Below are 68,102 nucleotides of genomic sequence, written 5' to 3' on the forward strand. Positions count from 1 at the left end.
CAAGTTTTTGTGATGAAATTTTTTTTTAGACTATCTTAGGTTTCGAACTTTTAGGGTAGTCATGTTATCAGACGCCATTTGCTTCTTACGAGGTGTCATGAGGAAATAGTTCAGACCTTTAAGAAGAATATCGATAGATATATATTGTGAAATAGGGCCATAACTATTTGTAGGAATACCTTATGTTTGGCACGAAGTTTGTTAAGTCTAGAATGAAGATCACGTCTACCACGGTGGATGACGGTGGTGACGAGCTCGTGGCAGTCAGGTTTGTTTACGGATTTGTGTCGAAATTTAACAGTGTTTTCAGTAAGGTTTGCTATCATATCACTATATATTATTATCTTTCATTATTTTCTCTGAGGTTGTGTTTAATCAAAGGTTTACGGTCGAGGAGCCCGAAAAGAAAATTCAGCGCACTATAGCCAAAATTCCAGCCGAAATGCAGCACCAGAGCTGTGGTGACCGTTTGATCGAGCTGAGTCGTTTTAGCCAGATCCGTGTATCCGTCTGTATAAACCAGGTCTAGTCACTAAGTTTCTGAGTTGTTGATCTGAAATTTTGCACAAAGTAGTTGTTCATTTAGCGGAATCACCGATATCGAACCACTATACATTTAGCTGTAATACAAACTGAACGAAAGGAGTCGAATGCTTGTATAGAAAACTTTTTCTTTTGAGAAGATATCTTACAAAAATTTCACATGAAAATGTTGCAATCTCGAAAAAAATCGTTTAGATCGGATCACTATAGCATATAATCGCCATACAAACTGAAGGATCGGAATCAAGTGCTTGTATGGACAACTCTTTTATTTGACAAGATATCTTCATGAGATTTGACCTACATTATTTTCCAATATAAGGGTCAAATCTCGCAGAAAATTTTTCAAATCGGATCACTACAACATATAGCTACCATACAAACTGTACGATCGGAATCAAGTACTTGTATGAAAAGCTTTTTCATTTGAAAAAGTATCTTGACGAAACTTGGCATAGATTATTGCTTAAGGCAAGGATATAATCCCCGAACAAATTTTTCAGATCGGACAACTAAAACCTATAGCTGTCATATAAATTGAACGATCAAAAGCAAGATGAAGAGCTTCTTACGCTTTTTATACTATAAAAATGCATATGTGAAGGGTATTATCGCTTTAGTGCAATCGCCATTAACGTTTATATTTGTTTTTGGTAAACTTTCAGCTAAAAAATAAATATATCAACCACCCTGTACATTTTCTACAACACCGGCCGTAGGTAGCAACCGGTAATACCATATCAAAATGCGACGCTAAACAATGCGCTGTGGTCATCGGATGGAATGCGAAGAAGGCAAAACAAATAAAATACAAATAATAATTAGCGAAAATCAAGAAATATTATTTTACGTTTCAACTTTTATTTAAAGACGTAATTTACAAAATAAAAATAAAATTGTGACTGCAAAGTGCACCGTAAATACTTTTTCAGAAGCTTAAATCAAGCATTCGACACAGTTATACCGTATAAAGATATCACATATAATTAGATATTTATGATTGCTTTAAGCATATTTCAACAAAAATGCGAGCGGCATCAGAGCCAACAGCCATTGGAGCTGTGCGAAGCCAGCCGAACTGCTCATATGATTTTGGTGGCCATAATAGCCGTCAGCTGGTGCACCAGGCGCGCCGGGTGCGCCATCGTAACCGCCACTGCTGCCGCCGGGTGCGCCAGGAGCACCGGGTGCGCCGCCACCATTGCCACCGCCGGGAGCACCGGGTGCACCCGAGCTGCCACCCCAACCGCCGTTGCCTTGAGCTACAAAAATAAAGTTGAATTTTAATTTATCGTAATAATTCTGCGCACATATTAACACAAAGCAAAATAAAGAAACAAGCGCTCATGCGCATTTGTTTAAACACTTGACGAGTGACTGTGTTTATTTACCTGCGCAAAGTAGAACGCAATTCAGTGCGAGCAGCAGCGCGACTGCATATCGGAGCTTCAAGATTGACTGCATCTTTACACGAACGTTGACGAAAGTAAACTGAGCAAAGTGGTCTTGCAGTGAGCAGCTTTTAGCTGAGATCTTGCACACATACGCTGTGTGTGTATGAGTCATTTATTTGAGTTGCAAGCCAAGCGGTGAGTCGCTTCCTGACGTATTCTGCTTTGTTGTGTCATTTTGCAAAGTTCATTGCGACGATATTTAATCGTAATTAAATGTTGAAATTGTGTTTGAACGGGGGTGGTTTAATAAATCTCACTTCTTTCGTGTTGTTTTTGGAAAGTCAAACGAAGAGACGAACAAACAGTTATCGAAAAATCAATTCCTCAAGTTATTCAGAACAAACAGATTATCTCTATAACAATGTTAGAATTCAATCGATCTATTTTGTAGTTAGACTTTACCTTCAAATGAGAAAAAACCACAGGTTTCGGACAATCGCCCTTTTCGAAGTAAAAAAAAGCTTTTTGAGTGACAAGTGTTTTGTGTTTCCATACAAAAACTTTATTTTCATCGAACTGTTCGTAAAGCAGCTACTTGTTATAAAGGGTGATACATTGCATTACAGGTCCCCTACTTAAAAAAAATCACAGAAACAGAAAAACATTATTTGGCATTTATATCTCTTTCAAATGTTTCCGCGGCTACCTCTCAGATGATTCATCCGTTGAGTCAAATTTTAATATTTAGGAAATATAGACCGATGATTTCAAACCAAACCGTAGTTTTTTATGTAGGAAATGGCATTTCGTATTCTCCTCAGGTTTCTTTTACATACCCATTGAACCAGAGATGACCTCATCGCTGCACAAAATTTGACTCGAAAACGTCGGATTTTTTTGGAACTTTTCAAGAGCCCATAGAGCTAAGCAATATCTCTTGGGTGTCGCGCGGATTCAGTTCTTGCACAAGCTGTATTTTGTACGTTTTAGATTTAAGAACTCGACGTAAATTGCCGCAAGTCGTTTCATACATCAGTCCGAGTTGCTACGAACGGCGCCGAATCGACTCTTTACGGTCTTCGTCTACACTCTCAGCTACGGCTACTATATTTTCTTCACTGCGTGCTGCATGTGGTCTATTCGGTGGAATATTATGCAATAATGAATCATGGGTCTGAAGATGGGTGATGGTATTGGGAATAGTACTTCAGTAGGCCGATTATGACTGGTGAACTCAGAGAATAACTGCTAATGTTAAAGTTCTTATTTTGTAAAAAATCTACATAATACGTGTAGAAAATATCCCGAGTACAAATGTAAGTAAAACTCTGTTAAGGAAAATTGGCAGCATCTTCTCAGTTATATTTGAGCCGTAAACGGGGAATGTATCACTTTTTTGACAGTTTTATGAGTAGTATTGTTTTATACATGTTTTATAAACAGTTAATTGCAATTGCAGGTTGAACAGAGTTAAACCAGTAAATAATTATGCGCATAACCTTTTAACTTTCAAAGACTGATAATATTCCACTGAGCCACATTGTGCTACGAATTCTGTAGACGTTTGTACATGAGGCGATTCGTGTTTTATACAAAATTGGAATGGAACACAGAAAACCATATCTCAATCACTAAAAATGACGGCGCATAGCCTCAGCAGAATTGTCAAAAGTTTTAAAAGCCTTTACCTCAATCTTAAGTTTTATCGTCACTCAGTGGACTCCATCGATTATGTCTTCCACAGCAGAATTTTCAAAGTTTTAAAAGCTTTCACCTCAACCTTAAGCTTTAACGTCACTCAGTGGACTCCATCGATTATCCCTTCCTCAGGAGAATTTTCAAAGCTTTAAAAGCTTTCACCCCAATCTTAAACTTTTACTCAGTGAACTGCTGCCCGGTATATAGATACCACATATCTCATCATTATTTTTCTCAAGACTTAACAAATTTGCTTAACTAGACTGTTTTCAATAGAAATATATATAAAAAATATACATGTAGTATAAAGAGCTTTCAAAATATTCCTGACTTAAGCAACATCCCTCGTATATACTTATTTTGTATTAAATATCTCGAATAACATTTTAATTTACACAATTTGCGCTTGAGTTTAGGCTTTAATTAGCATACAGACAGCAATTAGATTCATTCATTGCACCTTTTCTTAATGCTTTGCACTTTTTAATCCCACTCTTCCTTCTCTTTTTAAGCTACTGGGATTTTTGTAACCTTCAAAGTTGACTAAACCCGATTAGCTATTACATACAAATATCATTTGAAGCTTCTTTATATCATATTTATAATATAAATATATAGTATACATAATGAAAGCGATACCGGGAATTAAAGTAGAGAAGGCGAGAAGTATAGATATAGAAATCGATTCTTGGAACAAAAGTAGAAAAGGCGAGAAATATAGAGATAATAAAATGAAATAAAATGAAACTGTAGATGTCGTCAACCGCACGCATGAATCATTAGAAGGTGATACAATTGAGACGACACACCTTACATTCTGTAACTCAATGTATTTAATTTACTGATAAGACGTCCACCTAAGGCTAGTTACATAGTGAAGTCAAACGCAAAGTGAACTAATGGAGACTATAACTGTAATGTACTTGAAAGTCGGAAATCTGAGTACCATGAAACCTCTGTGCAAGGCGCTGTTTCGAGTATAGTCGATATCGCAGTAACTTAAAAGTACTGTTCTCGATAGGAATATCGCAAATTAACTGAAATGAATTAGACATTCGGAATTTAATAATAATATCATCGTGCCTTATGCTCTTCCTCATTATACACCATACATATTTGAAAACTTCGAGCAGCTTGGCCAGTCATATACAAGGTCTGTCGCAAAAGAAACAGGACTGTTAAAAAAAACAACAAAAAATTAATATTTTTCAAAAGTTATATCTTTTTATTCAAAGTAGTTTCCTTGTGCTTCGATACAGCGTTTAGCCCGGTCAATTAGCATTTCAAATGAGTGTTTAAGGTCATTTTTTCGGAATGTTCTTGAGAATATCGGTCGTCGCCTTTTGCATAGCTGAAATGTCCTGAAACCAGTGTACTTTCATGGGCAAATGAAGTTTTCCAAATAGGTAAAAATCACAGGGTTCCAGATCAGGTGAGTAGGGTGAGTGATTAATGGATAATATGGAGTTTTTTGTCAAAAAATCAGTGACAAGCGTCGACCGATGACACGGCGCATTATCGTACAACAGGCGCCAGGACCCTGCCTCACGGTATTGTGGTCGAGCACGACGAATGCGTGACAAAAGACGCTTCATAACACCAAGGTAAAACACAGCATTAATCGTTTGGCCAGGTGGGACGAACTCTCGGTGTACAATACCCTCGGAATCATAAAAACAAATCAGCATTGTCTTTATTTTTGACTTCTGAAGACGACCGACTTCTGATCGTCACAGAGGTCCTCACGACCTTCTTGGAATCGCTTAAACCACTCATGCACATTACTACGGGATAGGCACTGATCACCGTAAACTTTTTTCATCATTTGAAATGTTTCAGTAAACGTTTTCGCAAGTTTAAAATAAAATTTAATATTTGCTCTTTGTTCAAAATGCATTTTACGACCGATGACCAAAAGCTGCTGTCACTTTTTGATCGATAACATCGATTGTAGTTATCCAATTGTCTTAAAATTTTTACGAAATGTCAACAAGAGATCAAACTTTTTATTTCATGTATATTTAAAAAGTTTTTTAAAAAGTTCTGTTTCTTTTGCGACACTCCCTGTATATTTAACACAAAAGGAAATTATATTATTATAATTTCATTATAACACAATATTATGCGCAACAAGTGCCTCCCACACCGGGTAACGTTATAATTTGACTTCCATTTCCGAAAACCTCAACGAGTAACATACTACAGTTCTTTGTGATTCAATATTTTTCATATTCTTCTTACCACACTTTGTCATACTACACTTAGTAATTTTAATGATGTTTTATTTTCAGCTTTTTTGATTGCTCCTTTTTTTTAATGAGGCATAACCTCTTGGTTCTGCTTATTGCTGCCAATATCGTGACTAGTTTACATATAACATAACTAGCCTATACTCCATTTCTATCAAACGAAATTTAGTGTTATCACCTAGTATACACTTTAAAACTTCATTTGAGATTCAAAAGTACCTTGTAATGAAGATAACTTGATATAATCCTTTCAGTTTTAGGGGCTTTCTAGACTGCTCGAATCATATGTCGCTACTCATCTTTCTTGCAAGTCTATAGTTTATCATTCTCTCGATATTCTGTAGGAATTTCCATAATTATTCGCCCTACTTCGTCCGATCGTCTACGACAATGCACCTCAGTATTCAAAGTTTGGACATAGGATACAGCGTTATTTTCATTGCTCTAAACGGTTTTTTGTACATAGTTAAGCTGCTGCGCAATCGAAACAGGACGATTGGACTCGATGATTTCTGTAATTTAATCGATGTTTTCGACAATAGGCCTTACATATATCGGAACAGAATCGATGAAAATAATGCGTATGATTGGCTGCTACAGTACCAGGACTATCGTTGATGAGTAAATAAATACTGAGCTAAGCAATAACAAAACTGTCGGAGAAGTTTATTTAGTAAAATTTTAAGATTTCTAAGGCCATTTTGCTTAACCAGATAGCACTTATAAAGAGGAAAACAAACCATCAAAGACTGATAAACGACGAAGGTAAACGCAATGAACGCCCCAAACAGAGTTGTTACCAACTAAAACATCAAAAAGTCCACAAAATATCTTAGATAATCGTAAAATGAAATTGTTTGAGATCTCAGTTACTCTAAAGATATCAACTGAACGTGTACAATGTACATCATATGATTCACGAATATTTACGTAAGAGAAAGCTCTGTGCAAAGTGCAAGTGAAAACGATGAGAAAAATGGATTCGATGATATGTGCTCAAAAGTAAACGGCTATCTTTCCGACCTCTTTGGCTTCTTCGCTGCACGGAGCCTAACACAATTCCGACTGTCAATAACCCTAAGATCTTATGCGTGACACTAGACAGCCTGTGCTCCTTTACTCCTCATACGACCTCGATTACTACCAAAGGACAGAGCCGCAACAAAATCCTCAAGTCGCTAGCCGTCAGCACATGCGGAAAATACAAAGAAACTTTTTTGGCGACATACAAGGCAATCGACCGCCCGGTCCTTAACTACGCCGCACCAATATGGTCGCCGGGATGCAGTGAAAAACAGACGAGAAAGCTTCAATCATGCCAGAACACTGCATTTCGGACTATAACGGGATGCCGAGCAGCCAAAAACTGCCTCTCAGTGAATGACATACTTGGAGTCATACCACAAAAAATTGCAGACGAAGCGCTTGAGTTGCCGCGAGAATCGAGAGTGACCCTTGCGCAGTTTCGTTCTGGATACTGTAGCAGAGTAAACTCTTACTTATCCATAATCCACACCGACATACCATATGACTCTAACCACCTCTTTACATGCATGCTCAACTAACTCTACAAACCTAACTCCCCTCTCCCAATGGTCCGACCCCGCCGAAACAGCACGTTTCCTGGGCCTACCGTTGTATGATCTCGATGACAACTTATCTGAACCTTACCACCCTAACGGCAACTAGAGAACCGCCCCAACCACAACAATGTGGCAAAAATCCATGAAGTAGGCTTCGAATTGCTTCAGCATCCACCGTGTTCTCCAGTTCTGGCCCTCAGCGACTATTTTCTGTTCAGAGTTCTTCCAGCGAGGAAAAAATTTTCGTCGAACGAAGAGTTGATCGCCGAAACTGATACCTATTTTGAAGCAAAGGACAAATCATACTACAAAAATGATATCGTAAAATTGGAGAGTCGCTATAATCAGTGTATCAACCTTGTAGGGAACTTTATTCCTTAAAGACCTAGACACCGGTTATAGCCGAATGAAGGGAATTGTGTTGATTAAAAAAATCGAATTTTGCCAGACAAAATTTGTTTCACAATTGTAACCCGGGGAACTTTCAATTCAACCTGTTCTATATCTAAAATCTTTAAAGCCTCATCGACCGCACTAAGTTTTGACTTCCATTATCTTAAAGTATGTAAAGAACTATGCGCTTCTACCACACTTCCTCCCTTACAACCTACGCCTGCTAAGCGCAATCATATTTGCCTACTTTTGCCGCAATCATTGCCACACTCGACGCTTTTGTGTTGACCCTTTAAAATGGTTGGTTAAATAGTAATAGTTGACCAGTAAGCGGAGCGGCAGCGGTAGCGGAAGAAATGCAGAATGCCAACAGCAAGTCGAAGTGTGTCAAAGAAGAATAGAAAATTGCATGCTATCTGTCTATCTTTCTGTCATTTTCCACTTAATATTTTTGTGCTTTCGCTTTACTTTACTTTTTCTACTTATTTTTCTTGCTATTTTGCATGGTATGTGGCAATGCAGTTGAGGTTGCGCCACACAAAACGAGTGAAAATTGCACAAATTGCTATGTATGCCGACGAAAACTTACTTTCGCACAACGAGACGCTGGGCACACGCAAATGTCCTGTGGCCATTTAGTTTTTTGGGACTGTGTATTGCTTCTTACAATGTTTTCGTGCAACTGCTTTGTGCTGGCCGAAGTGACTGGTGGTGGTGGCACTAAGGTGCGCTGGTCTACCTGCTATGCAGATGTCTTACGGTTGGAAGAACTCGAATAAGAAGCATTGCGGTGCCGGAGTTGGAATCGCAACAAAATCAGAAAATCAGAAGTGTGTATAACGGTGTATATATAGTCTTTATATATATTGTGGAATAATGCGCTCTACTTATATGTACTTATGCAAGTGCCCGCTCCATGCTTACTCATACTTAGCGGCCACAAATCAGTTCTGTGATTTATATGGCGGCATATTTTTCCAACTTCCTTTGGCGTTGTGAAAAATGATCCCGTATGCGGCGCAGCAACTATTGCTATAATGTCCTTTGCCCGTTGTCCTTTGCTGCACCCGCTAACTTTTTGCACAGTTTGTTATTGTGACAACCTTGGGCACTTTTACTGCAATTTTTTTCCCCTGCCCATCTTCTGCTCATTTCCTTATATTTCCAGCGACGCGAAAATTTTCTATTTTCTCCACAGAATACCGTGGCAAACACGTAGTTAGTCTAGTTAGGCCTGTATATATACATATAAACGGTTGGTATAGATATCCTGCTAGTTGGCCAACTTATCTTAACGACAATCCTGCTGTTGGACGCGCGCCACCAAGCGGCCACATCGAAGATACACCGCCGCACCGCACTTTGCTGCCATTTCACTATTTATTTCCCACTTTGGTGGCATTTCCATTTGCTGCTGCCTGGTGCCGCTGCTGCTAGTCTTGTTATCAGTGACCGACACTCGATTACATTTTCCGTGGCACTTGTCACTTGCGGCAGCTTTCAATGGCAGCAAACTCGAATGCACAGGAAGTAACTAACTAGTATCTCGAACTATCCATTATGTATATGCATACCTTTTTAACTTACTTACAAACATACATACATACACATACCTACTTATATAGATATAATGCTATTACAAGCGACTTAGTGAAAGACAGCGCGTCGATTCTTGCGGCGTTCTACTGTAACTTTAGCTTGTGCATTCAGTGCCTAACAATCAGTGTCGCTCTTTCGCTCTCTATCTCTTATTCTTTCTTTCTTTCTTGTGCACTTTCCTTCCGTAGCAGCTGTAAGTTTTGTGTGTCGTTAGTGTAACTTGAGCTTCTCCAATTATTCTATCATTGTAATGGTGTGTGTCAACACCAACAACAATCAGCGCTAGAAGCATCAATATAGCTGTCACTCACGTTCACAATTCGAATGTCAAACGGGAGTAAATGGAATATTGGTTTGACATAACAATATGTTAGTTGAATAGGGAGAGAAAGAGAGCGAGAGATGTTATTGTTGTTGTGCATATTTAATAAAAATGGTATAAAATATGATCTTTCTCAAAGGTGGTACAGGACAACTGTTAGACTAAATATCTTACAACAAAGTAGGTAAGGGGTTAATGGTATACAGAATTTAAAAAAACAACATCGATTTTTCTTGCATTTTTCTAAAGTATAATACCTCAGAAATATTCTCAGAAACTTTGAAGTTAACCCGTCAAATACTTTTCGCATCATTCGATATTAAGCAAAGGGTTCTGTTGTTGTTGGTAAGGTTCAGATAAGTCGTCATCGAGGTCATCCAACGATAGGCACAGGAAGCGTGCTGTTTCAACGGGTTCGGACCAAAAGGAGCGGGGTGTCAGACGTGTTGGGTTAGTTGGGCTGGCAAAAAGGTGGTTAAAGTCAAGCGGGGACTCGTCGCATGTCAATTCTGGATAAGTAGGAGTTTAACATGCCACAGTATACAGAACTAAACTGCACAAGGGTCAATCTCTATACTCGCGGCAACACGGTCAGTGTATGTCTGAAGTTAGAGAACGGAATTGACCCGGATTTGATCCGGCCAGGGGCTGTTTTTCGGAAATCTAACCTCGCTTGAATCGATAAGTTTTAGATTATGTTTGTTATCACTGGAGCAATGCGTTGGACCAAGCTTGCTCCATATCCTTGTGGCTCGTGCTGGCATTGAGTCCCACCTGGCCCGGAAGGCCCGCTGCGCCTGCGCCAAAGGCTCCATCCAAACTCTACCTCGGTTAGGTGCAACCTATACATAAGATGGCGCCATTTTAAGGCCTGCTTAGGCATTAAGACACACCGTGAGTGGGCCACGAGTTACGTGACCCCATGCGACCAACGCACTTGTGCGATCTTAGTCTTTGCGGCTATGCAGTTTGCTCCAATTTCGCGCACTGCGTCGCTACTACACCCGAGTTGCCAACAAAGGATCCTTAGGATCCATAGGAGCATAAATAGGCAGCATTACACCCATTCTGAGAAGCCCCCTCACCCAACTTTCATTCCGCTCCAATTCACATGCGAGAACTATTCAGCAACTCCTGGTCCTCGCCAACCAACACCACAGTATCGATAGCAAAGGGTTTTTGGGCGCCCTGGAACATTCTAATGCATTTTTCTCAAAACTGTGTTTTTTGAACTAGTGATCACTATATGATCCAAATACATTATATACATATATGATATTGATATCATCGGCCTCAACACCCGCGCCGTTAGTTCTGCTTTCTCCAGACTGGACAAGGAAGCAAAGGGTCTGGAAGTGAACGAGTGCAAGACGAAATATCTCCTGTCATCAACCAAACAGTCGTCGCACTCGCGACTTGGCTCTGTTGACAATCATAACTTTGAAGTTGTAGATAGTTTCGTATATTTGGGAACCAGCATAAACATCACCAACAATGTCAGCCTGAAAATCCAACGCAGGATAACTCTTGCCAACAGGTGCTACTTCGGACTGAGTAAGCAATTGAAAAGTAAATTCCTCTCTCGACGAACAAAAGCCAAACTCTATAAGTCACTCTTAATTCCCGTCCTGCTATATGGTGCAGAGACTTGGACGATGACAACAACTGATGAGTCGACGTTTCAAGTTTTTGAGAGAAAGGTTCTGCGAAAGATTTATGGTCCTTTGCGCATTAGCCACGGCGAATATCGTATTTGATGGAACGATGAGCTGTACGAGATATATGATGACATTGACATAGTTCAGCGAATTAAAAGACAGCGGCTACGCTGGCTAGGTTATGGACTAAAACACTCCAGCTCTGAAAGTATTCGACGCAGTACCCGCCGGGGGAAGCAGAAGAAGAGGAAGACCTCCACTCTGTTGGAAGGACCAAGTGGAGAAGAACCTGGCTTCGCTTGGAATATCCAATTGGCGCCACTTTCCGTTTCGCAGACAAAGTTTTGTATTAAGGCTAGAAAAATTGTATGAATGAAGATGACGTACTAAAATCTAGAAATTTTCTCCGCTAACGTCCAGCTTTCGCTAGACTAAGGTTAAATAAGCTGTATAGTCATATCCTCTACGAACCAGGTGAATTGCTGGAATTGATACAAGTCGCCTATGCAAATTTTTGTTCTTGGTCACACAGCGAATCATCGTTTCTAGCAGCCTAAGTAGGATTAAATGGGCGCACCAAGTATGTCAGCCGTGTTACCCAAATAAGAGTGCGTGATTCTGTACAATAATGCTTCTCATAAATTCCATTAGTTCTACAACTTCGAGAATATCTTATAACCTATTATTCATGTTTTGTGTAATGCTGAAGCCATCAGACACAAATAGAAGATGGAGCATAGCAGTTAAAGATCTCGAAATAACAAACCCTCGCAGGAAAAATTGACGAGAAGATGGGCATACAACGCAGCATGTGAAATATATTTAAAAAGGCCTTCGGTGATTTTTGTTTGTCCCGACCAAGTGTTTTTGAGTGGCACAATTTATTCAAAGAGGATAGAGAACGCGTTGAAGACGACGGCCATCAACATCAACCGATGATGAATACGTCGATGAAATGAAGGAATTGACGCTTGATAATCGACAATTAACAGTCAGAGATTTTACTGGCATCGTAAGAATATCGAAAGGATGAGTAAAAACCATTTAAAAATATAATTTGGACCTAAGGAAAGTGAAAACACGATTGGTACCAAAATCACTAAAGTTTTTTCGTAAAACAGCGTCGCGTTAACGTTTGTGTAACAATGTTTTCCGACTACCAGGATGTCATGAAACATATTATTACTGGCAATGAGCCTTGGACATATGCATACGACCTGGAAACAGATGATCCGTTGGATAAATATCGTGGCAAAGCTGAGCCGAAGCTGAAAACACCATGTCAAACTAGATCAAAAATCAAGGTTATGGTGCCAGTTTGCTTCGATTATGGATGTATGGTGCACTCTGAATTCCTTCCGGCCGGCCAAGCTGTCGACAAGGAATACTTTTTGAGTGTTATGCGTCGTTTGCGCGAAGCTATTCGTTAAAAGAGGCTGGAATTATGGGTTGAAGCAAGATTTTGTAGACTTCACGACCTTCGCTGAATGCTTTATACCATTCAAATACTTGTTTTCATGAGATAGTAGATTTTTCAAGGTACAAATCACTATTCAAACTTTTTGTGTCGTTTATGTTTATGTGTAAAGAGCTGTCCAACACATGCTAATTGACTTTTAGAAATCTAACTTCACACGAATATAAAAAATATTTTAGCTATGTAGGACCAAAAAAAAATTTAATCGATTCTCAGTATATAGGGATTAGTCTCGGTCAAATGTGATCAGATGTTAGATAATTTTTTACTGCTCATTCTTGTATTATGCAAGGGAAGGAAGAAAACTTTTACACAAATTCATTACTGTCCAGTCCACTATGTGCTTAGCCTTGTGTGCAAATAAACTAAAAATGTAGCCTGATATATGTATAATTGTATGTATATGTATAATCTTTCAGATTTAGAACTATTAATTTCAAACTTCATTCCCACTTATTCACGATTGACATACCTACAGTTATATATGGCATTTCCACTTTGCAGTTTTCATTAACTCACGAACCACTGAGAGCGGTACTTTACTTTTGCTTTCAATCTTCATTATCGCTTCGCCATTAAATCAATTTCATTTTTTTTACTACCTTTCACTTTATATTCGCGTTGAGTACATTTATATATTTGTAACATTTTTTTTCCATTTCTACATTTACACTTTCATTATATCGCGTTCGCTTTTTATGCAGCGCCGAAAAGAACACACCTTACTCTACCCATTAGCCATTTCAATTCGTTCCACAACAATTGTGTTGCATTCTTCGTATGCAAATTAAGTTTAACACCTCATACAACAATTCGCTATGCTCGGCACCCTATACGGTGTTCGTAAATATGCATAATTGGAGTTGTAGACGATTACTTTCTTTTTTACCTTCACTTTATTGGCACATTCAAATTATTATACCCTTAATATGAGACACCCTATAAAGTATATACATAAATAATCAACGTGACGCCATGTCCGTCTTTCTGACAGTATAGGCGTATATGTGAACTAATGCCCCAGTTTTTGAGATACCGCTCTGAAATTTTGCATCCCAACTTCTCTTACTAAGAAGCTGTTCATTCATCGGAACCGCCGATATGGGAACACTAAAGCATATAGCTTTCACACGAACTGAACGATCAAATACTTGCGAAAGGTTATTGTCTAAGGCAATTATGCGCTCTCCGAAGAATTTGTTACGATTGGACTACTATAACATATAGTTGTCATACAAACTTACCTAACGAAATCAATTTATAGATAAAAATAGATCATTTTATGCTATAAGAAATACTGCTGTGAAGGGTATTATAAATAGGTGCAGTTGAATCTAACGTTTTTTCTTATAACGGGTGATCCAATACACTTTCTTCAATATCCCTTTTGGGACAGATCGGTGTGAGTCGTGTCAACCTGGCATGTTATTTTGTTCAGTATTGTTTGGCATTTCATCAGGGAAACACTTACGCCTACTGAGCATACTGTTCGCAACACCAACAGCCATCTTGAGACCCAGCATTCATTATTGGATAATATTCGACCAAATAGACCACATCTAGCACGCAATGAACAAAATATAGCAGCCGTAGCTGAGAGTGTACACGAACACTGTGGAGAGTCGTTTCGACGCCGTTCGCAGAAACTCGGACTGACGTATGAAACGACTTAGTGCAGATCTTAAATTGAAAGCGTACAAAAAATACAGTTTGTGCAAGAACTGAAGCCACTAGACCTTCCCAAGCGACATAGCTTCACTCTAGGGGTTCTTGAATAGTTCCAAGAAGATCCGACGTTTTCGAGCTAAATTTTGTTCAGAGATGATGCCTATTTCTGGCACAAAGGGTATGTAAAAAATCAAAGTTGACGCATTTGGGACGAAGAGCAACCTGAAAATATTCAAGAGCTGCAATTTCATCCAGCAATAAAAACGGTTTGGTGTGGTTTGCGGGCCGGTGGAATCATCGGTCCATATTTCTGCAAAAATGATGCTGGTGAGAACGTAACCAATTTTTGATGGGTGAAATTGAAATTTGTGATCTCGGCGACGTTTGGTTTCAACTAGTCGGCGCCACTTTATTGAGAGAAAACTTCGGTGAGCAGATTATTTCACGTTTTCATCATTTGATATCTTAGACTTTTTCTTTTGGGGATATGTAAAGACTAAAGTTTATGCGCATAATCCCGCTTCGACTCAGGCCTAGCAGCAAAACATCACGCGTGTCATCGCCGAGTTACCAGTCGAAAAGCTTGAACGAGTCATCGAGAATTGGACTCAATGGACGAACCATCTGAGACGTAGCCGCGGCCAACATTTCAAAGAGATAATCTTCAAAACATAAATGTCAAAGAAAGTTCTTTAGAATGATAATAAACATTCGCATTAAATTCAAAGTTTCTGTGCGTTCCTTAAAAAAAAAGTATAAAACAGAAATGAATCACCCTTTAATATTCTGTATTTACTTTTTTTCAAGTTTTTTCTTCTCTTTATATCATTTTTTTTTTTGTGATTTTCAGTGTTACTTTTTCACTTCACTCCATCGTATCACTCGTGCTCTTTAACAAAAAAACAAAAAACTCGTTTTAATTGTGGCGCGTTGGCAACCCTACTGCGCTTGACCTCATCGGTTCGATATTTTAACGGGCATTGCGCGCTTCCACTTCGTTATTGTTCTGATTATTATTATTGTTATGTGTAAAAGTTATTATTGCTGGTGTATTTTTGTATGAGCGTGTAATTAGTAAAAAAAATTTTAACTACACTTTGTAACGGTATCTTGCAATTGCTTATATTTTATTTCCGTTTTGCCCATTTCTTTATTATTGCTTCGTTTGTTAACATGTTGCCGCGATTTGTTTTCATTTATCGCTCTTTGGCATTTCTTTTCATTTTGTTTTACACTTGTTTCTCTTTACAGTTATGCACTAACTTAATTTGGTAAATTGTTTTTCTTCGTGGCATGGTGTAGCGCTTTATATTTATTGCTGTAAAAAACGTAGTAGAAATTGGCATGCAAATTAGATTGGCGAGAGAGGGGAGAGTGCTGTAACTTTCACGTGTTTGTTGGGGGTGTGTCGCTCCGCAGTAGGGTGCAATATTTAATATTACAACGCTTCAAAGCCGGAAAAATAAATATTAATACTTGCCCAGCGGAGAATTATGAGTACTCCCGTCACGCTTTTCAAAATAATATTTCGTAGTTTTAATTGGATAATATAATTGGTTTCGTTAATTGAGCTAGGTGGCCGAAAGGCACAGAAATTTCAGCGGTGAAGTTTTAGAACTGATCTAGCGAATCAACTCTTATTTTTTGCATATGTTTTGTGACAAAAAAATGCCCGGAAATTGTAAATAAAAGCAAAATATTTAATTATTCATAAATATTTATTTTATCGCCTTCAAAGTAATCCCCACCAGTTGTAATACACTTATGCCAACGATTTTTTCAGTCCTCGAAACACTCTTCAGCCTACAGCAACTTCAGCGAATTCTGTTTTTGTCGACTGAAAACGGGTTCCGCTCCGATGATTGTTGACTTCTTTGTATGTCAAACTCATAAATCCATGTTTCATCGGCAATTATAGTGCTCTCTATGAATGTGGGATCGGCAAGCAAGTCCAAAGAAACCTGTTTACGATAGTCTTTTTGAAAAAAATTCAGCTTTATTGAGACGGATCGAGCAATATCGCGTTTCATATCCAAAATCATTCCAACGGTCTCGCGAGAGATGTCGAGCTCTCTTTCCGTCTCTCTTACACTTGCCTGATGATTTTCACTCACCATATCCTTCACTTTTCATCAGTTAAAGAGGTCAACAGCTTTGTACCACTCGTAGGCTTGTATTTTTGATAAAACTAAATTACCGAAGCCTTTTCCAACATTCGCAACGATTTCGCACACCAAATTTGATTAGAAATATAAACCTTGAGACAAATTTTTTGTTCGATATTTTTAGCCATTGTAAAAATCGCGGCGCACTACTGAGGGGTGCCGTCTTAAGCAGCTGTTGTAAACAAACTGATTGACAAATTAAGTAATTTTTGAAATATCATTTACGCAGGTAATTTAATAACAATTCCCGAACTAAAACTTTTTCAGAGGAGGGCATGAGCAGAACTATATCACACATACATATGTACATAGTTTTATGACTTCATCAATTATAAACTGTCCTTTTTAGCTGTCGAAACGTATAAATAGGTCTCTCTGTGTATGACGATTATCAAGATGACCAATGATCTACTAACTTTCATAGAGTTTCCTTCTCTTTCGCCTCATTAAGTCGTAATTCCTTTTATATGTATATTACGAAGTACTTACATATATCGCTGTCTTAAAGGCGTTGGAAAGTTGTTCAAGTTTATAGTTTTAGCTATTGCATTGTGATTATTTCTATCGCATACTTTTCCTCTTATCATCTGGAAAGAGACGAAGCCGACGTTGTCGTAAAATTAGGAGGATTTTGTGTTGGTCATTCGTACAAGTTATGGATCCGGTTATATATCCCGCTAAGTCTTACACAGTTACTTTTATCCTGCTAATCTTACAGTTACTTTCAATTAATTTTCCATTATACAAGAGAAGAGCCGTGGCTGGGCAGTGAGAACCCACAAGCTGTTAATGGCCAGCAGTATAGGTAAAATTAGAGTTTTTGTGTTGGTCATTCGTACAGTGACCCACTTTCCCTCACCGCTTCAGAAATGGTTTGATATGGGCGATTCAGCTGCGATCCGAAGATGTAAATTCGGTCTATGAGATCATTTAAGTGAACTTATGCCGCACGCATAGATTGCGTTTCCAAACGTTTTTTTCACACCATCAGACATTTGCCTAATTTATCAAAGAAAAACTGTAAAATATGGCGAATTTTTTCATTTGCTGGTTTAAGGGGGTATTCTGGTCTAGAAGCATGAATTTCAGGTAATTTTTAAAGTGTCATAAAAAAAGTTTATTAGTTATTTCTTAATTTTAGAAGAGTACAAAAAAAAAAAAATAAAAACTAAAAAAAGTAAAAAAAAATCAAAACTTATGAGCTGACGAAGTGGGGGGTCTCTAAAAATTTCCACGTGACCATACCTATGATTTCAACCGTCCTAGTTATCTGAAACCAAAAAAAAAGATTATAAATCTAGAATAATGGCGCAATGGCCGTAACTACGGAAAAGTGGGAAAAAATTTTTCACAAAATGGCGACTGCCTGAAAAAAACAGTTTTTTGGATCACTTTATCTGACTATTTCGAATTTTTTAAAAATAATAAAAATAAAAATTTGGGGATGGGGCTAGTTCCAACCATAGACAAGCCTATAAAGAAGACTCTATAAAAATTTCAAGTAAATCGGTCTAGTAGAACCTGAGAAATCGTGGGTATCGTTCCTGAAAAAGTCAGTTTTGAAAAAGACGCGTTTAAAGTTTAGGAGACAATTCTAGTGAACACGGACGCCACGTCACAAAATCGGCTGTGTCTCCGAAAATAAGTTGAATTTTGAAAAATCCTTCCAAGGTCATATTTTTGAAAGTCTAAACTTTCAAGATATGCAAAAAAATCGGTTTTTTTCAAAATCCTAGACAAGAATACCCCCTTGACACGTGTACAAATAATACGGAGTCAATCAATTACAAAACTCTCTGACAAGTCTTTTAGAATGAAATCTTCTAACAGTACTTTTCGCAACGCGATCGTAATTATACAACATGAGATACAGATTTCTAAGGTCATCTATTGATTAATAATGGATTTCGTTTTACCAGACCAGACCTTACAAGTATGTTTGCTAAGCAGACCTCAATGAAGTTCCGTCCAATAAAGCAAAACATTCCTGATTTTAAATATTATAACTATGGTATGACATTTCGACTGGTAACTAGTGAATGACTCGCGTGATGTTTTGCGCCAAGACCTGAATCGAAGTTTGATTGTCCGCAAAGACTTTAGACTTTACATAACCCCAGAGAAAAAGGTTAACGGTATGATATCACACGATTTTAGTGGCCAATTGATCGACCAAAAACATGAAATTATCTGTTCACCGAAGTGATATCTCAATAAATCCATTGATTGATGCGATATGTGGGAAGTGGCGCCATTTTGTTGAAGCCAAATGTCGCCCAAATCATGAACTTCCATTTCGGGCATCAAATAGTTGTTTGTTATTGTGCGATAATGGTGGCCATTGACGGTTACGTTCTCTCCGGCATCATTTTTAAAGAAATATGGACCAATAATACTAACGGCCCACAAATCACACCAAACCGTTGTTTTTTCTGGATGAAATGACAGCTCTTGAATCTCTTCAGGTTGCTCTTTGACCCAAATGCAGCAATTTTGCTTGTTTACATACTCATTGAGCCAGAAATGGATCTCATCGCTAAACAAAATTTAGCTCGAAAATGTCGCATCTTTTTGGAACTTTTCAAGCGCCCATAGAGTGAAGCTTTGTCGCTTGGGAAGGTCTAGTGGCTTCAGTTCTTGCATAAACTGTATTTTTTGTATGCTTTCAATTTAAGATCTGGACGTAAAATGCGCCAAGTCGTTCCATATGTCAGTCCGTGTTGTTGCAAATGGCATCCAATCGACTCTCCACGGTCTTTGTGTACACTCTTAGCTATGGTTGCTAAATTTTCTTCACTGCGCGCTGCATGTGGTCTATTCGGTCGAATATCATACAATAATGAATGCTGGGTCTGAAGATGGGAGATGGTGTTGACAGTAGTACGCTCAGTAGGCCGATTTTGTTGACAATATGTTGAGCCAAGCGCGCGAAACACATTCTTTACAGAACGTGAATTTTCATAATAAAGTTGAACGATTTGTAAACGTAGTTCAGAAGTGGGTCCTTCTTCAATGTATGACTCAGTTCCTTTGTCAACTCTAACTCATTTACACTTGTGGATTCAACTACGACATATTGTTACCTCTTTGAAACAAACTTATTGAGGTTCCTCTATCAGCGAAAGACTAATCAGAAGAAATCTCTTTTTGAGAGTTTTGGAACTGACACTCTTACCAATAAGACTATTTCAGGAGATAAATAATATTGAAATGATTTTTTTCGCTATTATATGGCATAAAAATCATATATCGAATCAAAAATTATCGATCATTTATTATTAGAAAGTGAAATTAGCAGAAATAATGGATAACAGATCATCAATCAGGAGCAAATGTTATTTCTATGAAGAAAGATTTGATGATAAACACATGCATCCACACTACTGTAACAAAAGTCAGACAAACAAACAAATCCATATACATAATACATAATAATAATACATAATAATAATACATAAATATATGGCAAAGTAAACATGACCTATCCACAGGATGAGTGGTTAAAAGCAAAGCGCAGTGGCAATGCTAAGAGCCACAACCGGATGAAAGACGTCGAGGAGCAAGCATCAACAGAGAACAGAGCAAAAGCAAAGTAAACAAAAAAAGTGTGTTAGGGAAACATGCAGCAATAAAGAAGAAGAAAGGCAAAAGCTATATGCGGCGGAAGATAAAAAACAACTTTGGCACATCAATCAGCGAAAAGCCAGCGAAGCTGCGAAGGCGACAGCATCAGTTGCAGGAAAATGACAACTCCTGTAATAATGATGATGTTGGCTGAAGTTGAAAAGAATGAAAGCGAAAACAAAAATAAAAAGTTGGTAAACAAAAGCAAGATGCGGAAGGCAGAGATAAAAAGTAGCATTGCAAAAACAAAAGCAAACACATAAATTCACAAACATAATACAAAAGCTGAAATAAGTACCGCCAGTAGTATAAGTATTTATTTTGAAATATAAAACACTTGCGAAATGTGAAATAAATTAAAGTACTAGAAAAACTGACAGAATGAACACCTGTTTGTATATGAAACACTTGAAGACGCGAAGAAATAGGAAGAAAATTATAAACAGTAGAAAGCAAAATATTTACTTTGTTGCAAAAGGTGAAGTAGAAAAGTAACTTATAAACGCAACAACACACCAACAGACCTAATACTAAACACATGCTTAACCCACATTACGGCAAATATTCGCGCATTCTAACAACTACTCTAGGAAGTAAAATAATAGCAAAAACAAACACACACCTATAGCACAAACACAAAATGCTTTCGTTTTCCAAAATACAATCTCATTTTTAAAGAAAAATTCTCACAAATACCATTTACCAGCTGCTCTGAGTTCGCATAAAAATTTCCCACTTGTAGGGAAATTTCTCAATGTGCGGTAATTTGCGTGCCAGTGAGCGCAAACGCAAGCTTGCGCTCTTGCAACATGTCTTGTGAAACGAAAAATAAAATTTCCCATATACAATTGTCTGCAAAATCAATGCAAAGTTAAATGTCCCTATATTTTTCAACGCTTTGCATGTACGTTATACTGCACTCGCACAAATTGTTGTGAAATTCAGTGTAGCTTTGGAAATTACTCATTTGCCGGTGTCTAATAGAAAGCTACAATTAAATAACGTATTTCTTTCGGATGCCACGCAGGATTTGGTAAAACTTAAAAAAAAGAATTAAACAAACTACAAAAGAAAATATAAAATTTTACCATAATTTCTTTCTTTACTCATAACAAATAAATTTAAAGAGTTGCTTTCTTGCTTGAGTTCATAACTAGGAAACAAATGTAGAAAATCAATAACGCTACATACATATGTGCATATATTTGGCGTCAGGTGTCTTTATGTTTTTTGGCAACAAGTAGACTATTGTGATTTGTTGTTCTTTTTACCCGGTCAAGTTAAAGCTGGGCTTTCAAACAAACATATGGTAGTTTAATGAGGGAAATGATGTACAAAGAAAATTTTGATAAAAAGTTTACAACTTTTTAGAAAAAAGTAATTGTTGAAATAAAAAATGAAATGGTCAAAATAGAGAATGAATTATGCCGAATATATAAGGATTGAATCAGAATAATATTTAGTATATTTAAAGGCTTGAAGTGAGGATTGTAGTAAGTATCTTCAGATAAATCGGTACAAAGCAAAATTCTCACGAGTCTTCTTCTTCTTTATCGTAGTATACACGCGGTTATGGTCCTAATGAAACAACACGAGTAGGAGTAGAAATATAAATTTTAGTTCCTTTTTAAACTGAATCTCAAAATGTAAGTAGGTAGGTATCTTCGCCCCACTGCGAAATCACCGACATTAAATCTCCTGACTCTATTATATCTACTCTGAATCACCCTGTGATGTTGATGTATTCAATAGGTATAGTAACTTCCGAGACATCACCAAGCAACCCTCGACCAACAATTGCGATTATTTTCCTATACAAAGCCTTGCATTCGAACAGATGTTCTACAGTCTTATCTTCTTCTTCCATCTCTTAGCAACTACTGCTCGAAATTTCGATATAGATGATTCCATTAATTCGGCCGTTAATCTTATATGTAGAAGAGCAATAATAACCAAGATTGTTTTCAAATTTGCGGAACCCTCCGCTACGGACCTGATTTTAACTTTATCGTGAAATAGGATGTTAGATCTATTATAAAATCAATTGTTACAATAATTCAAAAGGTCGAAATACCATCACAATAGTCTCGAGTATACGGTCGCCGTCTTACTATCGGAGTGGATGGTTATCCTGACTGCGCTCCAGAGAAGTAAGACTTTGTAAATATAAGGAGGCCTGAACCTGACGTTGATAGATAGTTTCTGACGGTGTACTTCTCCATCAACCCTACCCGTAAGCTTTGATCCATTCGTAAAAAACTCACTAAAAACTAAGACAACCTTCTTCTCCAACAACTCCACCCCTCCCATACTTCATACGAAGGTATGTATGCAGAGAAAACACTGTCAGGGCTAAGTACCGCGTCATGGTTATCTAAGTATAATAGGAATGTAATCAAAGCCAACGTGCAGTCCATAGTGTCCAGCCTAACTTACATCTATGTTTCTTAGGTTCTCTGGGTTTAAGAGCAACTTTCGCAGACTCTCAGCTTCTGGCAATGGCTATGGGTGCTAGGTGTAGCAAGGCATTGAGCGTCATAGTAGTGTGGTTGGTAGGGCACCATACAGCTGACAAGTTCTGTTTGCTGAGTGGATTGTAAAACAAGTGGTGATTGGATGATAGTACATATTGTACTGAGTTACGTCAATTTCGGCAGTTGCCATCATCTTTCAGCTTAGCTTTCGATCATTTCTTATGGTAGTCAGTTTATTCGACGCGTCAGAAGAACTTACAGCTATATTATATCCCACCAAGGATCATCTTCAGTATTAAACCGATGTATGCATGATGCTGTCACTGCATAGCTACAGAGAATTATATTAAGGCTAGGTTATCCAAATTATTTTTTCTGGAATCGAAAGCCCATAATCTGCTGCAGACAACTTTTACAACTGGAAAGCAGTTACACAAACTTTTTTGTTAAACCAATTAACAAATGCCAGTTAAGAGACAAACCATCACTTTTAACTTAAAAAATATATAAATTTATATTCATAAGCTTTCGTCAGCTTTTATAGCTTGATACTTTAAGATGTTAACTCACTTGTGAGTTACGCCGTTATAACTATAAGTATAGAAGTTAAATCTGTAAAATATTCAATAAAACACTCGTAGCCAGTCTTTGTCACTGCTTCGTTGACGGTACTTGCGACCAACTTTGCTATTTGTCTAGGCTGCAGTGGAAAATTAAATTCATTTCACTTTCACAAAGTACCAATTTAGTGAAACTTTCGTACTTTCTATGGAACTTAAACATGTGAAATTAAAATAGTTCAGCCACATTGTAAACATTGCAGAATGCATTTGAAGGTAAACTAAAAAGACAGGGTGAGATATAACTGTATAGTAACAAGGTGTAATTTTTACTGACTTTGAAATTTTTAATTCTTAAAGCATGAAAGCTTGGAGCTGTTTTTTAATAATTATAATTTGAAAGCATTGAGCTTTTCCTAAATAATCAAAATATGAAAGACTTGAATTTTTTTAGCAACTAAAAACTGAAAGCTTTCAGTTTTTTTTTAATAATTTAAAACATTGAATTTTATTAATAAATAAAGAGTGAAAGGTTTTAGCTTTTTCTCAGTTAGTAAAATATTAAAGCTTTGAGTCTTTTCTTTAATAACACAAGCATGCAAAAGCACAAAAGCTTTCATATACGTTTACAAAATATGAATGATTTGAGCTTTTTTTTAATAATTAAAACATTGCATTTTTTTAACAATTAAAAAGTGAAAGCTTTGGATTTATATAATATATAATTCTTTTTTCAATAATTAAAACATTGAATTGTTTTAACAAATAAAAAAGTAAAAGCTTGGCGCTTTTAAAAAATGAAAGCTTTTGAGCTTTTTTTAATAATTAAAATATGAAAGCTTTGAGCTTTTTCTCAATTAATAAAATGTTAAAACTTTGAGCTTTTTTTAATAACTCAAACATGCAAAAGCACAAAAGCTTTCATAAAAATTTACAACGGATCTTTTGTAGTGATTGAGAGTACACTTATTTCAGTGAGCCTATAATCCTGAGGTCTCAAGAAATTTAAATACATACATAGCTTTCCGGTTTTTGTGTGAAGCTATTGTTAGAAACTATTTCTGCTTCTATGGTAATTTAGAGCAAAATATTAATTCCTCCAAAGATAATGTCTCTAACTGAACACCCTTCATTATCTACATATAAATATTTGTTGGCTAGATGCTACAAATTCATTGTTATATTGCTGCAGTATTGTAAATAAGAGAAGAAGTTTAAAACAGCGCAAAGTTTTGCAAATCTCCAGCGCAATGAGACAGTGACAATATTGCATTAAAGAAAACAAAGGTACTCTTGATGGAAACGTAAGTATTTATAATGAAAGCGAGAAGTTTGATACAATGTACTTAAACGGAGAAACACAAGAAATAAGGAGAAACACTAAAATGAAAGAGAGCACTGAACTTCAAATACAAAATATAGTATATAAGATTCGGCTTATTCTGCTTTCTTTAGGATAACAAGGTTAAAATTTGTGTTGTAATGCATTTCTGAAATGGGAAAGTGAGAAACAAGAGATCTGGGAAGAGAGAGGCTACAACAGCTAGCTATTCTATCTCAGTCTATTACATTTATGCCAGTTGTTTGTTCGATTCGACACTCTCTGTGAAACTGACGACAGCTTATATTTTTCTAGAGAAACGAGTTTCTTATATTAAAATCAGCCGTTGAGACTAAAATATCAATCTGCATCACGACATAAGAGGCAAGAATCATAAAAAAAAAACTTATCTTCAAGCTCTTCTTATTTACTTTTTTGTTAATCTCTTCCGCTTAATTTACTTTTTTAACATTTACAGTTATAATTTTTTTTATCATCTTTAAGTACCATCTTCAGTTAATCCGGCGATTTCAGTTATACGGTTTTGTTTGTTGACAGCAACCTGAAGTTAACGTACCCGACTACAATCCTTTATCGCTGGATGGAGTGGAATTAGAAGGAGTGTAGACGCCTTGGGTCGAGACAACCCGTTAGAGATTGAGGATGTTTATTTCGAGCGACCATCTCTTCACCTTTGGGGATGGGGCTAGTTCCAACCATAGACAAGCCTATAATGAAGACTCTATAAAAATTTTAAGTAAATCGGTCCAGTAGAAAATGAGAAATCGTGGGTATCGTTCCGAAAAAGTCAGTTTTGTTCGATTAGTTCCGGCCGAACCAGTTTGGATGCCGGGTCAGAAAAATGCCTATAACTCCAAAAATAATTTGAATTTAGATTTTTTAAATTTCTAGACCAGAATACCCCCTTAAGGACTTAGGCCGTCAATAGTTCGTCAAATTTTAGCCCCTGGTAGCCTGAGGTCAGCCTCAGCTTATTTTAACTTGAAAACTCTTGGTTTAAATTGAATTGAGCTGAAACCACAAGCTATACCCGAACGTATGCACAAGGTCTCCTGCTTTTATCTATTGAGAGCATGAAGTACAGCGCTTAATATAACTTTCTGTAAATTAAAAGATACCGTTTTATCAATTTTTTTTCCTGCGGTGGAAACTCAGTATCGTGTAGGAAATAGAAAACAACTTGATCTTAAATTCATCATTCTTACTCTCCTTCAAATAAAAATAGTAAAATAGAACAGAAAATAATTGAGACTTTGCATTGCGACCTATGGTCTATTGTGCCTTCATCTGTGTCACATATGATCAAAGGTTCAGCACTCAACAATTCCAGGAGCTTGCCGGGCGCGACTGAGATGATGTGATCTCTGTCCACACAGATGGATCCTAGGAACTTGGCCTGCTTCTAGAAATTGCTGGGCAATCTAGAATCAGATGTTCTGGAGTTTTCCGCCAGTTTGCGCAAGAGACTAGGCCCATGCTAGACAAGTGTTCCTGAGCCTGCAGTGCCCTTTCTAGAGCGTATAAAGGAGGAAGAGTTAGTCTCTGAAAAGTTTTTAATAAGTTAGAATAAGTAATTTTGACTACGCCGATAGTTACACAATAAGTATCCTAAAGACCTAGGTGCGTGGTCAGATATCCACCTTACCTACTTACCATACTTTCTAATACATATAAAAAGAAACTCTGAAAAGTTTTTAATAAGTTAGAATAAGTAATTTAGGCACCTTGAGAAATTTTGTATCGGGGAATCAGCAAAATGTTTGTAATACGCGGAGTATGATGAGCGTTCGAAAAAAGATTATTTTCCTTTTAACTCCTAGACTTCAGGTTGAGACAAGATATCATAAACCATTTCCAGATATTCTAATTAAAAAAAAAAAAAACTAGACAGAAAAAGTAAAAAAAAAACTTCGAAACTTTATCCAACGAGTTATTTAAATGGTCTGGAAGTCAGAAAGCGATTGTGCTATCTAATTTTTTTGAAAAGACACCACCTCACACTCGATTATTCAGTTTGGACCGTCCGTATAGATTTGAATCTCTGTGTCTTTGTCCACGTCACTCTCCTCTAGAAAGGAAGGTAATATTAAAAATCCAACTAAAGTTAAATTCTAAAGGATTAAGAAAATCCATCTCAGAATGTGAATTTGGAAAATACTCCGTCACATAGGCGTGGCCATTTGATCGAATATAAAGAGATAACTAAATGTAATGGACTTGATCCTTCGGAATGCAGGATATTGGAGAAGAAAGCATTGAGATATTTCTAACTCATAGTCCTCTAATCGGATTTTCAAACTTATCACCTGAAACCCGACTGAGTAGTTAGATTTCCTATAACTATTGAAAAATAAACATTGCAGAAAGCGAGGAGCTCACTATGCCTCTCATGATTTACCCCGGACCAAGAGGATCTTACGGTCACGCCATTAGTGTCTAATCAGCGCTTGCCGGGCTCGCCTGAGACCCAATCATCCAATAGCTATCAGTAAGAAGCCACTGAGACAAAAGTACCTAACCTAGCAAGCTCATTAGATTTGTAGTTTACTGCAATTAGCTATAATTAGGCTCCCAAAACTGTCTAATCAGAAGCAAATCAGTGAGAGGGTCGAGATACGGTCAGCGAGATCAAGGCTAATATCGCCGTCTTACTATCGGAACCACACACACCGGAAAAGTAAGACCTTGTAATTAAAAAGAAGCCTGAACCTGGAGTTGATAGATTTCTGACGCTATACTTCTCCACCAACCCTACACGCAAACTTTGATCCAATCGGTAAAAACTAACGTATCTTTTCTCCAACGATTTGACTCCTCCAATATCGCCCACAAAGGTATGTACTCGTATGCAGAGAAAACACTGTCGGAACTAAGTCTATTTAAGTTATCTAAGCCTACTAGAAATGTAATTAAAGTCTGTGAGAATTACATAGTGCTCATTTTCACTTACATCTATGTAGCTAGCTTCTTTGACAAAACAAAAAAAAAAAAATTTCGAAACTTTATCCAGACCGTTGTTATTCATTGGTTAGTTGAGGCTCACTTGGAAGCACGAGTCTAATAATGGCTTGAACACTACCACTTGCTACCGTTATTTCCCCATTAACTTTGCGGCAACCATTAATCTCACTTTAAAGGCAATAAAACTGCCTAAATAGGCTTAGGTATGCGCAAAAGACATTGAAACCCTAATCAAACGCACTGCACGTCAATTTAACTGTCAAAATGTTTAAATTTTGGCAATAAAATCAATTTCAGAAACAAATCTGAAAAAGAATTAGAAAATGAAGAGAAGCTAGAATTTATGGTCAGTGGCGGCGAACTCGACCAGCAGTTCGCAAGCGACAACTAAGCTCATTGAAGAGTTTCAAATGCTCTCCCGTGACAGTTTTCCTTTCATTTGATTCATCTGATTTTTCGTCGTCATTTTTTCGCACAAAGTTTTTTATTGTTGTTTGTCTTGTATGTGTGTATGTTCGGTTACGTACGGTGTCAGTTGTGATGTTGGCCATTTGTTTTAACTGAAATTAATCGTGCGCCGCAGTCTCAGTTGACACTGCGGGCAGTGCATTTGCTGGTGTAGTCGGTGGTGAAATGCAAAAGCAAGAGCAAAAACATGTGTATGCCTTTGAGAAAAAAGAATCACAAAGTATTGAAATCCAATTGGGTTTTATTTCACTCAAACGACGACGATAACTTTATCTACGCGAAAAATCCACCAGCAAAGGATCATCAACTGGCCAGCCCGGCACTGTTGCCCACTCAAGTCTGTCTCGGGTTGCCAGTTATCTGGCGCTAACGCTGCGGCAGGGAGCTTTGCGGTACACCGTCATTAGTAGTCCCATGTGCCACTTCAATGGCTTGCCACGCCGTTTTTTATTTCCCCCCATTTTATTTTCGTGTTTTTTTTTGCGCGAATTAAAGTGTTGTTGATGGTGTGCTACCCCACGTCGAGCTTTTAGTTGAAATTTAAGGCGTCGAGCGAAATAATCAAGTTCGTAAATTTTAATCATGCGTTATTTTGATATACGATGTAGGTAAATCGTAATTTCGTTTTTGGTTTCATCGGTGGGGGTAGACTTTTGTGATTAAATGAAATTCTGTAAAATTTTCTATATTTTTTAAATAAGTGAGATGTGTGGCAACGTTTTAGCAAGACAAGTGACTGTAAGAATTACTTTGAGTATAGTTTTCTAAGCTGACGAATATAAATTAAACAGCTGAAAACTGCAGATGGAAGAGTAAAGTGTGTAGAAATAACAAGTGATCCAAGTAGAGTTACTTTTTCTTCTTCGTTCTATGGGCTCTGGAAAAGTACCAAGAAGATCCGAAGTTTTCGAGAGAAATTTTGTTCAACGATGAGGCTCATTTATGGCTCAATGGGAATGTAAACTAGCAAAATTGCGCTTTTGGGACGAAGAGCAACCTGAAGAGCTGCCATTTCATCCTGAAGAAACAACAGTTCGATATGGTTTATAGGTCGTTGGAATCATCGGTCCATATTTCTTGAGAACGTAACCGTTAATGGCGGCCGTTATCGCGCCATGATAACAGACTATTTGCTGCATTTCATCCTGAAAAAACAACAGTTCGATATGGTTTATAGGTCGTTGGAATCATCGGTCCATATTTCTTGAGAACGTAACCGTTAATGGCGGCCGTTATCGCGCCATGATAACAGACTATTTGCTGCATGTATGTAATTGAAGCTCGCGATCTCGGCGACATTTGGTTTCAACAAGACCCCGCCACTTTCCACACATCGCTTCAATCAGTGGATTATTGATTTTTGGTCCGGTCGATAGACCAACAAGATCGTGTGATATCATACCGTTAGACTTTTTCCTGTGGGGATATGTTAAGTTTAAAGTCTGTGCGGACAATCCCGCTTCGATTGGCCCAAGGGATGGACCATCTGAGATGTAGTCGTGGCCAACATTTGGAAGAGATAATCTTCAAAACATAAATATCAAAGAATGTTCTTTCGACTGATAGTAAACATTACATTTAAGTTTCTGTGTTTTTTCTTTAAGGAAGTAGGGAACCACAAAATGGATCACTCTTTATAAGGCAGACTAAAATGTTTATACATATGGTTTCTATCAGAGAGCTACTGGAATTTAATGTTATTAATATCGGTAATTTAGACCTAATCTCCAAAAATACTTATATTTTACAGCCGTCGGAAATGTCAGTCATCAAAAGACTTCCCGAAGCGGGTGTTGCTGGATAAAACTTCAGTAAATGATTTGGGATGACCATAAATGATGTTTACTGAGATATCTAACTTATCTAAAAATATTAAGAGATAATATTTAGAAATGTAAACTCTATGCAAAGTGAATGCCAACGGAGCTGAAAAACGACCTATAATGTAACAATTCCAAGAAAGCATTTATAAAATTACAACAAGGAAACCTGGATTTGCTTTCCCCATCTACTGTTTCTTTCGAAAATAATCCGACACAACTTTTCCATGTTCCCAGACTTCAAGCCATTACTGTCTGTTATGAAATTTACCCATACTGGAAAGATAATTGCCGAAAATGTCGTTTTCAAGCAAAAGCTAAATACAGGGTTTTCCAATAATAGCGATATAATTTCTTGAAAAAAATACTAATTTAATTTGAAGTACAATTGATACAATTATGTTTTGAATATAACATCATTCAAATGGTCTTCACGACTTCTTTTGCAGGAACGAATTCGATGAACCTAATTTTCGAGTACTTTTCCCACAAAATCAAGTCGTATGTCATGAATAGCACGTTCAATATTGACTTCTAAAGCTTGTAGAGAGCCTGCTTAGTTACCAATGACTTCAAATAATCTCACAAGAAGTAGTCTAATGGAGTTAAATCTTAGCTTTTTAGAGGTCATTCAATGTCACAATTTCTTGAAATAATCGAATCTCCAATCTTTTCTCGCAATAATTCGGTTGCTACACGTGCTGTGTGTCACGTAGCCTAGTCTTTTTTGCTATCGGGTGATTTTTTAAGAGCTTGATAACTTTTTTTAAAAAAAAACGCATAAAATTTGCAAAATCTCATCAGTTCTTTATTTGAAACGTTAGATTGGTTCATGACATTTACTTTTTGAAGATAATTTCATTTAAATGTTGACCGCGGCTGCGTCTTAGGTGGTCCATTCGGAAAGTCCAATTTTGGGCAACTTTTCGAGCATTTCGGCCGGAATAGCCCGAATTTCTTCGGAAATGTTGTCTTCCAAAGCTGGAATAGTTGCTGGCTTATTTCTGTAGACTTTAGACTTGACGTAGCCCCACAAAAAATAGTCTAAAGGCGTTAAATCGCATGATCTTGGTGGCCAACTTACGGGTCCATTTCTTGAGATGAATTGTTCTCCGAAGTTTTCCCTCAAAATGGCCATAGAATCGCGAGCTGTGTGGCATGTAGCGCCATCTTGTTGAAACCACATGTCAGCCAAGTTCAGTTCTTCCATTTTTGGCAACAAAAAGTTTGTTAGCATCGAACGATAGCGATCGCCATTCACCGTAACGTTGCGTCCAACAGCATCTTTGAAAAAATACGGTCCAATGATTCCACCAGCGTACAAACCACACAAACAGTGCATTTTTCGGGATGCATGGGCAGTTGGCCACCAAGATCATGCGATTTAACGCCTTTAGACTATTTTTTGTGGGGCTACGTCAAGTCTAAAGTCTACAGAAATAAGCCAGCAACTATTCCAGCTTTGGAAGACAACATTTCCGAAGAAATTCGGGCTATTCCGGCCGAAATGCTCGAAAAGTTGCCCAAAATTGGACTTTCCGAATGGACCACCTAAGGGCAGACCGCGGTCAACATTTAAATGAAATTATCTTCAAAAAGTAAATGTCATGAACCAATCTAACGTTTCAAATAAAGAACCGATGAGATTTTGCAAATTTTGTACGTTTTTTTTTTTTTTAAAAGTTATCAAGCTCTTAAAAAATCACCAGATAGATATTGTCAATATCGACTTTTTCCAATTGCGGCTATAATAAGTTGATTACCATCGATTTGTACCGCTCTCCATAGACAGTAACGACGTCAACAGCTTCATTTCGAAAGAAGTACAGACCGATGATTCCACCAGACCAAAAACCAAACCAAACTGTCAATTTAGGTGAATCTAACTGTTGTTTACGAATAATTTGTGAATTTTCTTCGCACCAGAATCATTGAGCTCCCTTTTCTACCTTAACGAATCCCAGTTGGGTGCTATTGATGCGATGTGATCCTTATTCGAAAACATAGATCCAAGAACCTACAGACTCTCGGGTGTTTTCGGTCGTTAAACAAACAGCTTGCTTATATCCATCTTAAACAGCTGCTTCGTGAACCTACAGTGTCCAGGGTAATATGCGACAAGTAGTCGGAATTAGTCTCTCGGGATGTTGATTATGCTTTTAAACCCATTAGCAACTTTATCTGGGGCATACCTGTAAGCTGTTGCCAATACTTTTCCCTGGCCACTCTCTAAACCCTAACATGGAGTTATTGCATTCAGCCTTACTGCCGTGGTTAACTTTAAACTTCTTTGTGAACCTTAGTCTTTCAGTGATCCGCGGAAAAGAGCCAGCGGTGTTTCTTCACTTAAGGCCTTCATTTGGTGTGACGAGATAACCTTCCCTTTGTCATACTTTCCTGTCATTTGCAGCAATGTAGGTTTAGTTCTTTGACTGATTACTAGGTGCAGCGGTGTGAGTTTTAGCATAACTTCAAGTGCTGACGTCGGGGACGTATCCATTGTACTCGATGCGCAGACACAGGCAAATCTTTGCAGTTTGGATAGTAAAAGTCCTACCGAAATCTGCGATGCTTTTGATGCCCCGCTTCATATGTAGCAATCGACTACGGGATCATGGTGTATATCCACCTGATAATCCTTGGTTTGCACGAGTAGAATGTTACTTTGGACTTAAGAAGTTCTTAGAAAGTAAAGTCATACTCTATACTTAAAAAAAATCGTCTGTCGTCAAGCAAAAATAGAAGTGTTATGCTTGTCTGAATCTTGTCTCTTCGGTTTGTCGGTGAAAATTGTTTACAAACTTTAGGCCGTATCCTCTGTAGTGAAAGCCGCGTCCTTGCTTATGGTGTCGGTATTTTATGAAAGCATTTAGTGTCATCCCTGCTGATGGTATCGGTATTTTGTGAAAGAAAGAAAAGTAAATGATTATGTGAAGGACGTTCGTATCCCCCAAGTCTTGCCATCTTGCGTAGAAAAATACCAGTTCTATTATAAGATCACTAACATTTGCGATCAAGATCCGAGTTTTGGTAAATATTAAAAGGATCATTGAAGAGTTCGCTTAACTCAAAGCTCAAGTAGGATTTTATTAGAGAAAGAATATTCCGGTGTCTAAGATAGGAATACTCTATTTCGAAATGATTGATTTTTTGACTCTGAAGCAGTCTCGAAAGAAGCCATAAATTTTTAATATTAACTTCGAAATTATTGCTCTACCTATTCGAGAAACTTTACCCACCAACAGCCACAGTTATACCATGAATGTATGTGACAGCTGCTCACTTTATCTTGGCAGGATTATGCATATTTAATTAGCCACCCAAAAGACACAGAAATGTGAGCATATTTTTATATTTCGCTCTTTTTTTTGGTTTGCTGCCCTTTATGCTTAGCCTTGCTGCAGTTTGGCTTTCCATTTCATTGGTATTAAAAGGAAAAATTTTGAAAATTCTCACCATGTCCTTGTCAGCATAATTTCACTTATACACATCACTTAGAAATTTATACGCATACGAAGTAAAAGTGACATGAAATACCTTTGCTAGTTGAAGGACAAGGCAAGCAAAACGCAAATTTTATGAATTCGTGACAAATTATGTGCGAGCAGTGCTTTAAGTCACTTAAAGCTAAAATATTTGCTATTTATTGACAAAAATACGAACAAATTTACTGAGATTTATAATTGGATTTTTAATATTTTTAAATTTTAACAAATCTATTTTAGACCAAGAGATCTGGATTTGTTTGAAGCCACTTTTATATGATGATGACGACCCCTGCAATGTATTAGGGATTACGATTTAAGGGCATGCACATGGAATGTTCGGTCCTTCAATTGGGAAGGTGCCGCTGCCAACTGGTTGATGTTCTCGTTAGAGTTAAGACTGACATCACCGCCGTCTAAGAAATGCGATGGACGGGACAAGGACTGAGGCGAGTAGGTCTTTGTGGCATTTACTACAGAGGCTATATAAAGGAGTGTTAATTCGGTGTAAGATTCATGTTGGTAAAGAGACTCCGTCGCCGATTACTGGCATTCACCCTGGTGGATTAACGTCTAGCCAAAGCCGAGTTCTTCAACATATCGTTGATTTGCGCCTACGCCACGACGGAAGAGAAGGACAATGTGGCCAAAGATAGGAGAGCTGCCCTGCTATGTTGTCAAAATCGTGCTTGGCGAGAAGGCATCTTTGGCACATTGGTCGGTAAATTCAGCCTCTATGATGAGGCTGACTGACTTCGCCGGAACCGAAATATGGTTATCTGTAATACTAGATTCCAGCATAGACCTACCAACCAGATTGATCACGTTGTGATAGACGGAAGACACGTCTCCAGAGTTTAGACCTGTGTACCCTCCAAGGTCGTAATATTGACCCGAACCACTATCTTGTTGCAGTCAAGATACGCACCCGCCTCTGTGCTACAAAACACGCAGGTCAACAAACACAAGGAAGGTTCGACGTCGATAAGCTTCAATCACAACAGACAGCCGAACGATTTTCTACTCAACTTGCACTTCTGCTATGCGAGAGCACTCATCAGCAACTCGGTATAAGGGAACTGTGGGATGGTATTTCAAGCTCCTTACGTACAGCTGCAAACGAAACCATTGGTTTTCGGAAGAGGCAAAAGAACAGCTGGTTCGAAATGAGATAGATACCGAGAATTGAAAAGGGAAGAGAGAAGAAGTTGCAGACAAAAAAAGAGAGAGGTCGAAATGCGTGAGTACGAAGAGCTTGACAAGCTGGCCGACAAGGATAATGCTCAAAAAGTCTACGAAGAGGTGCGGCGACTAACAGAAGGTTTCAAGACGGGAGCATACACTTGTAGAACCTATAGAGGTGATCTAATGACTGATGTCAAGAGCATACTAAAACTATGGAGAGAACACTTCTCCAACCTGCTGAATGGCAGTGAAAGCATAACGCCAGGAGATGGAGAACTAGAGGTGATCTAGTGACTGATGTCAAGAACATACTAAAACTATGGAGAGAACACTTCTCCAACCTGCTGTATGGCAGTGAAAGCATAACGCAAAGAGAAGGCGAACCCGATTCCCCAATCGATGACAATGAAGCAGACGTTCCATTGCCCGACCATGAAGAAGTTCGAATAATAGTTACCCGTTTGAAGAAGAAAAAAGATGTACTGCCGGCCGAGCTATTCAAACACGGCGGAGAAGAACTGATAAGGAGCATGCATCAGCTTCTTTGTAAAATATGGTCGGACGAAAGCATGTCCAACGATTGGAATTTAAGTGTGTTCTGCCCAATCCACAAAAAGGAGATCCCACAATCTACCGTGGAATAAGTCTCCTATACATCGCATATAAGGTTCGATCGAGCGTATTGAGTGAAAGATTAAAGCCCACCGTCAACAAACTAATTGGACGTTATCAGTGTGGCTTTAGGCTTGGAAAATCAGCAACTGACCAGATATTCAGCAAGCGTCAAATCTTGGAAAAGACCCGTGAAAAGAGGATCGACACCCACCACCTGTTCGTTGATTTCAAAGCTGCTTTTTACAGCACGAAAGGAGCTGCCTTTATGTCTTCCTCCCACGGCGAACAAAGACCCGAACTCTCTTCAGGCTAGGTCATAAAGACCGTATGGAAGAGAACACACCAGCTCTGATACCAGCTCTACGCAGTACCCACCAAGGGGGGCAGAGGAAGAGAAAGATCAGGTGGAGAATGACCTGGCCAAAAGAAGAAACGACTGGCGGGCTGTTATGTAACGAAATTTAATTAACTTCTAATAAAATATATATCGTCACCTGAAATGCAAAATAACGTATCATCAAAAAGTTCAAAATTGAGTTTTTTACTGATTACGATTCACCACATCATATTACATATGTGTCGCAAATTTTAAGCTTCTGCGATCAAAAATACCCAAGCTATATTAAAAATTCAAAAAAACGTATCATCAAGTGCTTGATTTCGTTAAACCAAATAACGTATCATCACTAAAGTATGTAAATATAACAGAGTGTTTTTTTTTTATATCGAAGTTAGCCTTCATTTATTGTTTATGTTTATTTTTAGTGCTTAAGTTCAATGTGCTTTGGTTAGTTTAGGCTACATCGTTGATCGAACGTGGAAGGTGAACATATATGTAGTCCTTTGTGAGGCCATAGAAAAGAAGAACTCCTGTGTTCGAACTAATAAATTAACAAAACACTTTCCGCGAGTTCGGTGGGATGTCTGAAGGTATGCGCCCCCAAGTGATTAAGTCCTGTCCCTAACGCAAGACAGCCAAGAAGGAAGTGTTGAGTTGCTTCCACCTAATCTTTTTCCATACAGCTTCTGCAGATGGCGTCTGGTAAGACTCTTCTTGCTAGCTCATGGCACTCGATGCTATTGATAGCGAGGTTAGGTCTTCGATCAGCTCTGAATTCTCTCATTGTTAATGAGTTCAAGGCTGGAATCGCCGCTCTGCTATCTGAGTCGATGGTCACTCCTCTGAAGCAGGGTGCACTCCGGAGTAGTAAATCTACTGCTACCTTAATGGCTCCAATCTCGGCCTGGAAGACACTGTAATACTTAGGAAGTTGGAGAAACTGGAGTTGATAGAGAGCTCCTGACAGTAGACCCCTCCACCTTTGACCCATCCGTGAAGAAACTCTCTGTCCCTTTTCTCCAACGGCTTCTTCCCACCCACAACTCCCTCGGTATATGGGTAGAGAAGGAGCCGCTAGAGCTCGGTTTAGCGACTCCATGTTCTAAGTAATCAGACCCGTGCTTTTTTAGGAATTCAGCAGCCTATTCTTTTGCAAAGTTTAACAATAACTAAGAAGAAATGGCAACATCTGCAGGACCTAGAAGCTTTAATTCCAGCAGACTGTTATTACTTTTATGATAATATACCTTTTGAATAATTAGTTATTTAATAAATAATAATTAAAAATTATCCTATTTTTTAGCTTGAAATATTTAAATTTTTTCTAGTACTTATGTACATACATATTAATAATAAAAATAACATGAAATATGAAAAACTTGCAACTGTTTTTATTTAAAATTAAAAAAAAAGTATTAATATTCAAATTTTTAGTTTTTTTACAAATTTAGATTGATCATACGTTATTTTGTTTCAGAAATGAAAATTCAAAATAACGTAAGACACCTACTATAAAATTTGCTTAATTTTTTCATTATTTTTTTTCTAAAATATAATTATAGGTTCATGTTAATTCAGATTTGAAAATTTTGTTTCAATATCTCTAGTGGTTTTCTTTTTATACGGTTTTTTGCTTCTCCTGTAAACCTACGAAAAGTGATGTTACGTTATTTTGCATTTCAGGTGACGATATGTAACTGCATGTTTTATATTAGAAAAAAAAGTCCCAAATATCAAAAAATCTAAAAATAAAGACAAATAACATTGAAACTATCAAGAAATATCTTTCGTTCAAACATCTAAACGAAAATATGTACATGTACATATAAACATATGTATGTGAAAAACTTTAAAAATTACACCACAAAATATTATGAACATTAAATATTCAAATAAATTAAATATTTATGTATTTATGTTACAAATCCAATCAGATAATTCACCAACTGGATATCATTTGCAAAACCAGTGTAAAATCATAAAAATTTAAGAGCCAGTGTATACTTCATACTAACTGCGCATAATCACTAGCCTTCTCTTTCTCACAACCATATTCAGCAATGTGCACCCGTTCACCATATGAGTATATACTTTGACATATGGAGCTGCAGTCAAAGAATTTGGTGCCGCTGTCAGATTTTCCAATTGACAAGCGCGGTGCCAATTTCTGTCCAAGTTTTTGTGTATTCTCTCTCTGTTATAAAATTGTGTTTTTCTATAAAATTTTCTTAAACGAAATCGCGATAAAATTGTACATTTACAAATATTGCCATGACTTACGTGTAAAAATGTAAGGAAACTTTAAAATGTACTACTAAATATTTGGCTAATATAAACGGGCGAAAAAAGTTACTACAGCAAGCGGTAGACAGGCAATCAACCAACCGTCTTTGGTGACAGGTCGAAAATCGATTTTTTCGTGCCAGATTCATAAGAAATTTTCGCTGCTCATCTGTACGACGTCGCTAAAAGTGGTTGGTAGCAAATTGATGTAGATTTTTATATGCAATTAAATGAAATATTAACACACTACATTTTAAATGGCATACAAAACTCGATAGTTTACATATATTTGTCGTTAACGCCCTTACCTTTGCAGCGCCCAGCAAAAATAAAAACACTTCTCGGCACCCGGCTTATAATGGAAAAGTAGCATTAAGTTAAAAAGTTCACAAAAAAACTGCAACCAAATAAGATAAGTTTAGTGAAGTAGCACCAACAACTCGAAGAGCATCAAAATTTTGGCTAAAATCACAATAGCACATACAATTACTGGCGTTTTCAGCATTTGCGGCTAAATCAATAATCCATCATTTCAACACCCGAGCCACGCATAACAACAAAATCGAAACAGACAGTCGTTGCATTTGCAATTTTTTCGGCGTTACAACAAATTCGTATAACAAAGGTAAGAAATGTTACAAAAAAAAAAACAAAATTAATAATAAGGTCAAATAAGGACTATGCAGTAAAAGGATATGCCGCATTGCCCTCAAAAGAACAAAAACTGTATACAATTAATTTGTCAGTTTGTGCGCATGATATACATATAGAAAGTATTGTATGTACATATGGCGACCGGCACGACAGTAAAATAGTCGTGCAGTCGCACGAAGAAACGGCGCCGACCCCAAAATGCTATGGATACTGGCTAATCTTAAATTTCTGGGAATTTGAAGTAAAGTAATAATGGTATGAAGCTGTTTTGGTAGACGGCGAAGAGCCAAACTTCGATCGAATGCTTGACAGCGCTAATATATGCTTAATTGTTTGATAAGCAGATAAGATTTTTGATAAAGTGTAATATTGATTTCTTATGCGCATCGATATAGTGCACAGTGCACAAGAGTGTTTTGTTGGTGTTTTATAACGTTACTTACTGTTCGTTATATTTAAAATGATAAATATAATATAATATTTTAAATACAAAATTTTATTAAATTTGAAAGAACGAAATAGGACTGGCTTTCAAGTGAAGCAAATATCACGCTATTTAAATTGAAAATACTATATAACAACAGTGTGAACTGGTTCCTGAACAAAAATTTTTAAAAACTTTAACATATGATTAAAAAAAACGTTCAATGGAATTAAATAAACAAGTTTCCAAACAAGATGACCGATCTGAAGATTTTCTAGGGAAGTTGTACCGGTGTCTGCGCAATAATCCACGCCAATTTTGTGAAAATGTCTTGCAAAATGAAAAAGTTTCCTACACAACTTGACTTTGATATTTTAGATTGTATGGTAGCTATATGATAAAGTGGTCCGATATTGGCAATTCTGATAAATGACTCGCTCCTCGCGAAAAGAACGTGTGTAAAATTTTAGATGTACATATGTCTCAAAAACAGAGAGACTAGTCCAGACGACCCGACAAACGGACATAATTAAATTGACTCAACTTATACTGATTATTTCTACCAATATTTTATAGGGCCGTTTCTTGTTTTTTTCTTGATTGAAAAATACTGGTTTTCAAATAGAAATTAGTGCTAGCAAAAATGCACCTTTAATATATTAACTCAACAACAAAGAGTTAGTCTGTTGTTCTCGTCGTAACGGCAGAATTTTTTCGAGTTGAAAATCCTTGGCCGGATAAAAATCCGGGTCCATTCCGGTTACGTAGACCCGAACCTCGTGGGAACGTGGCTAAAGTCTGTTATCTGTGATGCTATAACTAAACTAGTTAAAAAATTTGTTTTTACCGCTAAAAGTTAAACTATTGTATATGAATATTATTTATTATTTTTTTTAATTTATGTTTATTTTATTTTATTTATTTATTTATTATTTATTTATTTTTTTATTTTTTTATTAAATTTTTAAATTTTATTTAAATATTCATTTTATTTGTTTATTTAATATTTTTTATGGTTTTATTTTTTCTATAGTGAAACAATATCAATTAGATTAGCGCTGCCAACAGTCAAATTGAGTTTTCAAAAATTTAGTGCATAAATTATACGACATTAATTTTAAAATATTATTTAATCAAAATTTTCTGTTTTAAAATTTACTAATTTTTTACTTTATCATCAACAGCATCATATCCCAATCAAATTGAGACACATCATCATCGTAAGTCAAGTCGTCGTCAACCCATATTTATTTGCAACGAAAAATGAACGTGTGAATTGAGAACAACAACTTTAAAACACCAAAAACTTTATAACCGAAGAATAAAAATACAAAAAAAAACATAAACCAAAAGCAATGAGTTCCCGACATTACACTATCGAAGTGGGGGACACGAATTTCACAATTCTTAATCGGTACACAAATTTGAAACCGATCGGTTCCGGCGCTCAAGGCATTGTATGTGCCGCCTACGATACGGTGACCGAGCAAAATGTTGCCATTAAAAAATTATCACGACCATTCCAAAATGTAACACATGCCAAGCGGGCTTATAGAGAGTTTAAGTTAATGAAGCTGGTAAACCATAAGAATATTATTGGTTTACTTAATGCATTTACACCACAACGTAGCTTGGAAGAATTTCAAGATGTTTATCTTGTGATGGAGCTCATGGATGCAAATCTATGTCAAGTCATACAAATGGATTTGGATCATGATCGTATGTCGTATTTATTATATCAAATGTTATGCGGTATAAAGCATTTACACCTAGCCGGCATAATACATAGAGACTTGAAGCCATCAAATATTGTAGTTAAAGCCGATTGCACATTAAAAATTTTAGATTTCGGTTTGGCACGTACAGCCGGTACGACATTCATGATGACACCATATGTTGTTACACGTTATTATCGTGCACCCGAAGTTATTTTGGGTATGGGCTATACCGAAAATGTGGATATTTGGTCTGTTGGCTGTATTATGGGTGAAATGATAAGGGGTGGTGTTCTATTCCCCGGCACTGATCATATTGATCAATGGAATAAAATTATTGAACAATTGGGTACTCCGTCTACATCATTTATGCAGCGTTTGCAGCCAACTGTCCGTAATTATGTTGAAAATCGACCACGTTATTCGGGTTATTCATTCGATCGTCTATTCCCCGATGTACTCTTTCCGAATGATAATAATGAACAAAGTCGACGAAAGGCATCGGAAGCACGTGATTTACTTAGTCGTATGCTAGTGATTGATCCCGAGCAACGTATTTCGGTTGAGCAAGCACTATTACATAGTTATATAAATGTTTGGTATGATGCTGAAGAGGTTAATGCACCAGCACCCGAACCATATGATCATAGCGTTGATGAACGGGAACATACCGTCGAACAATGGAAGCGACTCATCTATGAAGAAGTTATGGATTATGAGGCGCACAATACTAATGCGCCTGTAAATACTACACGGTAGACCCTGAATTAATTTAGGCATGGCATACTAATGCTTCTGAGCAACTCTTAATGTATATAAAATATAAGAACAATAAAAGCATTAATACTTTCAAAATAATAAAGAAAAACAAAAAAATATAAAAATAAAGTAAATAAACATAAAATATTAGAGATCAGCTTGTTTCGCCTCTCAAAAACAAAAGGGTTCAAAAATATGTTCTTATTTGCAAAAGTGCATAACAAAAGCGGAAAGTGATTTTTTTCTCGTAAAGATATGATATTAAATTTGAAATGGCGAATGTAAAGAAAAGAGTACAATACATACATAAATACATATTTCTAACAAGTGTTTGCTACATAAAAAAAACATAATTACGAGAACCACAAAAACAAAAAAAAACGTAGTAAGTGTAATACTTTATTGAAGAATAAATAAATATCCCCGATAATTTAAACTTACAAGCGCAGCATAAGCTATTTATTTGGCACATGGCATAGGAAGTGAAATATAGACGGACAGACAGACAAACGAGCATGACTAAATTGACTCAGCTCGTAACGCTGATTATTTTTATATATTACTTCTAGGGTCTCAAACGTTTTCTGCTGGATGTTACAAACTTTGAAGCAGGCTGTTAACCTTTTCAGGGTATAAGAAAATACACAAAATACGAACCCACAAATAGTTGAGTATCTCAACAAAAATTTTAATTTTTAGGTATGGAAAATTTACGAGTACAACTATGAAAACAATGGTATACAGCATTAACTACAGCGAAACAGTCTAGCTATAAGCATATGCATGTATTTTCTTTCTAATTGAATAGCTATAAAAATACGTTTATATTTATATTTAGTGGTGTTTATTAAATTAGGTCGTAGAACCGTAGTATACTTTACACATCATAAATATGTATGTATGTATGCGCGTATACCCCTTTCTAACTAACTTGTTTGTGTAGCTATTTTTAGAACAAGCGTAGACATCGTAGAGATTTTTAAACTATGCAGTAGAAAAATTTTAGCAGCAATCGTAGTCTAACTACTTTCGTATGTAAATATATTTGTAAGATGCATTGAAGTGGAAGAGAAATTGTACACTGGAGTATTGGAGGGTGAATTGGGTAATAAACATACTGTTGCAAATATATGTACATATGTATGTATATAGTATATAGAGCACTCAATTGCCTGTGCTCATGCGGTGTGGTGTCCTGTATTTGTATTTTGAGCACAAAGTGAATATTAACGATGATAAAACTAATTTAGGTTTACTACACATTTCAATTTTGTAAAGTTCAGTGGGTTATGGTTCCAATATAAGGGTGATTGAGTATAGTTAGAGATTCAAATTTGTTGAGGTATGAGTAAAATAAAAATCAGTTATTAACAATAGCGATGAATATCAACGCCAACGTAACGTAACGTTTTTTAGTTTGCTATCAACGAAAATTATTCAAGTTTAAATAATATTCTGTTCTAAGGTTAACTAACCGTACTAAACCACCTGCAACTTTCAGTAATACAACCGTCCACAGGTAATATAATATACATACATTTACATATGTACATAGGTCCAATTATAGTCAACAGTGAACACCAACTCCTAATCCTTCTAAGTACCATAGCCATAAAAGTGCACTTAACATTAATATTCGGTATCTTATCGTGTTCGAACGAAATTTCTAGGATAGACGGTTTTTCATTAGAATATATTTGTAACTGAAAAATATTTTTCGAGTCTTTGTTACGCTTTAGAATAATATATATAAATTTAACGATACGTTACCCTAAAGGGAATATGATTATCTTCACTAATTTGAATGGTTCTTTCGTTTTAAGGATTTGATAAATACTTGTTTATAAATTGGTTGACACATTCGTTGGAACAGTGTTTGGACTTCGATATATGTAGGTAAGTATACTCGCTCTTACTCAATTGGAAAATTCAAAACTGCTTAGAAACTTATCGGTGCCGCTCAAAAAATACTTATTCAGAGGAATCATATTTTCACTTAATTGACTGGCTATTATTCTCATGTTATAGGAACATAAGATAGTTACATCTATATTTATGTATATAATCAAGAGTATACTAAACATTCAGCTTCCAGCAACAATACAAAAGTAGGTACAAAGAGCAATAATACTTACTTAAATTATGCAATTGTATGTTTCAAAAACGATCCTTTTGTTTTGCTATTCAAAAAATCACTAAAAACACAATTAAATTTCACTTAAAAGCTTTATTAGCTAAAATATATTTCTGAACAACTACTTTTGGAAGACTTTTCACTGCATTTTGCCTTTGCACATAACACGCACAATCACTTCGACACTTTTATTACATTTTCACCACTAGAATTGCACATTTTGCGAAGAAACACTATGACACAATCCTTTTTAGATCATTTTGCGAATAAAACACTATAATGCAATCTTTTTGACTATCATAGAAAATTTTCACTCACTATTCAGAAAAAATAGCGGGTAACTGTTTCTCTTGTAACGGAAGATGCAACCGATCACATCTTAGAGTTGCCAATAAATCTTTATGAAATTGCATAATTTATACTTCACAGGAACCGGAACGCATATTTTGGTTCCTATTTTATTTTTTTAAATTGAATTAATTAAAACTTATAATTTACATTTTAGATGAAGGAATAAAACATGAAAAATTGGGGATTAAAAAAAACATATTTGAATAAATTCTTGTGTTAATTAAAAGTGAGGTAATAATAACATGGATACTATAATTGTTAAGTGGTGACGTACTTTTTTTTGTTGATAAAAAGCCAAAAAAAAATACTTCCAAGGTTCGGCAAATATTTAATTTTGTATTGAATTTAACTAAACACATTTGTTTAGATACGTTTAATTATTACTATATACATATATATGTACTTATATGTTGCTACAGTTAAATAGTCTGCGTATTTTGCCTCAATATTACATAACTTACATTTATCCTAAATTATATTCGTAAACGAACTATTGCCTGCTGTTTTACAAGTTTAGCAGCCACTGCCACATTGGCTTTCAAACCCTCTACTGGTTGTAAACACTGCTAGGTGATTGCTGTATTGCTAAGTAAATATTTAATATGGTGCATTGTAATTGTAGTATAAACTGCACCTAGCTTTCCGTGCTTTATAGGACTCACATACAATATTTTGCAAATTGTTTAGAAATGAAAATTACTTTTGTAGTTGTTATGTAAATGCTACTAAAGGATAAACGCTAATAGTACGGCACCTCTCAAACTTTTTAGTCATTCCATCTCTGCTGTTCCTGGAAGGAAAACGCAAAATTAATTCTTAAGTCACATCCGTGTCGTATTTAAAATGTTTTAAAATTTAAATATGGTTGTAAGTGGTGAATAGTGGTATAATTATAAGTTGGTTTATCCGATATACTATATGTATGTGACAGCATAATTGTTTCAAGTGCCAGCTTTAGTGGTGAAAAGAGAAGTTGCAAAATAAGTTGCGAAATGTCTCACATGTGCTATTCTAAGTTTAGTGGCAATGCAATCTAGTAGCTTCTAAAATCTAAAATATGCAAGAAGTCTTATAGCATATCTATATATTAATAAATAAAAGGTTATTTGACAGAAATCCAACAGAGTAAATAGAAAGTTATTTGACAGAAATCCAACAGAGTCCTTTCAGAGTGTGTCTGGTTGTTGCTAATATTTAATGGCATTATCATGAAGCTGCTAAGAAATCAAGAACTTTCTGCAGGTGAGGTTTTTTATTTCAATGTATTGTTATTATAAATAATTTTTAACCCTCTTTTAAGCTTTTTAACCGTTTCTTTTTATATTTTCTTGATTGCAAGAAGAACATTTCTATCATAGACTTTCGGAAAATGTTTGATGATAAGATGAAAAGTTATAAAGCAATTATCTAGCTGATTGATACCACCAAAATTTTGTTAGTAGTTTTTCTTGATTACTTAAACTGCTGGCTCCAGCGTTTTTTATTTCAATACTGGTATTTATACAGCTGTTCGAACAGCAGACTCACGATAAACGTTTTTGTTGAAAATACAAGAAAACACTTACTTATAGTAATGGGGACAGCTTGGTATAAATCAGTGAAAAATGTGCTTTAATTCAGATATATGTATTTTAAAACAATTATGTATGTATGTACAAGCGAAAGCTCTGAGTGCAACATTTAGATTAAATATTTCTTTTGTCATTTTACATAAAACAAAAAGGTTAAAAAGTGCTTAATGTAATTACAAAAAAATCCGCTTAAACGCAACGCGAATATAAAAATATATGAAACAGTTGCTCGAAAACTTTTTATGCAATTTCCATTCAATATTTTCGTTTTCGATTAAACAAAAGCACAAGTAAATAATACCATTTAAACAAAATGCAAAAGCAACTCATACAAAATTTATAAATATTTCAATTGTTCGGCATAAAATCACACGTTTACTTTATTGCATTAACAGTCGCCGGGTAAAAAGTGAGCCCACAGTATCAGCGCACTAAAAATGAATTTCTTAATATTTACAATATTTTTAATTGTATACAGCTACAATGCTGCCGCACAGCGTTGTGTACCGCTAGGTAAGTGTGAAATTGTAGAAGAAATAAATTTATATAATTTTTTTGCTTGATATTGAAAGAAAATAGAGCGTTAAAATGTTTTTGAAATCATAATAATTTTTTTTTTTGATATTTTTAAATCTATTTTTTCAATATTTCTAAATTTTTTAACCTTCTAAATTCTAGAAAATAAATTAGATATAAATTTTTTGCTTAACATTAAAAAAAATATTGCTTTAAAATATTCTTGAATTTATAATATATTTATAATTATAATAATTATAATTATAATATAATTTTTTCAATATTTCTAAATTCTTTTTAATTTCGCAAATTTCAACACAATTTTTTTCAGTTTTGGATTTGCAATAAAATTGTAAATAATTTTTTAACATTAGAATTAATTAATTTTTGTTACTATTTTTAAATCCTTTTAATCTTATATTTAACTTTTTGCAAACATTTCTGAATTTTCAACACATTTCTGAATTTTCAACACATTTCTTGTAGCTAGTTCCACTTGCACCGGAGCAGCTAACTCAGGCACAACTGGACCCGGTTGTTTAGCCGGCACTAGATGGGCGTACGATCCAACCAACAGGGTATGCACTGCCTTTACTTATCAAGGCTGTGGTGGAAATAGGAATCGTTATTGTTCGCGTGTGGTGTGTGAAAGCAGATGTCGTCGTACTGCTAGTCCGAGGGTTGTTGTTGGTTGAATAAATAAATAAAAAATTTATAATATTACTATTCTAGTTATAAATGCTTTTTTTTAGATGTGACTCAAGTGACTTCAATAAGAAAGTAAAAAGAGGGTTAAATATTGTATGGTGTTAGCAATAGTTGCCTGTTGTTGCTATAACTGCAGAAAATAATAATGTTACTGTGGTGCGTAACGTTTGCTTATAAAAGTAATTGTACGGCTAAGGAACTCGGCAGCTCCTATAAAGACTATTGCAAAGTTAACGTACGAAGTTCATCAACCGTCGCTGGTTTGTTGACGTAGGCCATAGACTTAATATAGCCCCAGAGGAAATAGTCTAACGGCGTCAAATGGCATGTCCGAGGCGACCAATTGACTGGGCCATTTCGTGAGATAATACGCTCACCAAACTTGGTTTTCAATAAATCGATTGTGATATTCGCTATGTAGCTTGTGGCGCCGACCTGTTGGAACCACATATTATCCAATTCGGCCCAAAAATATTCGGTTATCATTGAGTGATAGCGATTCCCATTCACAGTACGGCCCAATGACGCGGCTTATAAACCGCAACAAACCGTAATTTTTCCGGGATACAATGGGGACTCGTGAAGTACGTGTGAATTCCTGCCTGATCAATAAAGCGTATTTTTCTTATTGACGAAGCCATTCAGCGAAAAATGAGCTTCATTGCTGAAAATGAATTTTCGTTAAAAATCCGGATTATTTTCAAGTTGTTGCTTAGCCCAATTCACGAACATATGAGATTCTGGTGGTTAAGCGGATTTAGTTCTTGCGTCAATTTGATCTTGTAAGGATGTCGCCACAACGACGTCACAGAGGTGCTCAACGTATGAGAACGACGCGTGAGAGACTGATTTGGGTCTTCCTCAATTGGTGCGCTAGCGGCAGCAATATTCTCATCACTACGGACACTTCTTTGTCTCACGAGAGCATTTGGTACTGTGCCTGCGGATTCAAATTTTGCCACTAGACGCTCAATTGTTGATCTTACAGGACGATTATGACGACCATATATTGGACGTAGCGCTTTTAAATTTCAATAATTTAGACTCGTTGGATCCTTGCGGTCACAGTGCTGGGTATGTCTTGTGAAACCCGAGTACAAGAAATTCCTCTCATTACTAGTTCTACGAAATTGTCTTTTTACCTCAGTCATAAAAAGATTATAACTATCCTAGGATATATTAAAATTGCTAGGAAGTTTGTAACACGATCAAGGAAACGCCCGTGCCCTAAAAAATATATATGTAAATCCAACGCAGATTAACTCTTGCCAGCAGGTATTACTTCGGACTGAGAAGTAAAATGGTCTCTTAACGAGCAAAGACCAAACTCTATAAGTTACTCATTATTCACGTCTTGCTACATATATGGTGGAGAGGCATGGACGATGACAACATCTGATGAGTCGACGTTACGAGTTTTCGAGGAAAAAGGTTCTGCGGAAGATTTATCGTCCTTTGCACATTGACAACGGCGAATACCGCAGTCGATGGACCGATGAGCTGTACGAGATATACGACGATATTGACATACATAGTTCAGCAAATATAGACACAGCGGCTACGCTGAAAACACTCCAGCTCAGAAAGTATTCGACGAAAGGAAGAAAAAGTTTGCTTGCTTGTGTAAAACTGGGGCAGATGACTTACCCACGGCTGTGGTTTTTAAGTATCGGTAGACTTAACCTACATACATCGATATCCCGAGCTTAACTGGGCTAGAATCCTGTATTAAACTCTTTATCATAATTACTACAATTTTTTTCTCATCTTCGTCTCTTATGATTCATACTTCTCGGTTTCGTATTAGACACAAACACCTAACCTTACCTAATTCCGAAACAACTCGTAGTTATGGTGGTGAAAGTGTTCTTCTTTATTTTGAGTCAACGTTGCGAGTTTTCGAGAGAAAGATGTATGGTGGTCCTTTGCGCGTTGGCCACAGCGCATATCGCATTCGATGGAACGATGAGCTATACGAGATATACGACGACGTGGACATAGTTCAGCGAATTAAAAGACAGCGGCTACGCTGGCTAGGTCATGTTGTTCGAATGGACGAAAACACTCCAGCTCTGAAGGTATTCGACGCATAACTCGCCGGAGGAAGCAGAGAAAGAGCAAGATCTCCACTCCGTTGGAAGTACCAGGTGGAGAAGGACTTGGCTTCGGTTGGATTCTTCAATTATCGCCATCTTGCGAAAAGAAGAAACGACTGGCGCGCTGTTGTTAACTCGGCTATAACCGCATAAGCGGTTTCTACGCCAGTAAAGAAGAAGGCAAATAAAATGCTCTTCTACATAAGAGGGAAATGTATAAGAAGTGGTTCTTAGGTATTCCTATAATAGTTATAAGTGCTTCTCTGCTCCATTAGAGATCTAAAAAAAATGTCTACTAGTGGTCTGGGCATTTATTACGTATCATCAATGAAGTAACAATTTTTTTTATATTAATTTTGTCGCATGGAATGACACATTTTATGTACCGAATGGCCGACAGCGCTGCATACATGCAAATTCTGTACAATAACGATTCGAATTACCACCACAGCCCCAATAAAAGAAAGATATACAGCGGCGTTCTCCTGCATTGTAATACCACCGGACGCCACCATTGCAGCCACCGCCATTCCAGCCCGGATTGACTGACTCACTGCATGTCGGGAAATCTAGTATATGTATAATAAAGGAATTTAGATTTTCAAATTTGACATTTTTTACTTTCTATACAAGTAATATATATATAATACTTACTAAGCGGTGCACATTGCTGAGCATGCGCGTTAAAGTTAACTAGAATTAAGCAGAAGAAACAGCAGAAAAATATTAAAAACTTATTTACGGCGAACATAGCGGCACTTTTAAAGAGATATAAATAACTGTCTTCTGGCAAAAGACCGCAGAAGGTTTTTATAGAATTGAGGTTGATTTGTTTTTAATTTACTTACATATATTACATAAAAATATTAATAATAATATATAATAGTAATGAAGGTATTGTAAGGAGTAATTGTAAGCGTATGTGAATATTTGAATAACTTTTAAGCAACACGTGTGTACTATTTTCATGTCAGTTGCAATTATTCAAACTTTAGTGGAGCTTCAGCTTTTTGTTTAAAGTTTGTTGAAAGTGTATTATTTTTTAACCACATTGTGGGTTGCCATCTGTATTTCGGGATTATTTATTTAGTTACTTAGGTCTATGAAATGGTAATATGGAATCCAGCATACTCCAAGATAAAACGAATAAAAGATGTCAACAATAATTTTAACGAATAGGAGACGGAAAAGTTGGGAGCATTTCTACGGACCAAGCCAAGCACAGAAAATTATTTAAAAGTGATATACAAGTCTGTCTCAAAAGAAACAGGACTGTTAAAAAAACAAGAAAAACTTTAACTTCGGCTGCACCGAAATGCTCGAACGCCACATTGAACTCAACGGATGGACCATCTGAGACGTAGCCCCGGCTGACATTTGCAAGATATAATCTTCAAAAACTAAATGCCAAAGAATTTACTTTCGAATTGTATTAAAAACTCCTTAATAAATTTTAAATTTCTGTGTTTTTTCTTTAAAAAAGTAGGGAACATCGATAGGTACAAAGAAATAATATTATTAGAAAACTTGCTTACTGAGTTTCATTGTGATGTTTTGAGTATTTATTGATATATTCGGTGCAAAGTTATTCTAAAATTTGAAAGCTTTATATAAGACACTAGTGGATCCAGTCAGGCGTTACTGTGGTATACATTCAATTCAATTTAATTTCATACAAATAAATTTCTTTTGAAAAAATAATGGATTTAAGGAGATGTCTGTCTGTCCGTCCGTCCGTGCAAGCTGTAACTTGAGAAAAATTGAGATATGATGAAACTTGGTGCACGTATTTCTTGGCTCCATAAAAAGGTTAAGTTCGAAGATGGGCAAAATCGGCCTACTGCCACGCCCACAAAATGGCGAAAACCGAAAACCTATAAAGTGTCATAACTAAGCCATAAATAAAGATATTAAAGTGAAATGTGGCACAAAGGATCGCATTAGGGAGGGGCATATTTGGACGTAATTTTTTTGAAAAAGTGGGCGTGGCCCCGCCCCTACTAAGGTTTTTGTACATATCTGAGAAACTACTATAGCTATGTCAACCAAGCTCTACAAAGTCATTTTCTTCAGGCATTTCCATATACAGTTCAAAAATGGAAGAAATCGGATAATAACCACGCCCACCTCCCATACAAAGGTTATGTTGAAAATCACTAAAAGTGCGTTAACCGACTAACAAAAAACGTCAGAAACACTAAATTTTACTGAAGAAATGGCAGAAGGAAGCTGCACCCAGGCTTTTTTAAAAATTGAAAATGGGCGTGGCGTCGCCCACTTATGGGCCAAAAACCATATCTCAGGAACTACTCCACCGATTTGAATGAAATTCGGTATATAATATTTTCTTAACACCCTGATGACATGTACGAAATATGGGTGAAATCGGACCACAACCACGCCTTCTTCTAATATAATGCTATTTTGAATTCTGTATAATATATAAATTAGAAAATGAAAATACCATTCAATACTCAAGGTACACAAATTGATCTAATCTAATTAATTTTACAGCAAAATAAAAAAATATGTTAATGACGGATAATGAAATCTCGATTATCACTTTATCATGCGAGAGTATAAAATGTTCGGTGGCACCCGAACTTAGCCCTTCCTTACTTGTTATATTATAAGGCACTACTTGTGTCAAATTTCATTGATTCTAGATTTTATATTATGAAGTTTCACTAAACTTACTGATAAAATGTAGTATTTTATTATATAAGAAATAGGCGTGGTTGTAAACCCATTTCGCTACTGTGATTCTCCCAATATGGTTTTTGTTGTTGTAATGGTTATGTAGAACCGTATTTATGGAAAATGTAATTTTGTTTTCATCAAAGTTATCGGTAACGTTAACGGTAGATCCAGATGTCTCGATGAGGTTGGAACTTAAGGAAAGGGTTATTAAATGAGTCAAGAGTCGGCTTCACTGGGTATTTAAAGAGGTGATTAACTCTTTGCATGCAGCACATATCTGTGTATGCCAAAGTTCAGTCTGTTTAAGTAAGAGTTTAGTCTAAAATAACATTCAGATTGAAGTTTCATGAGAACAAAAATAAAATTTTGTAGCAAAATGTGTGCCTTGGTCATAGTACTTTATACATAATTTTACTCACTGGTAGTTCCTATATTGACTATTTTTCGAGACTGAAACGCTTTTAACAATTTTAAAAACAATTTTTTATGAATCTTCAAATTTGGTTATTTCCATAAATACAGAATATCTTTAGAAACCTACCTGTTGGTTTCTTGTTAGCGAACGGTTTAGCGTCACTTTTTGAGATTTTTCAATTAAAATTTCTTATTATGTTCTTTACCGTTTTCGGTGTATTAACGCGCGCACACTTTTTGCAGCAAACACAGCGTTTTTTGATGAAAAGTAAATATTTCAGCGCACAAAGACACTAAGAGCACACACGACAGCTGAGTCAGCTTAGTGAAAGCGTTCGAATGTTTCAGTTTTTACTTGGTTATATGGTACACAAAACGTTTTACATACGTACATGCATATGTGTGTATATACGTATGTAAATATGTATATGTATGTGAATGAGAGCAATTGAAAGTTTTCCAATTAATGTCACACGACCACAGTCAATTGCTCAGCTTACACGTATTCTAATTTGCAAAATTCACACGCTTATTGCTTGGCGCCTAATTGTATGCACTCGAAAACAAAGTTAATTATTTACGTTGCGGAAAAAGTCAAAATAGAAATTATTTTTTTCAAAATTCTTGTAAATATTCAAAATTAATGCTATTTCACAGATTTACTGTTGGCTTTAAGCGTTTTTGGTAAGAACTTTGTTAACAACAAAACTGGTGGTTTGAATATAACTGTTGTAGTCTACTTTCGAGCTTTCGTTTAGCGAGTTGCTTTCAGCGGCACGCGTTAGAAACGAATGTGTGCCGACTTAGCGGCGTTTGAGTATTTATATTGTTAGTTACCGTTAACAGCAACGTAGTGACGAAGGCACGCACTTCGTGCACGAAGTTAACAGTGTACGAAATGCGTATGTAAGCGGTCGTAGGTGGAAAGCTTTCCATTCTTGAATAATGTATGAACTGAAATAGATTGCATGCAATAATTTTGTAGCATAAAATTAAATATTTTATTGCATGTGACAAATATTTTTTTCTTTGAGTGAAGAGATTCAAAACGGAGTTAAGGCTTATTTTAAAAAATTGTTAATAAAGTTATGATTGGTTTGCGTTAATAAGTTTTCTTTAGCAATGCTGTCAATTTTTGGAATTTTTGACATAAACTAAATATACAATGTTAATTTTTTATTACAGTTCTTATTTTAGTTCAACAAATTATCATATAATTTCTTAGCTGTTAGATACTTTGTCTTAATTTGTTTTGCCTTCAAGCTAATTAATATATTCTTGCTTATTTTAATTGATATATTGGCAAACGCCTTCGGTAATAATTGTTTGACGCGAGCAAGTGTTTTTTATTGGTAAAAATTATTCAGAGAGGTTCGAGAACGCGTTGACGATGAACCACGTCCAGGACGGCCATCAAAATCAACTGATGATCAACATGTCAGTAAAATAAAGGAATTGGTGCTTGAGAATCGACGATTAACAGTCAGATATCTTACTGGAATATTCGAAGGATCAGTAAAAACAATTTAGAAAGTTCCAAAAAAAAGGGAGAGCACGATTGGTACCAAAATAACTCAACTTTTTCGAAAACAGCGTCCCATTAACGTCTGAGAAACAATACTTTCCGACAACCAGGGTGTCATAAAACATATTATTACTGGCGATGAGTCTTGAATCTATACTTACGATCCGGCAACAGACGATGAATTGGCCGCGGCAAGGTGAGCCCAAGCCGAAAAAGCAGGTCAAAAATCAAGGTTATGTTGAAAGTTTTCTTCGATTGTCGAGGTGTGGTGCACTCTGAATACCTCCCAACCGACCAAAACGTCAACAAGGAATACTTTTTGAGTATTATGGGTCGTTTACGCTATTCGTATAAAGATACCTGATTTATGGGAACTCTTGATTTTTATACCAGGATAGAGCACCGTCGCATACTGCATTGATTCTTCGTAAGTTTTTCACCAAATGTTCAAACAATATAGTGCCGCAATCTGTTTAGAGAATTGGAAAAAAGTTTGGGACAAGTATATTGGGGCGAAGGGGGATTACTTTGAGGGGCACGACATAAATTTTGAAAAATGAATTAAGCATTTTAAAATTACTGTCCACTGTGCATTTTCTATTGATATATCAAAAAAAAGTCTCTCCGAATTTAATTAAAATACAAGGTGCCTTCCAAAGTAAACAGGACTTTTTGAATCTAGCGCCTATCTATTCACCTGATATGGCACCGTGGGACTTCTTCCTTTGCATCAAATGCATCTGCTCAAGAAATGAAAGTGTTCTGCAGACGTAGAGGCCATTCAAATGGCTTGCACCGGCATACTGGCGGCCATACCGGCAAACGAGCTAAAACACTCGTTCGACATGCTTTTGGACCGTGCAAAAAGCTGTTTTGAAGCAATATGAGACTATTTTGAATAAAATAAATTGATTTTGCCGAAAAAACCATTTGTTCTGTTTTTTTTTAAGTCCTGTTTACTTTGGAACGCACCTTGTAACTCACAAGTTGACCGATATAAGTAGACGGTATAAAGTGAACCATTAGTTAGGAAAATATTATGAATAAATAGGTACTAGGAGAATTATTGACATGATTTTATCAATTTTCGGTGCAAATATACACTATTATTAGAAAGTGATTAATTTCTTTATATTATCTTACATATTAACCAATATATGTGATATAAAATCAAAATTTTACATTATGTGTAATACATAAGGACTAGAAAAGCTACTGATTTTACGTTTTTTATTCGTATACCCTGAACTTGAAAGGGTATATTAAACTTCCCACGATGTTTATAACACCCAGTGATTAGCATGATGAGTCAATTTAGTCATGTCCGACTAAATATATATTTTTGAATGGTAGGATGTTCACGAAAAAAGATATTAATGTAGAGTATCTTCCCGGAAACTAATTACTATTGAAACTATTTTAGCTCAACCAATAATATTATTTAACTACAAGTCTGTCGCAAAAGAAACAGAACTTTTTAAATATAACTGTTTCTGGTGGCGCCACCTATTGTTGACATTTCGTAAAAATTTTAAGACAATTGGATAACTACAATCGATGTTATCGACCAAAAAGTAACAGCAGCTTTTGGTCATCGGTCGTAAAATGCAAAGAGCAAATATTAAATTTTGTTTCAAACTTCGGAAAACGTTTACTGAAACATTTCAAATGATGAAAAAAGTTTATGGTGATCAGTGTCTATCCCGTAGTAATGTGCATGAGTGGTTTAAGCGATTCCAAGAAGGTGGTGAGGACCTCAAAAATAAAGACAAATCTGATTTGTTTTTACGATTTGGAGAGTATTGTACACCGAGAGTTCGTCCCACCTGGCCAAACGATTAATGCTGTGTTTTACCTTGGTGTTATAAAGCGTCTTTTGTCACGCATTCGTCGTGCTCGACCACAATACCATGAGGCAGGGTCCTGGCGCCTGTTGCACGATAATGCGCCGTGTCATCGGTCGACGCTTGTCACTGATTTTTTGACAAAAAAACTCCATATTAACCATTAATCACTCACCCTACGCACCTGATCTGGCACCCTGTGATTTTTACTTACTTGGAAAACTTCATTTGCCCATGAAAGGACACTGGTTACAGGACATTGCAGTTATTTAAAAGGCGATGTCCGATATTCTCAAGAGCATTCCGAAAAATGACCTTAAACACTCATTTGAAATGCTAATTGACCGGGCTAAACGCTGTATCGAAGCACAAGGAAACTACTTTAAATAAAAAAGTATAACTTTTGAAAAATATTAATTTTTTGTTGTTTTTTTAACAGTCCTGTTTCTTTTGCGACAGACCTTGTATACACAATTGTTAATAATTAAAAATGTACCTCATTTACAGGCATCTGAGATGTTATCGACTAACAACAGTGGAAATTACTCATTTGTTACAAACTAGAAAATAAAATGAATACAATAAAAAATTCAACATCTTATGTTGATTTGTGCTTAAGCGCAACTCAAAGAAAATTTTTATCAGTCATTTTGGAGTTTTAAAATTTTTAACACGTCCATTATTTTTTATCTTAATTTGAGGCTTTAGCACTTTATGGGTGTTTGGCTCACGGAATTTTGTGAGTATGGCAATAGTCAGGATTCCACCCATACGCAATACCAACCTTCCTTCGATACCAAGGAATACATGTGACAAGTTTCATTAAAATATCTAAATTTTTACTCACGCTTACTCTTATACGGATAGAAAGTCAATTCGTCCCATTAAGTTTCAGGGCCACAAACAACCGTCAGGTGAACAAGACTGTTGTAACATGTTGCGAAAGTGTAAAAAGCAAGGAAGGGCTAAGTTCGGATGTAACCGAACATTTCATACTCTTGCAATCTTTGCGTGGATCAAAGCCGTCTTGCTAGAGTAATGAAAATCTTTACATGTACACATTATAATAATGTATAATTTAAAGTATTTTCAGCTTTAAACTATAGCATACATAGCATTATACGTTCAGATAATTTTACTCAGATATATAGGGTTTTTCAATAAAAGCGCTACAAAAGTTAATTTAAATAAAACAAAAAGATATGAATGAAATTTTTATTCCTGTGAAAGTGCATTCGATGCCATTATGTGTGGAACTCGATTTACTTTTCATGGCCATCACTGCCACGCTTGCAGAAGTCGAGACGCAGAACCCAATTTTCGACGGTTTTCAAGCATAAATCGGCCGATACTGCTGCAATTTCACATTCGATATTAGTACGAAGTACATCAAACGTCACTGGCTTGTTGGTATAAACCATAGACTTGACATAGCCTCACAGTAAATAGTCTAACGTCGTCAAATCGCACGACCGAGACGGTCAATTGACTGGGCCGTGAGATAACTCGTTCACCCGTTCACGTTCGGTTTTCAATAAATCGATTATGACACTCCCTGTATGGCTTGTGGCGCCGTCATGTTGAATCACATATTGTCCAAGTCCATAACATCCAATTCGGTCTAAAAATATTGCGTTCTCATTGGGCTGTAGCGATTTCCAGATTAGAATAGAAGATTAGATTATATTTAAGCATTTCATAAGCATTAAGATTAGTGGGCGGCTGAAGGCCTCGTAGCCAGTGCTGCGTTTATGTATTTACATAATAAAACTCTTTTTTGTTATATGAATTATTATAAATAAATAAATAAATAAGATTATTGGGATAATCCATTCAACAGCCGAAATCGTGTGATTAAGTGTCGGTCTGAACATGGTATAACGTGCCGGTCTTGATCATCATTGAAAAAGTACGGGTCAATGACCCTGCCGGCCAATAAACCGCACCAAACCGTATTTTTTTCGGCACGTAATGGTAACTCATGAACGTACATATAAATTTCATTGATATCCCAAACCATTTTTCGTTTTATTAAAACAAAACTTTTGTAGCGCTCTTATTGAGAAACCCGCTCATAAAGTTGAGGCCACTGACTCCGATTTCCGTTATTAAATTTTGATAATTTTGTTGTACCGTCCCTAGTGAAAAGCCCATTATTACAAGCCAACCCGAAGTTTGAAAATCTCGTTTTAGGTATATGAGAGATAGGGGTAGTACTGAACCGATTTTAGTTATTTTTGGAATCACTAAATATTATTAAGTCAACCGAATGTTGCGAATGCGAGGGCAAGTTTTCATAAGATTTTATCCATTGCAGGCATAAAGATATATTTTTATTAGAAAAGCACGATATTTCATTTTCATTAAGATAACTCACCCGTTTTCAGTCGAACGAAGAGATAAAACCCTGAAGAAGCTGAAGGACATCCCAGAAAGGTTTTATGAAAAGTGATACCAGGACACTGAAGGGAACAAAATTAATATGATGAATAATTAATTATTTTGCGTTTTGTTTACAATTTCCGGATACTTTTTTGTCTTAAATCAAGCACCGATGGCGACACCAGAACAAAACTTTCCACAAGTAGTACTGTCATTTCTTATCCAAATATGTCGAAATCGGACCACATCGGAACCCCTAATACCGAAAATGCTTTCCTTCAGCCCCAATATATCTAATATAAGGATTTTCAAACTTTTTCTTGACCTTATATCATACTAGATTTTCCCACGGCTTGGCTCGGATTGAATTAACAACTGCCACTGGTTCAGCTCATTACAGCAGGTTCCTCTTTCTTTAAGGGGGTATTCTAGTCTAGAAATGCTATTTAACGGCATTTTTTAAAGTCCAATAAAAAAAAAAACTAAGAACATTTTTACTATCCAATTTTTTATCAGATATTTATTGATATTTTAAGAATACAAACAAAAAAAAATGTTTGTGATAATTTGATTAATTGCGGCGTGGTGGCGTGGCGGGGGTTGAAAATAAGGGTGCGCCCTTCCTGACACAATTCCAACACTTTGGGTCATCTGAAAAAAAAACAAGTAAGGCAGGGCTAAGTTCGGGTGTCACCGAATATTTTATACTCTCGCATGATAAAGTCATAATCGAGATTTCATTATCCGTCATTTACATATTTTTCAAATACCGTATTTGTGTAAAGTTTTATTCCGCTATCATCATTGGTTCCTAATGTATATACATATTATACAGAGAAGGCATCAGATGGAATTCAAAATAGCGTTATATTGGAAGAAGGCGTGGTTGTGAACCGATTTCACCCATATTTCATACATGTCATCAGGGTGTTAAGGAAATATTATATACCGAATTTCATTGAAATCGGTATAGTAGTTCCTGAGATATGGCTTTTGGTCCATAAGTGGGCGACGCCACGCCCATTCTCATTTTTAAAAAAAGCTTGGGTGCAACTTCCTTCTGCCATTTCTTCCGTAAAATTTAGTGATTCTGACGTTTTTTGTTAGTCGGTTAACGCACTTTTAGGGATTTTCAACATAACCTTTGTATGGGAGGTGGGCGTGGTTATTATCCGATTTCTTCCATTTTTGAACTGTATATGGAAATGCCTAACGGAAACGACTCTGTAGACTTTGGTTGACATGGCTATAGTAGTTTCCGAGATATGTACAAACAACTTAGTAGGGGGCGGTGCCACTCCCACTTTTCCAAAAAAATTACGTCCAAATATGCCCCTCGCTAATGCGATCCTTCGTGCCAAGTTTCATTTTAATATCTTTATTTATGGCTTAGTTATGACACTTTATAGGTTTCGGCTTCCGCCATTTTGTGGGCGTGGCAGTGGGCCGATTTTAACCATCTTCAAACTTAACCTTCTTATGGAGCCAAAGAAAAGGACAGACAGACATCCGGATTTCGACTCTACTCGTCACCCTGATCACTTTGGTATATATAACCCTATATCTGACACTTTTAGTTTTAGGACTTACAAGCAACCGTTATGTGAACAAAACTATAATACTCTCCTTAGCAACTTTGTTCAGTACGTTCAGTACAAATGCCGCTATCGTCTGAACTAGGATAACTAAAAAAAAAAATTTAACTGTTTGAATTTTTTACCCGTTTTTTGACAAAGATCTAAATTTTTTAAAAATAGTAAAAATCAAAATTCATTCATTAGAACTTGAGAAGTCATGTCAGAAGTGTTGAAAATAGTAGTTTCGAGATAAACGCGATTAAAGATTTGAGTCTAACTGCAGGCAGTCTATACTTACGTCACTAAAATAGCTATAAGTCGGTAAATAATATGAATTTTAAAAAATCCTTTGGGGAATATATATTTTTAAAGGTCCAGTCTTTAAGAATATGCAAAAAAAATCGATTTTTTCAAAATTCTAGACTAGAATACCCCCTTAAGAGCATCGCATTTGCAAAAATTATTCTTTTTGCCTGCTTCTAGCGTTTCTTCCAGCTGCCTGTTGCACAACTTGCCTTTCTACACTAACTCGTATCTGAATAGGCGTCTTCTTAGCTCTCCATGAACAGACGGTTCTTGATTTTGCACTAATTTTGCTGTAGGGACCCGTAAAAAACATCTGAAAAAATTTCATTTATGCTTTCGTTTTGATAAATTTAAATGTTTTTCGACAAACAGCCATATTGGCAAAAATAATTTTTTTGATTTTTATACGTTTTTATTTTTTATATTGTTTGTATCACCCAAAACCAATCGAGATCGATAGGCTATATGTATACTTATATATACGAGTACTACGGTGATCAATTTGAAAAGTGAATTTTATCCATTTCATCTCCTTCAAAGTTATCTCCTCCCGCCGCAATACACGTATGCCAACGAATCTTCCAGTCATCATAGCACTTGGAAAAATCCTCCGTCATGATGGCCATCAGAGCCTTCTTCGATTCAGCTTTTATATCCTCAATTGAATCAAAACGGTGTCCTCGGAGTGGTCATGTGAATTTGCTGAATAGCAAATTGGCACTTCTGAGCCGAATTTTTTTTAAGTGGATGTGGCCCATCTTCTAAAAGGTTAAATATATTTATGTCAACCAAACTTGCTGAAAAGAAGTCTTTTAGCATTTCTTATGAAATGAGAGGAATCTGATGACAATCATCTACTTCCCATATAGCAAACTTTAAAATTTCATCTGATTCTTTTGCACAATTGGAGACCTCAAGGTATTTAATCTTAAGCCCAATAATTGTCAAACTATAACTTATGTCAAAAATTAATGAAATCGAATCAACACTTTTCTTAACCCCTATATATTTAACATAAATGTTTACTTCCTGTTCACTTTATATCGCCTTAATGGGTCAATTTGTAAGAAATATTAATGAAATTCAGAAAGAATTTCAAATTTTGTCAACACCTTAATGTATTTAGCCGGGTTTGACTCTTGCAAGTTGCAAGAGTATTAAATCTACATACATTGGATATAGTATAGAGAATGTGAAAAATATGTAGGTAAACAAATTATCGCAGCTCCCATACACTACATATGTATGTACTATGTACTATAGTATAATGGTTTTTGCCTAATAATAATATTTTCTTGAACCTTTTGTGCTGGTCAAAATGTGTGATATTTAAAGATCTGAGGTAAACATGTTTTCTTACAAATAACGGGTTTTTATTTCAAAAGTAGATCGATAGGGACAGCAAGCGACGCCTTCTTCTTCTTCTTAATTGGCGTAGACACCGCTTACGCGATTACAGCAAGCGAGGCCTGCTCTTTTGATATTTCTTTTCAGTAAAGTTTGCCATTTATATGATCCAACAATATGACGAAATTATTAAAATTTACTACCGAAATTCGGAGTCAGTGTCCTCAACTTTAAGAGCGCTACGTCCAATTCATTCGTCATAATCGTCCTGTCATATCATAAATTGAGGATCTAGTGAAAAAAATTGAATCCATAGGCACAGTACAAACTGTCCCCGTGCCAGTGATACAAAGAAGTGCTCCCGCTAGCGCATCAAATGAGCAAACACCCAAATCAGTGTCTCACATGCCATTCTCAAGCATTGGGCATCTCTGTGACGTCGTTGTGGCGAATTTTGTGAAAAGATCTTGGGATACATCCTAACAAGATCAAATTGACACAAGAATTGAAGCCCCTTGACCACCAGAATCGACGTATATTCGTGAAATCGGCTGAGTAACAATTTGAAAATCATCCGGATTTTCATCGAAAAATCATCTTCAGTGATGGGGCTCTTTCTGGCTGAATGGCTTCGTCAATAAGCAAAATATGCGTTATTCCAACATTGCATCATGTTGCTGTTTATGAGAGTTTCAAACTCGCATAGCTGCCGTCTGTCACCTACAAATTTGGATCTGATTAAGTGCGCAGTTAATCCGGATTAACGCTGCCGTCTGTCAAGGCTATTAGACAATTTGTTTTTCCAACAGGACGGCGCCACAAGCCACACAACAAATGTCACAATCGATTTATTGAAAACCAATTTTGGTATACGTGTTATCTCACGAAATGGACCAGTCAATTGGCCGCCTCGGTCGTGCGATTAGACGCATTCGACTCTTTCCTGTGGAGCTATGTCAAGTCTATGGTGAAAGTATATGGGTTCAGAACCTGGACGTTTCCAAGATTTGATATCAGAATATTTTTTTTTTTATTTAAAAAATGTATTTGATTACTTTGGATTTGCGCTGGATATGAATAAAATTGCTATAGATTTTGGTCTAAACTTCATGTCGCTAATATAATGACTTCCAATTCTCTGGTAAAATTTGCTTTTATACCCAATACATTATATTAAACCTTCCCAAAAGCCACCATTAATCACTCAAATACATTTTTATTGTTTTCTGATAGACTTGTATAAGGGAATTCGTTTCCTTTTTCCTTGCTGCCAGAATAAATTGTTGAAGTAACGCCTTTTTTGAGGGTTTTAGCAACTTACTTACTTGTAGATATAAAATATTTATAAACTTCAAAGTCTTAAAATTATTCTGTATATTTATTTGGTTATAAATATAACACAAAAAGAAAAGAAGAAAAAAGTTATCGCATGCGATTTTTTCACAAAAATCTCACGATTTAACATAGCCGTTACGTACACGATACTTCTTCGCTCGCTGCATACATCGTGCACGTTCGTACAGGTGGCGAGAGCTACTACATTCTACCCTCCCTCCTGGCATTGCTCTAAAATTCCAACAATAACTGTGTTGTTGTTTTACCCAAACTGCCACCTGTGTGCTACCGCACATAAAATCACAGCACCACGGTGGTGTAGGGAGCGCCGATGTTCAAACGCCTACGCATTATATTAACGCGCATTGCTGAAACTTTTGTTGTCGGCGCGTTGCAAATTGCATACGAGTATTTACTGAGACACTTAATATTTTTCTCTCCAACAATAATTTGACCATCTTGAAAAATTTTATATTTTTCTTAACATTTCCACGTTCTTCTTCGCCCACAAAGTTCTGCCGTCTTGCAGCTGATAGTCACTTTTGCTTCGTCTTGTTAATGACGTCATTGACTCGGCTCCTCGACACTTGATTCCCATTCGTCGATAACACCGGTATAGTTGCATGTGTGTGTGTTAGTGTGTTAGTGTGTGTGTGTGTGTGCATATAAATGTGTTTGTTGATATTCAGGATTTTTGATGTTGTTATTATTCTTGCGTTCTTGTTGCTTTTTGAACACCTACGCACATGTTGCCAACAAAGCATACGCAAACAACAACACAAACATCGCCTTGGCTTATACGCATCTCGCAGGAGGCGGCGCTTATGTTCACCTTTATGTGACTCGTTGTTTGTCGCTGTTTTAGCACTTCGTGCATGGCCCCCACGCGTAAACTTATTAATTTTTTTACATACATATTTATATCGTATCCACCCCATGCCACCTAAATTCCTTTAGTGGACTATATAGCCCCATAGCTGTGATTTGCGCTGCATTTTTTGCCTACTTTTAGGGGTTGTTGTTCATTTATTTTTTTTAATTGCCCTAATGGGAGCTCAAATCTATTAAAAATTCAGATTTAATAAGATTGAGCTTATTTTTGCGAAAGTAGAAAAGTGTTAAAGTTTCTTAAATAAAGTATGCTCAGCCAACGCCAACAGGTACCGTATTCATAGCTTGTGGTATCAAGACCGAAAGATTTGCGTCGTGTGACCTAACATGCCTGCGAACTCTAGCAGCTATTGCGCTATCTAATAGTGCAAACTGTCCAAACTTTTATTGTTGAATCGGTAAAGCAAATTTTGTAGAGCTCGTGGCATCTCATCATTTCTTAAGCTCTTCTCTATAAAAGTTTAGGTTATACTGGCTATCGCGCTATACATAGACCAACAGGACCTTTGTAATGCGTTGGTGGTTCAGTGTAAAACGAGCTGAAGTTTATGTTGTGGAGGGGTTTCTTTCTTTATCTTTTGGAATGTCAAACTTTTTTAAGATATGAGATTCCCAACGAATAAAGCAAGCAAATTAGTTATTAACGCCGAAATCTCCGCGATCATTCCTTCTCTAGCAAAATATCAATTATCTGGCAAAGTGATTATGATTATTTGTTCTCCTACATTGCTAGAACCAGGACTTGAGTTGAAAAGTATTTGACCTGAAAAAAAAACATTTTATTCCTTATTTTACAGTGCTAACCTTAACTACAATACTGTCACAGTTTTATAACATATTATGCATCAAATACCTTTAAAGTTAGAGGGCTTTGGCCAATCCGGAAGACTACACCTAGCCAGCGTAGCCCCGGACGTTTTATTCGCGGAACTATGTCAATGTCGTCGTATAACTCGTACAGCTCATCGTTTCCTCATCGACGGTACTCGCCGTAAATTTTCCGCAAAATGTTTCTCTCGAAAGCTTCTAGCTTCTGCTCCATATAGAAGGACGAGAATATAGCGGGATTTGGGTTCTCTCGAGAGATGACTTTGTCTAATTAGTAAAGAGTAGCACCTGTTGGTACCTTCTGGGGACGGGCGTTGGATTTCAAGAATCACGTTGTTGTTGTTGTGTCTGGCTCCAATATAGATGAAGTTATCTACAACTGCAAAGTTATGACAACAGTGAAGAAGAGATATGTGCAAGAGCTTGTGGAAGTTCATTCCGGAATACCTGCAGTCCATTTACGATAAGTGCGGTGGTAAGTAAGGTGGTTCACGGAGTGAAATAGAATGGGCGAGTGGGCATTTTTCAGAAATTGTCCAAAATAAGGGCGTATGTGTGGGTGTGGACATATCTATAGACACAACGGAGACATTGGTTCTTAAAGGCAGACTGTCGCCGGTTGATTCACCAATCATCCGGGTAAATGGTGTCAACATCAGGAAAGTCAAAAACCTAGGGTTGACCACTAGTGAAAGAATGGGTTCACTCCACATTTGGTGAATGTGAAGGAGCGACTGCAGACAATGGTGGGAAAGGTCAGGCTCGTCTTGCGGAGTGTTCGTGGTCTCGGATGTCGTGCTGTTCACACCATATATCGTGACTTGTTTGTGGCCTGTGCCTCTTTTCAGTGTTGGTTCGCCAAAAACTTTTGTTCATGCAGCGATGTATGATGCTTGCCTGTGTGCCAGTATGTCGTACCGTCTCAACGGATAAAATGCAGGTGTTGTTAGGAGCACCACCTCTTGATCTGATTGTCTTACAGCGAGCTGTTGCATTCAGGTTAAGGAGAGTTTGAGTGTGTCATTGCTGCAAATCGTTTGGATTTCTGATGACAATATGGAGAGGGAGGGATATCTAGGGAGAAGGAGGCTTCTAAATGAAAGGTTAGGAATAAGTGGCAAAACTGTTGGGATAATAGCCGTAACGGTCGAATGACTTACGAGTACTTTCGGAATGTTGGGTTTGTGCAAGGAAACCCAGACTTCAAAATCTGTCAGAGCTTGGTCTTCCCAGTTACTAGGCATGGACCTGTGAATATATTTTTGCATAGGAAAAACTTATCGGAAAGGCCAAAATGGATGTGTGGAGCACGTATTAAGGATTGGATCCAGGTTATTGCAGAATGTCCATGAATATCAGGAACCTTGAGGGAATGGGGATTAGCTATACAGATGGGCGACTAGATGTAGCCGTGTGACCTCCGCTAGTTGGAATGCCGAATAGTTAGGGTCGTTTGAAAGATTTGCGCGTAAGTTATTTAGGCGGCGAAGACAATTGGCTAAAACTTAAAGTTATGTTCTTGTGTGATTTGTGAGTGCGTGGGATGAGAGAATGGGGTCTAAACTCTGGTCAGCAGTCCAGAGCAATATGGAATCTCCGCTGGTAGTAGTTTCGGCTGCGAGGTCTGACTAGAAACTTAATTTTGGTACCACGAAAGGTAGGAGCCCTAGGAGTTCACTGCAACTTTCTCATGTGGACTGGTTCCTCGGGAAGCATCGTGGTGGATTGAGATTTCAAACCCAAATGCGTAGAGAGTGTTTTAATCACTCAATGAGGACTTACATTGCAACCAGGTGCTGGACCCAAAGCACGGTAGAGGTTTGATATAAATGGACTTCGAACCTTACCAAGGTGGTTATTGTGTTCATTCCACATTAGCAATTGGTACTGAAAATGCTTGGAATCTTCAGGGCACTGATCAACGCATTGATTTGATCCGCTGTGCTGACTGTAAGAATAACAGTTCCTTCTGTGATATCGAAACCAGCTTTCTCTCGCATCATCTAAAGCCACACTGATAGGGCCAGTTCGTCACACAGTGCGCTCGACCTAAAATGCAATATTGAGTAGGCTTCTCCCACTATGACTATGAAATTTCCTTTTTATGAATTAGGCAGTGTACACAATATTCTGTCCTTGTTAGGTGCCGCCGTATTTGTCCAGCTCGGCGGGTAGGCTATCGGCTCCCGCCGTTTTATTATTTTTTTAAGCGTGCAATCACTATTAGTACTTCATCATAGTCGAATACCGGAATGTACATGTCACATTAACGAACCGGTATCGAAATGTTGCAGGTCCATTACTTACTACCACTACAACAGACATTTCTAAATATTCGGAAAAGTCTCACCCCTGTCACTATATCTGAAGTCTTTTTTTATTGCTGACTTATCTAAAAAAACATGTCTCATCAAATCACAAGTATTAAGCCTAAAAAGTCAAAACTAAGAAGACTTTCCATACTTGCAAAACTTATATGATTTTAGTTTCACTAAAAAAGTCATAAGTGTGTGGGAATATTTATTGTATTGTATTGCTTTATCTAAGGTAAAATTGCTTAAAAACTGACTGCGTAACCGAGACGCTGTAATACCCAGAGTGAAAATCTAGAAGTCTTGGGAGATTGGTACATAGTACATATACTCAATTTCCTTTCAAAAGCAAGAATTCCATTTTCTAAAACGGTGCCAAAAGAAAACTACAAATCCGATTCGCCTGAAATTGTCAACAGCCTCTAATAAAATGGACTGAACAATACAGTACAATTAAAAAAGCCATAAATTCAGTTTGGAAAATTATTTTTATTTATTTTAAAGTACAAAATGTGTAAAAATAATCATAAATTCAGGGCCAATTCACTTTTGCTCGATATGACCACCTTTTGCCTTAACTATGGCCTTGAGACAGTCAAAAAACGAATCGCAAGCTGCCCGTGGTCGTAATGAAGTTCGGAACGTTGTTTTTCAGCCATTCTTGGTTCACTCGCGCTTTGTGGACGGTGCTGAGCTTTGTTGAAACGTCCATGGTTTGTGACCGAAATGATTGTTTCCCGATAATATGTCCCATTTACTTTGACGCCAGGCTCGATGAAAACAATTGGAGAGCGCCCATCTGCCATTCTTTGTGGCGGGTGCTGCCTCCTGGTGGCCAACCGATGACTTAGATTCTCGTATGGACGGTCGGTCAAGTAAACCCTATCGTTTTGAGAGTTTACGAATTGCTCAATTGGAAAAATTTTTTCGTCAGAAAACACAATGTTCGGAATTTAACCGCTTTCGGCCAAGCGAAGCAACTGTTTCGCTCTCTCAAGTCTTACTTGTTGCTGCTTCGGTGTGAGATCATGGGCCTTTTGGAACTTGTAAGGCTTGACCTTGAGCTCATTTTTCAAAATGCGTCGGATGCTGCGGTCGGATATTTTCAGTTCTTTAGCCATTTGATTGGCACTTCGTCGTGGATTTCGCTCAAGTCGCTTTTTCACTTTCCGAACCATCTCACATCTGACGTTGCAGTCTTTTGATCCCACCTCCATGTCGTTTTGCAATGCTACCAGTATCATTGTAATGAGTGATGGTGCGATAAACAAAAACTTTATTCACATTAGGGTGTTTGAGCTCACGAACAATTGCTGGCTGTGATTTTCCAGCTAAATATGTATAAAGCAATCACACTATTACGTTTGAATTCCATAGCTGATCAACCTTGAGACGGTCAAAAAACGAATCGCAAGCTGCCCGAATGTGACTTGCCAGTATTTTGGCCTACTCGCGGACAATGGCTTTTTTTAGCATCTCGGGACTGGTGTATTTTTTACTTCAGGCCTTGCTCTCCAAAATGGCCCAGAGAGAATAATACATTGGATTCGCATCTGGTAAATTCGAGAGCCATTGCGTGATCGTATTGAAGTTTGGAACGCTGTCTTTCAGCCATTCTTGGCTGAGTCTTGTTGAAACGTCCATGGTTTGCGACCAAAATGTTTGTTTGCCCACGGCTTCAAAGCAGCCTGCAGAACACTTTCCCTATAATATGTCGCATTTACTTTGACGCCAGGCTCGATGAAAACAATTGGAGAGCGCCCATCTGCGGTGACAGTGGCCTAAACCATTATTTGTGGCGGGTGCT

The 68,102-nt window shown here is 36.7% G+C and overlaps 3 protein-coding genes across 3 annotated transcripts; 1 reads left to right on the top strand and 2 right to left on the bottom strand.

Moving 5' to 3' along the window:
- Window positions 1-1,382: 1,382 nt before the first annotated feature.
- On the bottom strand, window positions 1,383-2,052 carry LOC120769818 (translation initiation factor IF-2-like). Its single transcript, XM_040097026.1, has 2 exons — window positions 1,935-2,052; window positions 1,383-1,805 (listed from the first exon to the last, which is right to left on the bottom strand). The coding sequence occupies exons 1-2, from the start codon at window positions 2,005-2,007 to the stop codon at window positions 1,549-1,551; spliced, it is 330 nt and encodes a 109-aa protein (XP_039952960.1). The 5' UTR covers window positions 2,008-2,052; the 3' UTR covers window positions 1,383-1,548.
- Window positions 2,053-37,758: 35,706 nt separating this feature from the next.
- LOC120769817 (stress-activated protein kinase JNK) lies at window positions 37,759-41,652 on the top strand. The gene is made up of 3 exons (XM_040097025.1): window positions 37,759-38,097; window positions 38,223-38,531; window positions 40,169-41,652. Exon 3 carries the CDS (start codon window positions 40,340-40,342, stop codon window positions 41,456-41,458), a length of 1,119 nt encoding a protein of 372 aa, XP_039952959.1. The 5' UTR covers window positions 37,759-38,097; window positions 38,223-38,531; window positions 40,169-40,339; the 3' UTR covers window positions 41,459-41,652.
- A 7,560-nt stretch (window positions 41,653-49,212) lies between these two features.
- LOC120767294 (male accessory gland serine protease inhibitor) lies at window positions 49,213-49,585 on the bottom strand. The gene is made up of 2 exons (XM_040093178.1): window positions 49,489-49,585; window positions 49,213-49,403 (listed from the first exon to the last, which is right to left on the bottom strand). The coding sequence occupies exons 1-2, from the start codon at window positions 49,583-49,585 to the stop codon at window positions 49,213-49,215; spliced, it is 288 nt and encodes a 95-aa protein (XP_039949112.1).
- Between the last annotated feature and the right edge of the window lie 18,517 nt (window positions 49,586-68,102).

Source organism: Bactrocera tryoni, chromosome 2, assembly GCF_016617805.1.
Source record: "Bactrocera tryoni isolate S06 chromosome 2, CSIRO_BtryS06_freeze2, whole genome shotgun sequence".
NCBI classification, from domain to species: Eukaryota; Metazoa; Arthropoda; class Insecta; order Diptera; family Tephritidae; genus Bactrocera; species Bactrocera tryoni.

Bases quoted from the DNA above. Each gene is read 5' to 3' on its own strand.
- LOC120769818 (XM_040097026.1), bottom strand. From the start codon at position 2,007: ATGCAGTCAATCTTGAAGCTCCGATATGCAGTCGCGCTGCTGCTCGCA. The intron at 1,806-1,934 runs GTAAATAAACAC...TTATTTTTGTAG, and splicing joins TTGCGTTCTACTTTGCGCAG to CTCAAGGCAACGGCGGTTGG.
- LOC120769817 (XM_040097025.1), top strand. From the start codon at position 40,340: ATGAGTTCCCGACATTACACTATCGAAGTGGGGGACACGAATTTCACA.
- LOC120767294 (XM_040093178.1), bottom strand. From the start codon at position 49,585: ATGTTCGCCGTAAATAAGTTTTTAATATTTTTCTGCTGTTTCTTCTGC. The intron at 49,404-49,488 runs GTAAGTATTATA...TACATATACTAG, and splicing joins TCAGCAATGTGCACCGCTTA to ATTTCCCGACATGCAGTGAG.